The sequence below is a fragment of the Halichoeres trimaculatus genome, unplaced genomic scaffold (genome assembly GCF_033239565.1).
Source record: "Halichoeres trimaculatus isolate MK-OKI-2021-1 unplaced genomic scaffold, fHalTri1.1 fHalTri1_scaffold_5, whole genome shotgun sequence".
Lineage (NCBI taxonomy): Eukaryota > Metazoa > Chordata > Actinopteri > Labriformes > Labridae > Halichoeres > Halichoeres trimaculatus.
The window spans coordinates 25,801,988-25,874,076 of record NW_027437183.1 but is presented as its reverse complement, the minus strand read 5'-3'; the positions used below and the strand labels follow the sequence as shown (position 1 = coordinate 25,874,076).

General features: G+C 40.8%; 2 protein-coding genes across 3 annotated transcripts; one reads left to right on the top strand and one right to left on the bottom strand.

The window, feature by feature from the left end:
* Positions 1 to 38,219: 38,219 nt before the first annotated feature.
* ccnh (cyclin H) lies at positions 38,220 to 42,706 on the top strand. 2 transcript variants are annotated; one of them, XM_074669862.1, is made up of 9 exons: positions 38,220 to 38,432; positions 38,540 to 38,664; positions 38,764 to 38,883; positions 38,970 to 39,043; positions 39,180 to 39,393; positions 39,535 to 39,698; positions 40,174 to 40,244; positions 40,328 to 40,430; positions 42,427 to 42,706. In XM_074669862.1, exons 2-9 carry the CDS (start codon positions 38,548 to 38,550, stop codon positions 42,527 to 42,529), a joined length of 966 nt encoding a protein of 321 aa, XP_074525963.1. In that variant the 5' UTR covers positions 38,220 to 38,432; positions 38,540 to 38,547; the 3' UTR covers positions 42,530 to 42,706. The 2 variants fall into 2 exon arrangements, with proteins under 2 accessions (XP_074525963.1, XP_074525964.1); XM_074669863.1 differs by having other exon boundaries at positions 38,220 to 38,664; positions 42,427 to 42,490; positions 42,571 to 42,684.
* On the bottom strand, positions 40,654 to 69,745 carry LOC141790180 (ras GTPase-activating protein 1-like). Its single transcript, XM_074669861.1, has 27 exons — positions 69,386 to 69,745; positions 68,477 to 69,108; positions 53,360 to 53,512; positions 50,906 to 51,041; positions 50,121 to 50,191; positions 49,305 to 49,422; positions 49,111 to 49,142; positions 48,509 to 48,561; positions 48,205 to 48,355; positions 47,999 to 48,077; positions 47,566 to 47,689; positions 47,279 to 47,435; positions 47,106 to 47,193; positions 46,794 to 46,874; positions 46,210 to 46,367; positions 46,027 to 46,103; positions 45,766 to 45,938; positions 45,506 to 45,665; positions 45,251 to 45,393; positions 44,962 to 45,077; positions 44,754 to 44,840; positions 44,572 to 44,639; positions 44,403 to 44,491; positions 44,213 to 44,290; positions 43,965 to 44,099; positions 43,790 to 43,869; positions 40,654 to 42,100 (listed from the first exon to the last, which is right to left on the bottom strand). The coding sequence occupies exons 2-27, from the start codon at positions 69,019 to 69,021 to the stop codon at positions 42,052 to 42,054; spliced, it is 3,201 nt and encodes a 1,066-aa protein (XP_074525962.1). The 5' UTR covers positions 69,022 to 69,108; positions 69,386 to 69,745; the 3' UTR covers positions 40,654 to 42,051.
* Between the last annotated feature and the right edge of the window lie 2,344 nt (positions 69,746 to 72,089).

Genomic DNA, 72,089 nt, shown 5'->3' with positions numbered 1-72,089 from the left:
GCCCGCTGCATGGACATTTGGCCCCTGAGATTCTCTCAGTGCAGGAGCACACTGCAGCTCCAGAGCCTTCTACGACACGCTCGGCTGTGGAGACGGAGAAGGAAATGCAAGGAGAGAAATAGCTGTTAGTGACTGAGACATGGAATACATATTTATGCTGTATATGCAACAAGAGGGGATGTTTTTGCACAAGACGCTTACAATACCGTGTGTGTGTGTGAGTGCATGTGCATGTGTGTGCATGTGTACTTTAAGCTTGCTCCATATTCACTCAGGAGAATATAGGAGGGAGAACTGAAAAGCTAACTCTTTCATTCACCCTGCAATATTTCACACGAGATTGTGAAAAAGGAAAAGCACGGCACACTTTCATCATTATCAATTTTGTTTCTAATGAAAGACGGAGAATTATATATCACTTTTAGCACATTACACGGAGAATATAACATAAAAATGCTCAATTCCTTTTTGAAGGTATTTCTTTTATTCCTCTGACAAAAAAAGACTATTATCTGGTCGTAGTGAATGCATATTAAGCAAGAAAAGCAACTATCATTCATCTTCTGCAATGCATGGCTGTAAATTATGGCATTATCTCTGCTGGCATGGGGAGAGGAAGAGAGGGAGAGTGTTAGAAATAAAGAAAAGGGTGTGGAGAGAAAGGACAAACCCATACACACACACTCATACACACTCTCCCTTCAGCATGAAGTCAATGAGACAGATTATGCTTGGCCTTATCCAGTAGGACCTGTCAGATTTATTTCCAACATCAAGGGACTCTGTGCTGTCTCCAGCCCCATCCATCAGTGCCCACTCTGGGGTTTAGAGTGGTCAGACTCCCGGGTGGAGGTTGGAAGTTAAGAGTGCAAGAAGAGTCTGGAGGAGGAGGTGTGTGTGTGTGTGTGTGTGTGTGTGTGTGTGTGTGTGTGTGTGTGTGTGTGTGTGTGTGTGTGTGTGTGTCAGGGAGGGACCAAGCTAGAGGAGCTGTTGCCAGGGCAAGCAGGCCCCATGGCATCCTCCATCGTCTGGCATCCTAGGGTGCAACGGGAGCACCAGTTCGTCAGTCTAAGTCACCAGTGGAGGTGAAAAGCGATGTCACAGGGATGAAAGGGGGGCTTCCCCTCCACCCTGTGATCAGTGAGAGAAAAATGAAAGAGGCAGACGAACATGTGGAGAGAGCTGGAGAGAGTTTTAGAGAGTGTAAAATCGCTGGCGCTGTATTTCATGTCAATACGTCTCACATTTGAAACCCTTATTACAGATTGGGTGTGGAAAAAAAAAGGGGATGTGCTTTCATTGTTCAGGGACATGTCCCCTCACACACACACACACACACACACACACACACACACACACACACACACACACACACACACTCCGTACCCAGGCGCCTGTGCCACACCACCCACCTCTGTCGTTCTGCACGATGTAACCTAGCAACTATTTAATTAAAATAGCATCAGCAAGGATAGAGGCTTTTTCCCCTCCCTTGCAAGGAAATCCTCCAATCTCAGAGCTTTTTTCAGCACACCGTGAATCAAAACCGACGCCATGAATAATACTCTACTGTAGTCCTCACATTCCTGTCTTTGTTTCTTCATCTGTTTATTTCCATAAACGTACAGCGTGCATCATTGACACCTGATTGGTGAATCTACCTGATGTCATATATCCTGTGTGCTGGTACTACATCTCTGCTCTAACTGGCCTGAGATTTAATGCAGGACATTATTATGCCACAGAGTTGTACAAGCAAGGCCATCACCTCTCTGTCCTTCAGAGGAGTCTATCAGGAATAATAGAATACCTCCTCTTTCCTCCTTCTCCTGTTCGTCTTCTTCATCTTTGCCCCTCTCTTTTTTTTTCTCTTTATATGCCAAATCACAGCATCCTCTGTTTCGACCTAAAAAGACGCCCTCTTACCATGCTCTACATGTGTGCCAAGCTCGGGCAGCACGGAGCAATTAGAGGAAATGTGAAGCAGCTCCACATGTCAGCGTGCATCGGCCTCACTGTCACTCAAAGCACATCCATGACTCCACTGCTCCGAGAAACAAACAATGGAGGAATATTCCAGTTCAGGGCTGTCAAAACAGAAGGCCTGATCTTGATTTCTTCTCCTTTTTTTCTCTCTGATGTTCTTCCTGCAGATAATGGATATCCTGATGTGTTTGAGCACTGAAGTTATCCGTCCTGTCTTGATTTTCAGTAATGTAACGTTCTGTACAGGAGGATACACATTACTCTTTTCCCCTGCCCTCAACAGAAGGACCTCTGTCATTACTTAAGCAGCAACGCTGTGAAAGTCAAAGGGAAGGAAATTGCTTTAATGATCCTGCCTCCAGATGGTTACATTAAAGGGTTGACCTCCACTTCAGGTACATTCATGCTTTCCACCAAAAATTACATATTTCTGCCTCTTATTTCTCTCTTTACCTCATGCTATTCCCATCTGCGAGGAAGGTAAAAACCTCTCCACACACTGTAATTCAAACATTTAAGACCAGCTACAGAGGGAAGAGTTAAGAAATGTAAAAGGATAAAATCACACATGCACTTCCATCTAATAGCCACTGAGAAAATCACTTAAAACCCAATTTGAGGGGGTGCTGGCATCAGACCATTTGGTATGATCTCCCTCTAAAAAAAAAAAAAAAAAAAAAAAAGAGTATCGGTGGTGAAAATCCTCTTAACTCGGAGAATATATTCAAATTTGAGCATGTGTCTGGCTGACATGGATTTGACCACAGGCCAATGAGGTTTGGAGATGTTCACAGACATGTTTACCATCTTCTTTGAAGAAAAGTTCAAGGTTTTAAGCCCGTTTTTTAAAAAATCTGATTTTATCTGCACATGCTAGATAGTTTACATTGATGTCAAATGCTGCTTTGTACTAGAATTAACTTGGAGGTACTTTTTATTCCCAGTTTACAGGAGGGTTATAAGTAAAATACAACATATTATTAGTCTGTGCTTCTGTAGATTTCTAATCTTAAAGACTTAATAGTAAACAAAAGCATTTTAATAAAGTCAAAAATGGACTAAAAATGCTACAGTGCACATCTGCCATGTTTTTAATTTCCTGTTTGAACTTGTTTATAGAATTTGTTTTTTTCATGTAATGTTTTTTTTTATTGTACTGTTCCAGTTGATGCTGTTAGATGTAGATTTTGTGATCTGCTTACTCAAAGGCCCAAATAGGAACAAGAGTTGGAAACCAGCATTTGCTACAAACTCATTCATGCTTTGTTATGAAACTATGTTAAACTGCATTGTCCCTATCAAATAAAGAAATCCAAAATCAAAATAATCACGGTGTTTAAAACTGCTCTGCATGGACTGCACTCACACAGCACTTAACAGTTTTAATTATCTTATGTAACATGTCAGTGACGGAGTCTCGTGCAAAATGCCAGACAGCCCATCAGGCGCAATCTGAGGCTCAGTGCATCGTCCAAGATCGAACCCCTGATGCTGTGTTTACTATTCGACTGGCTCACCTCCTGATCCACAGCTGCCACGCACATGTTAATGCAGTGATAATGTTTTAACCTTCAAGGGCAAATGTAAAATATTCCCTCATTTTCATAGATGTACATATGCAATGTGTATCTCTAGGATTAATTCTGTAATCATCTGAATTCAGCGTCGCCTATAGCCCGTATAGCCTATGTAAATCTGTGAGTGTGTGTTCTCACAGTGATTTGCATAATGGCACATGATTTTGACAGGCAGGACGAGAGAGAGGGACCCCTTGACATTTTTATAATGGCACTTTACAGGGCGGACAAGGTTGGGGGGTAGGATGGGATATTGGCGGTAGCGCTGGTGGAACAAAATGTAGGATCTCCAGTGTGTGTAGCACTCATGAGGAGAGACAGTGACCTATATGTCCTGTTATCGGCACACTGTATTTTTCAGAGAGGTAGCTGCTTTGTTGATGGAGAAAAGAAAAGCATGCAGGGTGTTAAAGTTAATAATTAAAGTTTTTTTTTTCATTAAAGCTATTATTCACAAGTATCTTTCTTTAAAATATTTTCCTGTTATTCCGTGAGCTCAAATAATATTTTTCAGTCAAATTTTGCCGTGATGATCCAAGTGTCTGTTGAAATTGAGCTTAAGCTGATTGATGGGCAGAGTAGAGCATATTTCAAGAGTGTTTCACAGCTGTTCTGGGTCACATCCTCCGAGAAATTCATGTGGATGCTCTAAAATATCATTTTAATTCTTCAAAGTTGGCAATGTCACATTTCAAGCCTTGTGGTAATTCTCTTTACAGGCCACAACCTCATAGCGTTTAACCTCATTTAAATCAGCCCCCATTGCAAAAATAATCATTTGAAACACGTCTGAATTTTATAACTAATCTACTGGATTTTCCTCCTGGGTTGCATCAGTCAAATGGAATCCAGCAAACACGTCTCCTGTCAATAGCAACAAGATTGATTAAGTCCCTGGATGACAGAATGCGGCATGTTCGGCCGACGCAGAGGTCTGTGGGAGAGGCCAGCAGCAAATTAAAAGGTCACAGACTTTGATGGCACTCCCTTTACAATGATACACGCCCCCTACGTCTTGTCTGAGTGACACGTGCAACAATGCAGTTTGTTCATCTTGGACAAACAGCTCAGACAATGCTGCTGCCTAAGGCCATATGCTGCAGCCTGTGGACGTCCACACGTCCCCCATCTATCCGTCCGTGGGAACTCGGCGTAGACAGAAAGGGTTGTCTGGGTTCAGAGACTTAAAGGATCTAACAGGATGGTATTTTATCACATAGTCTAGGACATGACAGACACAGGGGCACTGATAAACAGCAGATAATGTGCTATGGCTAGTCATGGGAAAGTAAATCAGACAGGATTGTTTCCACCACACAATGAAGGAGAATATGCCGCCACAGCTTAAACAGCCGTTAGGAGTGTTTGCATTTACAAGTAGTTATGAACATAGGTGAATTAGTTTTAAATATGATAAAATGTACATAATCTGAACAGTTTTAGGGTTGTATATCCATCGCAGTCCATCTGTGTTCAGAGCTAAGAACATCCTGTCACAGAACAGACGGATGATGTTTGCATCAGATTTACTTCAGATAATTCCCTACAAATTATTTCCACACTTTGTCCTGATGCATCTGCTGTGCTCTGCACTCCTGAGCCCCTATTTTTAACCCTGGTCTAACATCCGTCTCCCTCCACACCTCAAATCCCTGTCATCCCGACACGCATACACTCTCACACGTACGCAGACACCTCATTAGAATGCACAAAACCTCTCATACTCACCCCTGCTGCATGCATTAATTAGCACGCTGGTAACAAGCTAGCCTCTCCATTCACACCCTGAGCCTCTTTCATTAGCATGACAGTGGCTAGCAGCGGCTAGGGGCCCATATAGGCTACAAGGTTCTCTCCTCGGGGCCCCTGATTAAAGAGAGAACCCCCCAGGACGCAAAGCTCTCAATTCCTTTCATCATTGCACCCATGCAGCGTCTCTCGGATGATCCCCGGACCGCAAACTGTCAAGTATACCTGTTTCTATGGGCCTGACCCCCTTTTCTATCTCTTTGACTCTCTCCTCCGTCTCTCCACTCTCCATCCTGCCTCAAATCACTATAACCCACTCCAGCTCTACCATCTCAATCTAATTGTCACCTCCTATCTCTCGTCAGACCCTTATGTGCTCCTCTTTTTTTACAAGATGGCTCCTAATACATGTATGCAAAAGGAGGAGGCCCGGCTGGTGTCAGCTCATAGATGCAGATCACACGGGCGTATTATTTCAGGTCGGCGTTCGGATTCACAATGGCAGCCCCAGGTGACCCAGAGAAGGGTGCTTGTTCTGTAAAGGCTTATCCTTATTTCTCAGCCCTATAGAAAGCAACCTTTCCCCCCGCTCAGTGGTAAGAGACCTGGACAGCCTTACACCTGACGTACAGGGTGGCTATCATCTCCACCCATCAGGGTCTCCCCCTCTTACAGCCTGGATTTCAAGGCAAAACGTCTCATTAGCTGTGGTCCTTGAAAGAAGGGCACTCAATTTCAAATTCAGTTACACATTCCCTTTGAATGGAACCAGGAGGCAAAAGAAGAAGAAGAAAGGAAGAGGGCGAGGAGGAAGGAGAGAAATAAGGAGGCATGGGAGATGGTCTCAGACGAAGGCTAAGGCCTTGGACCCAGAGGGAGGGAGAGGCAGAGAGGGAAATAAGGTCTGCTGAGGCAGCCATAATTTCACGCCATCATTACCTCTATGGGCTGGGGATTTATGCTAATTCCATTTCAGGGAAGAGGACCTGGACAAAACGGGTTTAGAGGGTCAAAAGAGAGGTGCGTATCTGCTTGGCCACGGTACTGCCCTAAATTTATTTCTCTTTTTCAGTGGTGAACACGTATGTCTGTGTCAGGTTTTCACTTTGCTCAATTCGTGCAACAATTTAAACCAGTTCATAATATTGAAAAACAATTGGTAAGAAAATTTACACTTTTGACTTTGATCACCCTCTAATGAGTCAGAATAAGAGGACAAAGAAGAAACCTGGGTGGGAAACTTGTGATCTCATCTGGACTCTAAATTGCAAACTGTAAAAAGCTTAGGACACCAGAGCACAGTTGGCAATAAAAGCAAATACATGTAGTGTTATTTCATCCCTATTTGTTCCAAAGCTAAAAATAAATGGTAAAATCTTAAACAAAGAGCATCTGCAGCCTGAAATAAACTCTGTCAAAGTAAAAATGTGAACCAGGATCAACAAAAACCAACTGTGATGGTCAGTTTTCCCACACTGACTATGTAAACTCTGTAGCTTGAGTGACTCCCACAAGACAGAAAACAAACGTCAACCAAAAAATTCTGAAACAAGCAAGAAAGATTTTCTAATTCATATAAGATTTGATTTTGGATTTAGTATTTAAACTAATTTTAAACAATTTTGAGCGCATCCTTTTATCTCATATGTCTTATGCCTCTCAGCTGACATGTACCTTTGCACACAGTCTTCATCTTTAATACCCGAACTACCTGTCTCTTGTACATTAACTTCTGCCATCTCACTTTGTATTTTTACAGGGCTGTGAAATGAAAGCTTTTAAGTAAGTTTTCGCAGTGAATCAAAATTTTAAGTGACATGCTTAAAATTCCATTTGAATGCATTTTAAAAACAGCCATGAATCCATCCCAACATCTCATCTGTACACCTGTCTCTTCTCCTAAATGTTGGTACCACCTCCAAAATATTTTGTAAACTATTTTAATTCATTTCTTTATGTATTACTTTCCTCTACTGTTTGTTGCTCTCACTTCAATTGTATTATGTTTTATTAACTGCTTCCTTAGTTGACTATATTGTGGCCTTTTTTAAAAATCTATTTACTGTTATATATATATATATATATATATATATATATATATATATATATATATATATATATATATATATATATATATATATATATATATATATATTTTTTTTTTTCTTCCTTCCCTTGCATTTTGCCCTTACATGTTAAAACTACTTGTTTTATAACTTACTTCTTTATTATTTATGTATACTAGGTACACTTAACAGTAAAATCCTCCTTGTGTCTGCACATATAAAATATAAGGTATAGTGTATCCTCACCTGAAAATGCTTTGATATCGTTACTCATGCTAGTCATGTGTCCTATTTTTTTTTTTTTTTTTTTTTTTTGGGGGGGGGGGGGTTCATGTTCCATTTGAAAAGGAAAAAAATGGAAATATGTATTGTAAGCATCTTGTCATTATCTGCTCATTTATTTCCAAATAAAAATTACTCTGAAAAAAAAAAAAAAAAAAAAAAACAGGCATGAAATCCATGTTATCAATTTCAACTCGGAGCTTGGTTATCAAATCAATGGATGAAATGTACTTTAATGTCTTTAGTTTTACAGAAAGGAGAAATCTCAGAGCACTTCTGTTTTGTGACATACAGTGTGTTTCTGTCTTTTTAAAGGCTAACACTGCTGCAGAACTGTACAACAGTATCAGTCAATCAATCTTTGTTGGTATGGCACCAAATCACAACAAGCATTTTCTCAAGACACTTTACAAAAAATGTCTAGACCCGTAAATGTTAATAAAATTTTATCAGCAGAAACCCAACATCAAGACAAGATAAGGAGTCTCATATCATCTTTACCCACCATGAGTACAGGACTTCGCAGCATTTAGCAAGATACAATGGCAAGGAAAAACTTCCCTTTGACAGGCAGAAACCTCGGACAGAACCAGAGTCATGTTAGACAGACATCTGCCTCGACTGTGTTGGGGTTAGAGAGACAGATAGAGGAGTAGTACAAGTACAAAACATGCAGCACATTTTGATAAAGAGCTTGAAAAACAAAAATAGCTCTGTTGTCTTTGAGTTGTTGAAACTTCAGGAAAGTAAAGTTAATAATAGAAAATGCTGACGAACCAGCGATCATCTTACTCAGGCACAAACTGCAAAATCAAAAACCCACCACCAGAAATCACAGAACTAAAGTGATGCTGTTACTGAGATGAGTTTGATTAACTGCACCTGTATGCTTAGCTCGTAGGTGGTAGCTCAAAATCAAGCGCTGCTTGAAAGTGATTTTGACTTGTCAAATGAGCTGTCTGGGAGTTTCTCAAAGTGAAATATGTCATTTAAAAGCACAGTGGTTTCATTACTTTCCATTAAGGTGGCAGCAGGGGGCAGAAAAAGGTGAGGTGGCTTAACTATGGTGAGCTGAAAGGGACAAAATAATCTACAAAGGGTAAGCTTTGAGCTTTAATCATGTAGGGTGAACCCAAGAGCCTCCATTTTTCCTCCATGTTTAGTTCAGCATCCTTTGCTCTCCTCATCATTGCAGTATCGTCTTACGTAAAATTAAAAGTGCAACGCCGTGTTCAACCCTTGTGTGCACTTTTACTGTTTGAGCAATGCGGACACTGTGTGTTGCTTTCTCGTCAACACAAAATTTCTTCTCACAGGATCTTATTCTGTGATAACTTCAGGGTACACAGAACCCCACATTAGAAATTGAGATGGCTTCCACGACTTCCAGCGGGTTTAGAAACACTGAAATCTGAGAAAAAAAAGACTTATATAAGTCAACTCCAGACAACCATTCTGTCAGCCCCATGACAGTGCATTTCTAAAGCCAGTCAAAACTCAATCATAGCTTCACACCAGTCCAGACAGAGGTGAAAATCAGATTTGGCTCAGGTGATCCTGTCATCTTAGACCACAAGTGGACGTCTTACTAAGCTCCATGTCTGACCAGAATCTCTCTGAGCTGAGTGGTGTAAGATTTGAGACCTGGAGCCCCTCAAGATTATCTCCTGTAGCTCGAGAACACTGATCCAAGAACCATAGAGCATGGCAGCCTCACACCGCACTGTCCCTCACTAATGATGGGTGTATGGCAGCGTCTCCATGCAGCAGGGGGTGAGAGGGCTTTCTCCTAACGAGGACCGGTCTCACAGAGAGACAGGTCAGAGGTGTGAGGGCCAGGCCGATATCACAACATAACACATCACACACAGATGAAGAAAAAGTCATCATCTGCCCCTCCAGCCAGAGCGGAACTAATAATCTGGATTAGTTGATGTTGCTAAGAGCAGGCAGGGGAGCGGACATCCTGCGGGGTTTCATAGTTAATGACCAACACGTAGCAGCACAGAGGTTAGAGTGCAATAATGTGGGAATCGATTGGCGCTGACCTTTCAAGTGATTCCTCATCCTGACCTATCGATTATGAGGACTATTGATCTGCCTTTCTGCTGGGTTTGGTTGCAGCCGTGGACATCAGAGGTGAGATCAATGGTGGTGGATTGCAACATGCTGAGGTGGAAAGGGGTGAATGGATAGTTATCATCAAGACCACCTGTCAGTTCTTTAGCCCTCTCTGAGAAGCTCATCAGAAGTCTCGATCAGCACTGCAGGAGGTCAGGCATTGGGAATAGTAACCGGTGGAAAGGAAGGAGATAGAAGGGGAAAAGGCAACAAAAAGCACCTGTGAAGGCTATTTCTGCATTGATCAGTCATTTCTGAAAGGATTGAGTGAATGTGTGGTTGGGTTGGGAGGATGTCCAAATCAAAAATATGCTTTAAACTTGTTCAAACAACATGTTAGATGTTTGTTTAAATGTGCAGATTGCATTTGTGACGGTGTTATAGTATTTTATATGACATTTCTACCATTTTTAACCAAGTTAAAAAAAGCAGTCCCATTAAATTCTTAAATGGTGTAGCCACAAAAGTATTAAAAGTATAAAAAAAATCCCCTTCCGAGAAGTTATGCATGTGTACTGATGAATAAATGTATTTGTTATGGTATATAATCTCAACATATATCTACATTATTTCATTTCTTGAGTTGATAATATGGGTTTTGTTGTACTAAGCAAGACAGTATGCCGAACACATCAATGATTTCTCTCTATTTTGGGGTCTGTCGGTTTAAAATCATTTTGAATTTCATTTTTGCAGTGCAGTTGACTGATAAAAATCATATTCATAGTCACTTTTTCTGAGAAACACAGATTTCACCACCTGCCCTCATCTTTCACCCTGGTATAAATGCTGCAATTTTCTGCCATTCAGTAAATCCCAAGGCTTCTGTTTTGGTATTAAACACATGTTGGTGAACTGTTACTGTTAGACAGTGTGATTATGTGATTTAGGACATTTGCTGTTGAATAAGGATGTATGAGAGATATAGAGTCCAAAGTGTATGTGCTAATGAACAGTGATATAGGGCTAATTTCCCCATTTATTGTTTCTGATATGGAGGGTTTCCAAAGTAGGGATAATGTAAAAAGTCAGATTGATCAACTTTGTTTAGCCAAAAGTCTTTATCTTGTATATTTTGCAGGAAAATCTACAGGAAGTCTCACAAGAACAAAAAAAACAGCTCTCATAATTCTCCCTGATCTTCCATTTTTTGTTAGCGATATAGTTTCATACTGAACAAGGCTTTTCATGTCAGACTGTTTCCTTGAATTCATTTGTCAAATGAACCTTGATTGCCTGTCATGAAGCCAGAACTAAGCCCTAAAGAAGTCTGCACTTTATTCTCAATCAATACACGACACTTGGCTCCTCCATAAGCTTGTTTTACCTTCTATACTTCTTAGCTTCAGAACATCCAAGTGCCAATCACGTTAAGGCTTTATATTAAGTAGATGATTTGATTTCCAGGCAAGAGAGTGCTCCTCACCTCTACACACTGATACAAATGTGTGAAAGTGTGCCTACTTTAATATAATGGCTGTCAAAAGTCAATTTCTCCCTGCTTAAGCCATCTCTCATTGCTGGAAATTGAACCCAGCCACACGGATACAGAGTGCAGAAAGAGTCACACACACATGTTGAAAGTGAGGAGGAGACTGTGTCGAAGCTGCAGCAGGCAGCTGCTGTCTGTTAGCGGTGCGGGAGGGCGAACGCCCGTGCCCTACGGCACACTGCAGGGGCTAAAACGTTCCTCCACATCTACGCAGGCAGCTAAGAGACTGGAGGCATACATGGGATTACATCCTGTGCTTTTGCCCTAGGCAGTCACCAGGAGAGGCCCTCACACGTACTGTAAAAACACACACACACACACACACACACACACACACACACACACACACACACACACACACACACACACACACACACACACAGATGCAACAAAGTAGCAGCAAGGTGCAACCACATGCATGTTCACAAATACACAAAATGCTTAATTGTGTGCCTACTCCCCACACACACACACACACACACACACACACACACACACACACACACACACACACACACACACACACACACACACACACACACACACACAAACACACACACACACAAAGATGCATCATATCTACATTCTGGCTGCTCTTCCTCATCAGTGGTGCGCTTATTATAGCTCTCTTTTCCTGAGGCAGTCAGCAGGTTATTAACTCAAAGAAACTCTCAGAGGAGACAATGAGTCTGTTTGTTTTAAAGAGGTTTGTCTTGATCTGACAAACAGTTGATATTTAAATTGTCATTCAGATAATGTTAAATTTCATGGATTCAAGTGTCAAATCAGGAACAGTTGCTGCATCTGCGATCCCAAGAAAAGTATGTTCCCTCGCTTGTCTTTCAGATCTCAAGGTCTCCCTCTTTCACCATGCACTCAAACACATATGAGTGCATGCATACCCTTGCAGATACACACATTATGCACACACGTTCATATATACACACACACTCACACACAGCAGGATCTCTGTGGTTAGCAGATGAAAGTATCTTGCCTGCACTCTTCTTGGCATTGTGCCGTAGGACCCAGGGGGCTGTTCTCAATCGTCTGGTACATATACAAGACTCCCCAGATAAGCACACACACTTGCACAAACACACACTAAAAAACACACATTTGCTGCATCTTCAAGTGCAGAAAAACTCACACAGAAAGAACTCAAAGGTCACACAGGGGCAGAAGTTTTCTGCAGCAGGAAGTTGAGTCTTGAGAGAGGCTGCTGTTGTTTAAACACAGAATCATTATATAAGTAACTGTCTTCATATGATTAGAATTTAGAGTCAAGTTAAGTTTTTTTTTTTTTTTCATGTGATTTCTAACAAAATTCAATACTGCTCTTCTTTGAAATCAATCCCCATTCAGCTTTAGGTTGGTTTATGCCTCACCTTACACCTTTTTGATGTGTTCTCATGCCAGCTCAAAGAGAGGGATAAAAAGAAATGTCAGAAACATTTCTCTTACTCTTTCAACCCTTGTGCCCATTAACAGTTAGTGCTCGGAGTAATTGTGATTTGAATGTAACCCCAAATCTGTTTAATGAGAGCAATGATCCATAGAGGGAGCACAGGTAAAGTGCTTTTAACGAGAGGGCCCTTATTTTACCAGCCGGAGAGGAGCAGAGAGGAGCGGAGCCGCTATTTCGCATTCAGCTTCAAAGCAGCGCTTCAAATTGTGCAGACGAGACTTCATTTCCTCTTATCTGCCGGTGTATAGGTCCTCCAGAGTGAGAGTGCACCAAGTGAAAATGTGAGGGAATGGTGGGTGAAGATGTATAGAGCACACAGCAGCGCAGAGAGACGGGGAGACTCAAATTAGCTGAATATGAGGGGGAGAAATGGAGGAAGTTGTTAGACATTACAGCTGTACACTGTGGAGTGTGGGCTCTATAGTTATGTCCTCCTCCAGACAGACCTTGAAAGATACTTTATAGTGAGGAAAAGTCCACCCTACTCATTTCACAGGGACTCTTCCTGCACGGGTGTGACATAGAATCTGTATCATCACTGCCACGGCTCAGGGCTCTGCTTTGAGTGTTTCAGGTGTCTCAGCAGCCCAATAATAAACATGTTTTCTTTGTTTGTATGGTGTTTTAAAATGACGGGTCAAGGAGAGGGTGCTATCATTGAGCTGAAGAATGCTGCTAACTACCTTTCTTTCAGGAACATGTAAAAAGTGGGGTCAAATTCAAAGTAAAGAAGAGGAAGATATTTACTCACCCACTGCAGCTCCAACAGTCCACTGACCTTAACAAGCCAAGGGCACAGCATGAACTTGGAGGTAAAATTGACAAAATCCTTTGATTTTCTACAGATATGAATGCTATGTTGTCATAAACAGAAGGGAAATGTCCTCATTTAACCTCCAAAGACCCACGACATGTTGTGGACATTACATTTCTGCCTCTCAGACCCATGATACTTCACTTTTTAAAACTTTGATCTATTAGTCACATTTAAAGACACTGCCCATGTCACCCTTAAGTGATATCACAACATTACATCCATTAAAGAGGAGGAAAAAAAAACTGTCTTTTTGAATGCAATAACTAATACCGAGCTCATAACACACATAACCAAACTTCCAGCACAAAGACCAAGTTTAGTTATTATACTTATAAAGTCTTACCAAACCCAAATAGCAGGAAGAAATTTTAAAAATACACACTACACCAAAGCTCAGGTCTCAGGAAGTTATAAATTTAAAATGAATACTGATGCCTCTTTATGAAACACAAAAGCAGACAAGGCCATCAGCATCAAGACTGAATATGTCCATACAGCAAGTTTCAATGCATGGAACTGCTACTGTGAAGAAGTGTCTTACAAAGATTTACAAAACATTTTTTTTCTTTCATTTTCTCTATTCTCTTTTTTCATCTTCTTCTTTTTTATTTTCTTTCTCTTTGCAGAAAAAAAAATCCCAAAATAAACATTTGACAGTTTTGATCAACAGGTACTGAAATGCCATGCCAGAAATACTCCAGCATGAAGTAGACACTAATCAAATCATATTCCTCTTTTTTTCTGATGTTACAGTGTTTTCACTATTTTTACATTCAAACATGAGTTTAGCAATATAAGAAATCACTTTTTGTGATGTTAGACGATAGGTTTTGGACCATATGATTATGGCACAATACAGACCTTTCTCTCCCCTTTATTGTCATGGCTTCTTTAAACATGATTCTAAAAGAAAGAATGAAAGAAAAAATAACAAAGAAAGAAAGAAAAAGATACATCATACATTAAGCAAAGAGAGAAGATGTACATCTTTGTCCATAGGAGGGGCCAAAAAAGACACTAATTTAAAATTTCCCACAGTAGCTTAAAAAAAAATTATAAAGGCAAATAAAAATTAATAAATAAATAGATAATAAATAAATAAATAAATAAATAAATAAATAAATAAATAAATAAATAAATAAATAAAAGACATTAAATAAATAAAACTTTGGCATGACAGGCAAACTTTTTGTGCATTCTGATAATGTGGGTCATCAGGGGTTGTTACTTTTTTTTGTCATCACTGGCTTTAGCTTCCTGTACTACAGTCCTCACCCTTATATTGGTGCTAATGGTTGCTAAAACTGTTTTTTTTTTTTTCAATATGTCTCTGATATATTGAGGACTTTTCAAGTAACTTCTAAGATTGCTTGTGTTGAAACGCAGGAACTTTTTACTCCTATCAGAGTATTTGCAGAACATTTTTTATCCTTAGAGGTGGTGACAAATATCCACACTTGTTCTAATGTCTTGTTAGCTTGTTATATTTGCTCTTATGAGAGACTGATCAATACCGTGCGCGTTACCATGGCAACCAAAACAACAACCAACACTCACACCTTCTTCTATGAAATGCAGATAGTTGGCAAAGCATACCCCAAAACGGCAACCTGTGGACTTTTTGTTTGTATTGTACGTTGTGTTAGTGTATTTTAACAAAAATCATTAATGGCTAATGCATATGCGCATTTTTAATGTATGCTCATTATTATCTGTGTTAAATCCAATGACTACACAGTGTTAAACACTTAATTAACATCATCTCACGCCAGTTTACCAACTCTTAAACAAGATTTCTTTATATGGGAAATAAAACAAATCAACTACTCTTGATTTTACAACCAAAATATCAGTTAACTTCTTTTTCAGATGATGAAATTACTAAACAAAATACTCTGATATGATTAAACTGGGTAAACTCTTCAAAATAAAGGCATAACATTTTAAATATAAGCTTGTATGGACTCCAGATGGTATTGACTAACGTGTTACTCTAAATACTGCGTGTCAGTGAGTGTTTGTTTTTCTCTATTGAAGAGAAAGTATGTTTTCATCAAATGTGTGTCTGAAAGTAGAAAAAGGAACTAAATTGGAGCAATCTAGACACCAAGGTCTACACTTTAGTAGTCCAGACACATAAAAAATATATATTTTTTCAGTAACATCCCTGCCTAAATCTCCTGGTGTTCCATTACGCTGTGATAGAAATCCTAGTGGGACACTACAGCCAACTTGAATGCCCCCCAACACCCCCCATCCTGATACAACAAAGCATCCTGGACTAGAGAAATACTGCAGGAAACCTTTGAGGTTGGATTGAATGAATGAAAAAAGAGAAAATGTCACCAATTCCATCTTGGAAGATTTCAGATAGAGAGTCTGACAATGAAAGTACATCAAAGGGAAACGCAGACCCCACAGTCTTCAAAAGGCACGGTGAGCGGCACATTCAGGGTTATTAAATAGTTGAATATTGACAGGGTTTTTTTTTTTTTTTTTTTTTTTTTTTGATGAACGGCACCTCGGCTATCTCCACTGATCCAACAGGACTTGAGAGATGGCAAGCACCCTCCACCTTGCAGACATTCACTGCAGTCTTAATTGACAGGCAAAAACCTACAGCGGCCCTTTTTTCTTCCTCCTCTCACCTCCTCGCCGCTAACTTTGCCCACTGGACCGAGCTGCTGCCGAGCCAATCTGTGGAGGTTTTGTTTGCTGAACTCCGATACGTCCTTCAGCACTTTGGCCCCATTCATCTCCCCAAACAATCCCCCTAAGAATTTAACTGGTGGGCAAACAGGCAGCACATGGGTAATGACGGGGGCACCTTGGCTGTCTGTGTGAATATTTACCCTGTCATCAAAGGAGGGGCATGCATATAAATCTGCATCTGCACTCCCAAGTTCAGGTTCAGGCACTGGGATTGCAGGAAGACAGCAAGCAAATCTTCCTCCGCGTATGGGACGTGATAGAGCCTTAAATCTATGAAATATGATAGAAAATTAGCTTGCTTTGTAACTCCGCAGGCACGCAGAGGTTGTTTAAAATGTCAGATCCATGAATAAATACATTTGAGAATAAAATAGTTCCCTCCCACGTGTCAGGGCTGCTCAACAAGAGATGTGTAGAAATGCTGTGTTGCATCCAAAGCACCCAGGAGCTTTCTTTCTTTCTTTTCTTTTCTTTTTTTTCTTTTACACACCTTACGGTTTTATGCCCTTTCTCCTGCACTGAAATTGAAACAAAGTTTGGTTTTGAGGTTGGAGGAAAGTTACAACCCTCTCCCACAATATTCTGTCTGTTCTGTTGTTTAACACCTGATGAAGCATCCCTATCCCATTGTTCAACACCTGATAAACTCAATCCGTAAGGGCCAGGAAACAATTCAGCGAAAGGAGAGAAGCAAGAAAATAGCAGCAATCAGCTGAACCGATTGCAATGTTTTGTCTGTGATTTGGAAGAGTGGAGAGATTCTATCAGGCTGCTTCTCGGGGCTGATATGCTACTGGTAATACGTTCAGCCCAGGTAGACCTACACTGGGATGAAATGACATTCTATTGAAACTTTTATATATAGTACTCAGGAGCTAGCATGGTCTATTAGAGACAAACAAAGCGTGTGTCTCCTGTTTTTCTTTTCCTTACTCTCCTCTTTTTACTCTATTTCTCCCACATGGTGAGCTAGTTTGGTTTAATGATAGGAGAAAAAAAAGTTAATCAAATGCAATTAATTTTTCAAGACATTAACTGTTGAAATAAAGAGAGAAGCTAATCCAGCTGTGCTTTCTTTTAGTTATATTCCCAAAAGATGACCTCAGATTTTTTCAAGAAGTGAGAAAGGGGCACACAGTGAATCTTTAATGCATCCAAACAAAATGGCTGCCAGTCGTCACCACACATGCAAGCTGCAGCAAAGGAGGAGAAAAAAAAAAAAACAGCACAGATCCTCTTGATGCACCGTACACCAGAGACCGTTTCCACCACAGGATCCTTTGCTGCTTCTCGCTGCTCTCTCCACAGGAACTCTGATGGTGTTTGTGTGTGGGGGTAACGGGGTCTCTCTTTCCCTCTCCCATCATCTCTCATAGCTAGCAAACGTAACATGCCCCCCCCCCCCCCCCCCCCTCTTCTTCTCAGATCAACAAAGCCCTATACTCACACATTACTGTACACGTCGAGTCGACTGTAGCAGCAGACTCCTGAGAAGCTGTCAGAGCGCCTGCAGAATGGAGCAGGCTAACATTAAAAAAGGATGACCTGATTATATGGAGGAATGTCGGTTTTATCTTTTCTGGCATGTAGACAGGGAAAAAGGTGATAATGGCAGGGTGATATGTTTTATTTATTCATTTTGCTGATGTCTATTTATTATTCAATAGCTTAGCGTGTTAGCCTCAAATGACAACCTGGGTCTACAAGAGGCAAAATGTAACAGCACATCTTTTCAGTGAGGAAAGGTGTAAGGAGGAAGGGATTTGTAACCATGTGGTGGGTTAAATTAACCCAAAGTATTGTTTCTAAATTCTAATAGTAAATTCTAAATTTACTTTAACAAAATTGTTGTGGTTCTAATTAGACAAGATTTGGAGAGTGTTAAATCTTCATTTTTGTGCATTTTGTGATAAAAATCTCAATTTTTTATGCCTCAGTTAAAAACACCTGTGAAATAGTGAACTAGAGAGAAGTCATAAAATTTATCTGAAATAATTATTTTAGTTGGTTTATTTTGAAGTTCTACATCCAGAGACAATCTGTTGGCCATTTTTGGTAATTAAATGACAATTCTCAATAGGTATTTCCTTTTTTTTTCTCGGTTTCTGATAACACCGTTCTTATCATTGTTTAACTTTTATCCTGTGTTCAGATTGGTTACCAATAAAATTATAGACAAGAATATATGGTTCATGTACAGAATAATCATTTGATACCCACACAAAGCTGAGGTGTGCAGTCAATCCCACATCTCTCACACACACACACACACACACACACACACACACACACACACACACACACACACACACACACACACACACACACACACACACACAGACAAAGCCCTTTGTACTGTCCTCCACACCAGCACTCCTCCAGGGGCCAATACTGTGCTCCAAAGCCCTTTAGAGGGGCAGCAAGCCGGAAAATGACCCCATGCTGTCCCCGCTCGCCTCGGCCCCGCCTGGTTACGCCCGTTTCCCAGGGACCCGCTGAGGGTCCAATACCCCGAGGCCTCCCTCTCACGCCACACTACCTCCCAGGGCCAAACGTTAACGGGGGCTCCTCGCCGTGGACAATGGGAGCTTGGAAACGTGGGAAAGAAATGTCACAAGGCTCTCTGACAACCGAGGATCGACCCCCTGACCTCTGGGGCCAGTCCCACTGGGCCTCTTTATGTAAACACAGGGTGTCCAAACAAAAGCAAACCCTGTGTTAATCAGATTCATAACCTGTGTGAGAAGATTTGAAGGAGCTGAGATGTGGAAGCTTAAAGTTTGGGCTGGAAGCAACTTATTTATCAGAATAAATATTTTTGCTCTTAAACACGCACAAACATACTTTTTAAAGCAATATCTACAAATACACCTCATTATTTTTGATCATATTCTTCATACCCTTTGATAGATATGATTTGATTTAGCTGATCAATACTGGCCTGAGCTCTCAGCAGTCTTTAACTGTCCACTAACAGGGTGAGGACAAAGACTGGACAAGTGTCTGCTGTTTGAACTCCCCACCGCCTTGTAAACAGTCCCGGTCATTTAACCTTTGACCCCCAGCCGTGTCTCCTCCCTGCTCCTCTCCATATGGGAGATGCAGGTCAAGTGAGGATATGGTGGTCAGCAACGCCAGGCCCTCCTTAGGGGTTAGATTGGTGGTGGGGAGGGGAGGCATGGGTGGACACAGTGAGAGTCGTTCCTGAGCAGTAACAGGAGGGTAATTTGTCATGGAGTGAGGGGTCAATGAGGGAATAATTGACACCAAGCAACACTCGACTTGAGCCAGGAATTTATCATTATTTAGGATTTTGGTGTTTGAATAATTGGAAAGATTTGGGTTTTAGGAAACTCATACTCTTCTCTTTTTTTGTGAATAGTTTAAGAAATATTTTCCCATTAACTTTGTGCAAAACTTAGATAAATACTTAAAAAAGTGAAATATCTCACATTGATATGCTTGTATAAATTTCCTCAGCATTAAAGCGCAATTAATTATGTCAAGTAGAAAGAAGACATCTTCAAAGATGACTTCCTTGACCACTTCTCTCTCTATGAACTGGCCCTTGTGTCATTTTTCTTTTTCATGGGTCATATAATTGTAGTGATTGGCACTGGGGCAGCTGGTCATCCTATTTGCAAACAAAAGAGCCTAATCTGTTTGCTCTTGTCCCTCGACAAGGACCAATTGATGACCTCGCTGGTGGAGCACATGTGTGGGTCAGACGACTGTGGTCACTAGAGGTCAGAGTGTGTGAACCAAGCGCCATGGCTTCGCTCCCTGGAGACTTTTACTGATAGACTACTGAGCGTGTTAGTGGACATCATTAAGGCCTTTGGCAGCACAAGTGAAGGGTTAATGACCCTTGAAATGATGGGCTGCTGACCAGACCAGAGCTGTGGGTAAAAAGGCCCAAACTTGGGAAACTAGCAGCAGTGATAATATAAAATCAGCAGGGTTAAGCAAATAAGCATGGCAGATGCATGTGTTGCAACACAAAAGTAACACGTGTCCATCGATAATGTCAGCAGAAGCTTTCATCAACCAGGCCATGCCTTTTTTTTTTATAAACCCAAAGAGATGGAGTTTTAACGCAAAAGAATATCTGCATTGTAATAATTGAATTCACAGTTCAACACCTGCCTGGATAAAGCACCTCGATGGAAATGGTTTAGTTTGAAAAGCAGGCAAAATATGCACAGGGTTTTCCAATTCAGAGCTGTGAGTGGGAAATGATAATTAACTGTAGATGGGGTCTTTAGAGGGACAGTCTTTGAGGATTGCATTTTCCAGCGTTGATCTCAAGGTTAACTATTCTGCATGGAAATAAGGGGCCAGAGGTGTGCAGCACTTCCTGACCACCAGCTACATCTAGAATTAGCATGTTAATGTGTGTTTCGTAACCATATGAGCATTTGCATGCTCGTTTTGGTATGAATTAGCACCTGGTTGTATTATCTGTCCAGAAGCATCAAAACCACAACGCCTCCTATGCAGCTGCCCTTCTCCATCTTTTCCCAGCCTCCTCATATTTCTCCATCTCCTCATCATCATCACCACCATGACCACCTACAAACCCCAAACCTACACGACTGTGCCATCTATATGAGCCTAGATGAGATGCCGCATTGTCCCATGTCTCCTTGTAACCCCCATGATCATAAATCTGCCTGCATGGCCTGTGATCGTTTATGAGCACTTTACATGAAGATCGCTCCCACAAACAACGCCCTTCAGCCAGTAATGAAAGCCGAGCGTCAAAGTTGAAGATCAATGTCAGGTTACGGGATTCCTGACAGGGCCTGCATGTATGTATATGAGCCCATATATGGGATAGATCTATAAAGGATGAAGATTGAGAGGAGTTTAAAATTGGTCCATAGTGAAATTTTGCAACACATGACTTTTTCTTTTCTTTTTTTTTTTTTGACCTGAACTTTGGGTCTTTGCAAAAGAGCCAAAGAAAAAGCCATGAAGACAGAAATGATTGGGTTTGAAAGTTTAACCTTGGTTTTGAAAGAATGTCCAAATTGAAGGTATTCCTAGCTTTTCAGAAGAAAAAGTGCAGTTGAAAACATCTAAAGGGTAGCAAGTAAACCTTGAGGCTGATTTATCAAGCAAAGCTTAGGCTAGTGGAACATCCTGCACCAATTTTTGACACATTGTTGCTAACGAAAAAATCTACTTATATAGTCCAAAACGTGTTCATAATGTGATGTAGATAGATTTCTTTTGATGCTGCAGGACCACCTGAATGAACCAAATCCCCAGCCAGTAGCTCGGGTCAGAGGTTAAATGGCTGAGGTCAGAGAGTGTTGGACCTTTGTCAGGGGAGCTCTCAGATCAATGAAAGGGCTTGGACATGTGTTTTCATAATGGAGGATTGATTAGAGGAAGAGGAAGTGTCAGAGGTGTTGATTGCTCTCTGGTCAGTGTCCCAGATAACAATTCTGTCATCTCATTAGTCAAAAAAGGGGGAAAATAATGTTTTAACTAAAAAAGTACCCAAAAAGCGCAGATCTCCGCCAAGTCCTCCTTCAATGCTATACTCCCTTTCAGCAGACTGTCTGCTACAATTTGGTGTTAGTTACAGGTTTGTACCATAATTTGTTTCCTGACAGTGTTTAAAATTATGATGACCCTGTACATATTTCATATTCCAGATCTTAGTATCCAGAAAATTGTCAGGATCTGGACCGTACTTTTCCATCCGTCAGAAATTATGGTGACCTGTTATTGTTTTGCGAAGCAATCCGATCATTTATCATGGAGTTATATACACATATGGTGAAAACGGCCCTATCTTACAATGATAACGAATTTTTAAAAAAAAATCCTGGATCCAGATGGTGATCCAGATCACCTCCAAAATTTAGCCACTTCTTCCGTATCTCATTTTGAACATTTCCTGAAAATTTCATCAAGATCTGTTTGTTACTTTTTGGGTTATGTTGTTCACAGACAAACAAACGGACATCGTTCAACATCATATCAACAACTATCATTTTAAGGATAACTTACAGATACTCTTTGTTAGGTGTTTGTAGAGTAAGAGACTGAAGAAAAAACTCTAAGAAAATGGGCAATGCAGCAAAACCTGTTTCACTTCCCCTTCAAACCCTGACGTCCCGTTGTTTACCTGATGCTGGGACCAGACTCCGCCCTGACTGTGCCCAGGCAGGTACCAGCTCAGATCAGCTCCCCAGCTCCCTGGCCTGGGCCACAGATTAAAACACACCTCTCCCTTTTTGCCCACTTTCATCTATGGCCAAGTGTCCAACCAAGCATACCCTACACCACCTCCTCACCCCTGCCTCCTGCTCTTATCCTCTTCTTCCTCCTGCCTCTGCTTTCTCTCTCATTTCGCTCTCATGTAGGGGAGAGAGTGACATGCAGGGACAAACCTGAAACCTAAAGAGAGAAAAAAAGAAAAAGAAGTAGAAGAAACTGGAGGGGCAGGGTTTGAGGGGTGGTGATGGTGAGGGGGAAAAAAGGAGGCGAGGAGAAAGAGAGAAACGCACATTGTACTTTTCAAATGGATGGGAAATGATTCGCTGGGATTTGCTGACAATTATACGGTGGGGTTTAATCAATTCGGACCATTCACAGCGTGGAGAGGGCTGATCCCCCAGTACAAAGGAACAGACCGTGGGAGGGCGGTACCTGAGAAAGCGCCGGCCTGGTGTAAGTAACATGAGGCAACACTCCCCTCCCTGCACATTGCACTGCAGCATATGGCCCCTCTCTGAACTTATTAGCTAGCGGATTAAGGCCAATCGCAGGGACCCAATGGCCTGTGGCTGCCACCCTCCTTCGCACCTCTTCACCCCCCAGGAATGAGGCTGACTGACAGGGGGCATTGTGTCGTGCACCTAGACCGCCACACCCCTCACTTACCCTGTCATGCAGTGCAGTTTGATGAGGTTATTTGGTGGAAGGAACAGAGTTTGACCATTAACCTTACAGCAGTGGAACCCATTCGACATCGAACTTAGAAATTACAGCCCGAACTGCTCCCTTCAAAGACGTCTTCATCATAATAATTCATTAGATAACTCCAGCCTTTTCCCTTGACCACTATATGGAAGTACTACCTGCAAATTAGCAGGCTGCTCAGCTATGGAGTGGATTAAAAGCACCTGAATGTGAACACACAGATTAGCCCTGTAGATATGAAGTCTAATTAGCATCTCATTGCAACTCGACATGCGAGCTCGACATGAGTGCAGACAAGCTGCGGGAAAAGGCTCCATTGGCCAGAGGTTGATTATAGGTCCATTATGCACACAGTACTTAGTGATGGGCTGAGAGGAGGAATTAAGAGCTTGATGGCTGCTGCGAGGGGGGACCTGGGCTGAAGTACAGGAGGTGTTAGCCGTCAACAGGATCTCAGGTCTACAGGAGGCCGGGACTTGAGAGGAGGTGTAGAGCAGGTTCTGGCCTTGCAGAGTATTCATGGAGAGAGATTTGACAAGAGAGGAGCCCCCTATTTAAGCCTGCATTTGATCTGGCTAGCGGCAGGTGATCCTCTGGCTCTTTTTGTGTCGGACAGCAGGGGGTTTGTTGACCCCTGGTGACCCGTCTTACCTGGTGCCCATCAGGGCACCTCATTTAAACCTGAGTATCCATCCATCCTGAAGCTCCACCTGGCTGCGGGGTTGCCGGGTCAGCTCCTTACTGAGACAGTAGGGGTGCTCCAGGCCTGCTTTGCTAATCCCCCTCATATACCATGAGGTGTTGGAGGACCCAAAGGCCAGAGAGGGAGCAGAGAAGCCATCTTCCTGCCTCTCTTTAGACCGGATTAGAGGCTCAGCAGGGGTTGGTCCTCATGCTTGGAGATCATAAAGGCATTTCTGAGCAGAGCAGAAGAAGCACCTGCTTTGGTCTTCTTTTCTCCTGAGACCACCTGTGACCTGACCTCCAGGAGACAGAGCCTGTGCAGAACCTAAACTAAAAACACTGGTGAGTTTATGTGGGGTACATGGTCCATATAAGGCTGTATCACAAATTGTGGGGAGCCAATCTCCACGCCATTAGGTTTCCTCTGCGTGAATGTTTGTTTGTTTGTTTGTTTTTGAGGAGTTCCCATTCGGAGAGAGCTGAGCAGCTGATCTTTAATGAGAGGAGAAATCCTCTCCCCCCTTCCCCCTGAAGGATACTTTGCCATACCTTATCTCAACCCCCTCTTGCTATAGCTTTCATGTGTGTCTCGTCAACTTGTGGTGAGTGACTGCTCCTCAGAGAGACAGTGTCTTTGAGAACCAATGATTAATGCTCTTTGAGGATGAGTTTAGAGAGAAAGAGGGAGGGGGTGCCCCTCAGCTTCTTTACATACAAAGCAAAAGACTGGAACATAAACAGCAATGCCACAGCCAAAGTGTTGGCAGGAAAAACACAAACTGCTGGTGCTTCATGCAGCACTTGGGCATCCTAATGATCTTTTTTTTTCCTCCAAAGATCTCCTCCCCCACCCAATCAACACTTCTGCACTTTGTATCTCACCGCTCCTGACACCCTCTCACCTCTGAAAACAGCCCAGGAACTCGGCCTCTGCCATCAAAGGCATGTCTCACAACAGCATTAGCCTCCTTATGGGTGACAAACACAATTTTAACTGTGAATACATCCAGTGCTAAACAAATATGTCAATGGGGTTAGCATAAAAATTCAGAGGCAGAAAAAAACACACACTCACTAAACACCCACACATACTTCATTTGGATTATATTCACTTTTCTCCCTTTTGTAGATGCAAATGACAAATGGAGATCTCATAAATGATCCCTGCACTAAATACTTTCAGCAAACGCCTATTAGATAAGCGTAGCGATAAAACCAAGAATAGCACAAACGCAAGGGCAACTGTTAGCATTTCAGATTAGCTCCGTGTTGAACCCCAGGGTTCATTTAGCTGCATTTCCTTCCATTATCAACTGAATAAGCAGATCCGGCTGGCAGAGATCCATTTCTCTCCACACGCCGTAGCACTTTATCTCCGTCTGAGCCCACTCAAATCACGTTAGCTGGCAAAATCAGGTTAGCTCCTCTTAAGCGTCCAACGTACTTTTAATTCAAAGCATCACTTCATCGACACCAGACTTGTTGGCATGCCAGAAGTCTGGGTTGTCAGTTCCTCTGCACTGATCCACATCCAGCGGGGTCAGACGGATCAGGATATTGAGTCTGTGTGTGTGTATGTGTGTCAGTGTGTATGAGTGGGGGCTTGTTTGAGATATTTTTAGGGTTGGATGAGAAGAGTTGCTGACAATCTGGCAGTCCTTCACTCTGACATGTGTGTTTGATGCTGTGCACAGACCAGCGTCAGCCTCCGTGACCCGGTGTTGACTCCCAGGGCGGGGTGTGTGACTACGTGCCGCTGTTTGTGCAGCAGGAGACCCCTGGTTTGTCGAGGGTGGGTGGGTGGGGGCAAAGATAAGGTTGGGGGGGTTGGTGCTGAGGACAGGGGTTGTGTCGGGACTGCCAGTCTTTGTGGTTGTTGAACACACCCACTGAAGTTATTTCCAAGTATCCTGATAAATAAAGTTTAGATTTATCCAAGAAAATGCCATGGGTAATAATTTTGTATCATTTCCAAATCAAATTAAGAAAGGCAGATGCTTTATATACCAGATACACTGAGGGGTAAAAAAAAAAGTCTGCTTTCATTAATTCTTTAGTTATGTTTTTCCTTTGTGGTTATTCATTTTTGACCATCTACACGTTCACATGAAACGCAGACTTGTAGGCAGACAGCAGCACAGCATCCTTTCCATAATAAATCAGCAGTGTGAATTTAGAAAAGCAGCAGTACCCAGAAACAGTATATCAAAGCTTTTACACTCCCTGGGCTTGTTGTAGACATTGTTCAGTCCGACAAGGATCCAAGCAGGATTTATCAACAGGCCCCTGCTCTTATCCCTTTCTGCTGCCTGCCAGGTAAACTTAATGTCCATTTCTATAAACCAAAAGAGCCCCAAAGAGCAAAGAGATGCACACGGTGCAAATCAAAGAGAGGTAGAGTCTCTTGTCAAAAGTTGAATCTCCTTTTTTCATGCGCCTGGGGCCTCTCTTGCATCATGTAAGACTCAATAAGACTCCCTGACCATATATGAAATAGAATACAGGGCTTAGGCTGAGCTGCAAAGCCTTTAAGTTACAAGAATAAAAGGAGAACACTGTGATATGCACGACTGCACTGACGGGTTTTCTACCATATTTGGGATCGTTTTTCATCCCGTTACCCAGAGAATCTCAAAGAATTACATCCTCTTTGACATTTTACTTTTTTCATACTAATATTTTTTTCCCCGCATCATTACTTTGATTCTTCTGTGGCAATTTTACACATGGAACAATTATGCTCTTGAAAATAACTGAGACTGCAGGTCGCTCTGACTCACACACACACACACACACACATACACACACGCCGCGAGGTGGAGTCAGGTAGTCTGATTGTCTGAGGCTAATAACAGCAGAGTGGGAGGAAGAAGAGCACAGAGGAGAAGTTAAAAAGGCTATGAGGCTTACAGCGGGCGTAGGCGGGTGTCTAAATGCGTGTGTGTGTGTGTTTGCGTGAGGGCACAGTGTAAGTGTAGGCACAGTGTGGTACACTAACCCTATCCTGATAAATGTGTGGGATGTGAGGACGGTTGTTGTGGAGCCTCAGAGCCAATCTGCCCAAGACCCTCTCTGCAGCCTGAGGGCCTCCTCAGTGCCGTCCTCCACCTGTCTGTCTCTATTTTTCTCTCTCTGCTATTCAAACACTCCAGCATTGACTGGATACAAAGCTTTGTCTTGTGGTATCAATTGGGTGAATTTGTACTTTTTTTTTCTCAGCATAACTTTCTCACTGCTCGAACCAAGTCTTACTGAAAATAAGACCTGACAATAAATGTTAGTCAAAAATACAAGACTTGTTTTATTATCAAATTCAATATTCACTTTTAATATCAGGAGCCACATGCGCCTGATAGTAATTTGTGGGTTAGTGACCCATTCTCTCCCTTTAGACACTATGTGCACTCTTCACTCTTTATTCACGTCTTGTACTGGAGCACTGACAGAAATTTTGGCCCCATAAAAAAGTATCATAATGTTCTAATATTTTTAGGGTCCCTTTTTTGTCATGGGCCCAAAGAGCCCTCCCAAGTATATTTATAATTAATATCCTAGCTTTCTTTCCTTCAACATCCTCAGTATTGAAATATATTGAAATATTATTTTTATCGTCTCTAAATATCAATGTTTTCCCATTTTCAAGACTATTTCTTTACATTCAACCTCATCCACTTTCTATAATTACAAAATCTTTTGGACATTTCAGCCTTTGAAAGACAGAGAAAGACAGCTACAGAGGGCCAAGACATGCAGCTGGGGTCTGTAGCCGGAAGTCAAAAACAACAACTACTGTGACCAGGACCAGAGTCTCTGTGTATGGAGCACACATGCTATAACATCTGAAGTTACCAGTGTCCTTCCACTTTGTGTCGTCTCGTACACTTCATGTATTTCTTACATATTAGCTGCCCTGTGTTAATGCATTTATTTCACTCTGTAATGTGTCAGAAATCAGGCACCAAAATTTCCCTTGACATCCATAAATCTTATCCCATATTCTCTTTAAAAAACAAAAGTATGTAACTTGACACTATAATCAGCCTGTATTGCTTGTTAAATTGCGAAATAAAAGCACTAAAATATCACATATTCATAATGAAGCTATTGCTTTCTATTTCTGAAAAGTTAAATCCATTAAAAATAAACCAAAATCTGTTCAAAAGGGATTTTTTTGAAAGCTGCTATCATGACTTTTCTTTTTTCTTTTTTTGCTGACAAGTCCATCATTAAGAGTGGCCCACATTAATGCACGATGCCCTCCTCTGTTGAAACTATGAATTAGCTGCTTCGTTGCAGCACGCAGAGAATGACAACCGCTCCGCTGCAACACTGTAATAAACCTCGCCGTGCATCAACAAACAGACATTACAAAATGTGTGAAATAAAGATGACACAAACATTTTGTAAATGTAATTTTTTTTCATTTGAACTGATGAGAGAAGCCGTATATGCAGAGCTGGAATCAAATCAAGACTGAGGAGCTGCAGGAAGAGGAGAGAGATGCAGAATGTGTGTGTGTGTGTGTGTGTGTGTGTGTGTGTGTGTGTGTGTGTGTGTGTGTGTGTGTGTGTGTGTGTGTGTGTGTGTGTGTGATGGAGCCCAGCAGCAGACGGAATAAGGCGGTTTTTGATCAGGAGTTTCTCTGGGATAATTGTCAGGATGTGCTGTTTGGAAGATGACTGACAAAAGGAAGAATATGACAGTGGAATTTGTTGAGGAAACATGAAAATGTGTCACACATCCGTCAAACAAAGAAATGCAATATTTATGGATTCTTGAAGAGTTTCTCTCTAGACCCACATGCACACACACACACGTACACACAAACACACACACACACATGCAAACACACATTGTTTGAGTCGTCCCAGCGTCTAGTCCTCAAATCATTTTCCATGTCGTCATGCGTCTCTCTATCGTTCCCTTCATAAAAGGATTAACATGCAAAAAAGGCAGTTTACATAACAATGATAAGGGTGTTTAAGAGTCCATACTTCAAAACGTGATTATGAGGAGCATGTGAAGGTTTCAGTATGTTGCCAACACATGTGGGAGATGGTTTTGAACTGTTTTGATGATCATTGGACTACTAATGCAGGCACTACTGGCTACTTTTAACAGTGATGTGTATTTTAATCCTCTTTCCCCTTGATTCTTTCTTTAACCTCGTGATCATTTCTATAAATCCAGCTGGGATTTCAGGTACATGTTCACCACTTTTTTTTCTTTTATTTGTTGAAATTGACAACACACATTTTACTTTTTACTAAGTTTTTTGGTTTCTTCCATTTTTGCTGAGGCATAGAAACCAAATCATCACCTTATAAAGCACACACATGCACCTGCGCAAACATTCACACACATGCTGTCCTTGCTAATTGAAAAAGAAAAAAAGGAAGGAAAAATGAAAAAAAGAAAAGAAAGCTTTTTTTTTTTTTTGCCTCTCTTCCTCAGAGCTCTGTTGATTAATTAGAGCTATCTGTCTGAGGACCTCCTGGTACGCTAAAACAACTTCTCCTCCCTCACTTCTCCCTCTTTATCAACACACACACACACACACACACACACACACACACACACACACACACACACACACACACACACACACACACACACACACACACACACACACGCACACACACACACACACACACACACACACACACATACTCAGTCTCCAACACACCTCCTAAGAAAACAAAAGCCCACTAATCATTTGAAGCCTGCTCTTTGTAGGTGGGGCCCGGTCATTATCTGGCCTCAGCAGTGCAGGTTTTTGTTGGTTTTAGCTCTGCATCCTCAATCAGTGGCTAACAGGAAGAACTTTAATCAGGGTTTTAATGCAGCTGTACAAGAGGTGGGCCGGCCCATTGTGAGGAACTGAAAGGGCCGATCGGAGGGGAGTCCTCTCGCGTTTCTTTACATTCACCTGCTGGGCCCTATTGGGTCTCTTTCTGAAAGAAAAGGACAAGGGGAATGAATACAGAACACAGTGTGTCCGCTCGACCAGCCTATGGGTTAATCAAGGAGCTACTTGTCATCTTCACAGAGCCTCATAGTGCTGCTGGTTAAGCTCTCCCCCGTCTCTTTCCCAGGCCAATTCAAACTCACTGAGGAGCCGGGACGGGACGAACAACAGCGCGCCATAACACAACCATGAGCTAATGATATTCTACTCTCAATGAATGTATGAAGCAAGAGGGCTGCTGAGGAAGACAGGGAGAAAAAAACTTTATCACTTCACTGCATCACAGAGAAATGTGTGTGTCTACGTGTGTGTGTGTGTGTGTGTGTGTGTGTGTGTGTGTGTGTGTGTGTGTGTGTGTGTGTGTGTGTGTGTGTGTGTGTGTAAAACATTAAAAGACTGAAAAACAGTATGTACTGTGTTTTGAAGACATTTTACCGCAATACAAATATCAGCTCTGCAAAAACACACTGGAGGCCTGATCAGTGTGCAGCAGAGGTGACTGAGAGACTGTACAGTGACGTGATTACAAACTTACACACACACACACACACACACACACACACACACACACACACACACACACACATACACACACACACACACACACACACACACACACACACACACACACACACACACACACTCATCTATATATTTGTAAAGATTGTTCTCATCACCATGCAGAGTGCCAATGAAGAAATTTGAGGGGAAAAACCCTCAGATCTCTTCATATGAGATCAGTGTACAACTTTGGAAACGTACCCATAGTTGACAAAAAAACATGAGGCATAGGTCTTCACTATACCATAATAAAAATCAAGGTGCATATCTATCAAGAATTTGACAAACACCTTAAGGTGCAGAGGGCATCATAGGCTCTGCTCCATAGCCTTAAAATGATGCTCTGACCCCATCTAGTGAAGAGAAAGAGTAATTCTCATCAGCTTCTCAAGTGACTGAATGTGTGTGTGTGTGTGTGTGTGTGTGTGTGTGTGTGTGTGTGTGTGTGTGTGTGTGTGTGTGTGTGTGTGTGTGTGTTTTCCTTGACAAATCATAAACTCTAATGTAATTAAAAGCTTTTTCACTCTTTAGATCTGATACGGCAGTATCCGACTTGTCCATGAAACACTTGGGATAAAAAAAAGTATTTGTAGGGTTTTTATTATGACGTTAATTAAATATTTGCTTCTGTTTACTATTCATCACACAAAGACCACAAGAGGGCATTATTTAATCAAAGCATTTCAGAAAAATATGCTGCCAATTATTTTGAAGTAAAACAGATTTTTATTATATTTTTACTATTGAGGGGAAAAAGTGAGCGTGTTTCAAATGAGTGAAAAAGAATAGTAAAAATGTAGGACTAATCTTTGTATTATTCTTGAGAAACGCATTTTTGAAAGACGTAAGAAAAGCATTAATAACAATCCTCGAATGAAAAGCAGGTTGTGTGACCTCAGAATTTGAATTTAGGATTAAAAGAATCCAAGGAACAATTAAAGTAATGCCTCGCCATTTATTTTCATATATTTTGCAATTAAATGTTCTGACTGGAATACTGTCTTTTTACAAACACTGAAGTAAAAATATTTCCCCGGGCAAAGGTTGAAATCAACATTTAGTATCAACATGTTTTCTGTAAGAAGTTCAGTCTGGCACATGTGACATTTCCAGGATAAAGTGCGTGCAATTTGTGCCTCACAGAGGGTGCTTTGGAAATATGCGTGTAATTTAAACGTCAGGTTTGTCAGAGACAATGTCGACTGGTGACTAATGGCTGATCCACCTGACAGGGCTTTTTGTTGAAGTCCACAGGAAGTCCACAGGAAGCCTTCAGAGCTCTCCAGCAGGGCCTGCTGCACTTAGAAGAACGCTCTCTGCCAAGGAAAAAAAAAAAAAAAAGGAAAGAAAGAAAAGGGACGGCAGCAATTAGGAAAACAAAAGAGAGAAGGGTGTCAGGGATTATTTGTAGGAGCACTTCTGCAGCCGACACCCAGCTTTCACACTCTCAATTACAGAGCAGCAGAAAATATCCCTTCTAGTGCTTAATATTTGTAAAATTTGCTTTTATGAAAAAAAAAAGCACAGCCAAATATTGAAAAGAACAGTATTCATTTGAAATATTTAACTGTTGTTCATAAACTGGTGTTATTTTTATAGGAGAAATGCTGAGACATATTGTGGCATTTGATTTTTTGTATTTTCACTCCCGTCTGTCATGATATTTGGTTTTATTTCCTGAAATAATCGAGGCAGCAAACTGTGAACCTGTCTGAACAGGAGATTGAAAATGAACATTGCATTAAATTCATAACGACTGCGTTGAGAATCACTTGAGCTTGCTCAATTAACAAAATTCAAATGAGATAAATAGACTGTGTGCACATGCTGCTTTAATTTTATTCCCTTCAGGGTTTTTTTTTCACCCTCCCTTTTACAAGCTGCTTTTAAAAGCTTATTTCAGCTGATTTGCAGAGTTGGAGTGCTGATTTTGACAGGCACTCTGCAGAAGGTCAGCCATTCACCTGTAAGGAGAGAAATTAGCCTGCCTAATTTCTGCTGTCCTTCAGGTGCAGCCTGACAGCCTGCTCTGCATTTTAATGCAGACAACCTGATTATTAAATCTTAGAGGGTTTTTTTCTTTTTTTAAGTCTGAAATAAATGGCCTGGGTTGCCGGGCAACCTGGCTTGATCAAACAGAATTCCCTTCCCCCATTTGCAAGCTCATAATTCTTCGTCTATATTCAGGCATCCTTTTCTTAATTAGATTAAGATGCAAAACCCCCACTGCAAGCAGATTCACACTAATATTACCCTGACATACATGCACACGGACACTCTGCACACACACACACACACACACACACACACACACACACACACACACACACACACACACACACACACACACACACACACCAGAGACACTCATACATTATGTCGCTTTTTCGCCCTTTCACCAAAAAATAAATCGACAAGGGTAGAAAAAATATTGTGTAATTTGGAGGGTGTGTCTTATTTCTGTTTATATATTTTTACATTATTTTCAAAGGAAACATTAAATACTTGGTCTTACTGAACTGTAAACGTGTATCTTCTCCAAATAAAACTATGACCAAAATCAACCATTTCTAAAAGGAAAACATTTTGCAATGTTTACACACTAGAGACAGCAGTTTATATATTAGGAAGACACATTTCTGTGTCACAAATACACTCTTTGGAGGAGAAGGAGTGCCGTCACAGGCCGTACATCACTGCAGCAGGACACTCAGCTGCTCCCACTCACCCACACGGTCAGCTGTTTGTATGTATGCTCTGATGTAAAGCATGATTTGAGGACTTGTTTGAACTCTGTGCCATCCGACATTTCTCTTTCCTCCCCTTCATTTAATTCAAAGCTATGGTGCTCAAACTGATGACGCACAGTGTGTGTGTGTGTGTGTGTGTGTGCGCGTGTGTGTGTGTGTATTTCCACTCCCTGCTGATTTAGAAACCCCTCACAAACGAGCAGGAGTCACTTTGTTTTTCTAAATAAAACATTTCCATCTGAGGCAGGAAAACAGAAACATTTTTGCACTCTTTGCATTTGTCTTCAAGGTAAACTTAAATGGGTCATTAAATTTCACTCAATTCTGGCTGGTCTCACTGCGGAAGAAGAGGAAGTTGTATGCATATATAGCAAACCAAGGACAGCTGGATTTGCAGGAGAGAGCGTGCCATTTCTGCTCTCCCTGGAGCTACGGCTTTGATTGAATCCTGAAATGAGTTGAAATGTCACAAATCCCTACCAATGTGCTCGAAAATGAAAATTGGCCTTGGGGTTTTTAAGGTTCCCATTAAGGATGTGCTTAACACGTTCTGTTAAGTGTGGTTGGAGTGCATCAGAAATACAACATAATCATGTGTCTATGCACACTCAAGCGAAATGTCCCTTAAATTCATTGATGCTGAGCAAGTCTTCCTCTCTGGTGGAGGGAAAGATCAGGCCTGAGCAGGACTGAGGCGAGAGTGAAGCCACAGGGTGGCTGGCTCTGACTTTAATCTGGTGTTATTTGAGGAAAAAGGCAGAAAGTGCATAGCAGGAGTGATGCTTAAAGGTGTACATCCTTTATTTCTTGCAGAACGTAAAAAAAATAAAATAACTTTATACCACAACATCTCAGGTTGTGTCTCTGTCAAATTATTGCATGTGATCGCTTCTGCAAAGTCTTTCTTTATTAAAAATAATCAACTCAGCATTTCCTTTCAGGCTGGTAATGCTCAACTCTGTCTGAATACACTGATTTGATACAACCATCCTCTTTCCTCTCCCAGGTAGCTGTATTTTCAGGAAAAAAGGAAAAAAAAAGACTCTCTTGGTTGCTTAGTATTCACATCACGTAAAGTGGGTCTGTGTTCCTCATTTAGTGCTGTACTGTACAGCTGGGGAGCTGTCCGGCGCACGGCGGCAGTATGCAAATGAGCCTGGATTTGAATGGAGATGGAGGTAGACACAAAGCTCAATTAGAGACACACACACACACACAGAAGAGGGAAAGATGGTGGGGGAGCTTTGAGTGTCTGGAGGGGAGGGGGAGGGGAGAGGGGGAAAAAATCCTAATGCCAACCTGAGAAAACCAATGTAAGGACACATTGGAATACAAAGGCACACACACAAATGTGGATGCACTGATATCACCACACAAAATTTCTAAATTCAGATCTGTGAGGGGGCTCAGACAGCTCAGCTCTGTGATGAATTTCCCACATCATCAATATCACACGTCTCATCAAAAACAAGCACATGCAAGTGCACTTCCTCTTTTGTTAATGGCTCAGAAAGACACTCTCCCAATGCAGTGAGAAAAGTATGAGAAGGGAAAAAGCAGCCATTTTGTTCTTGGGTGTTAGTCGGTGCCCAGCAGCAGTGCATATCACCTGACCCAGCGCCTGCATGAGTGTCCTTGGAGGAGGCTCTGACATCAGCACTGCCACCCCCTGGTTGTCATGGCAACCACTGTGCAAATGAGGGGGGGCAGGATGGGGGACAGAATAATTAATATGCACACATATGGGGCGTTTGAATGGGGGTTTAATTGTATCTGTTGGCGTGTGAAGCCTAAAAACGGGGAATATCAAAGAAGAGGGAAAACAGATTAGGAAAGCTCATTGGTCAGAGAAATCATTTGCCACGTCGTCAAGGTTATTTCCAAATGATTTCCTTTGCATACAAGGAAGTAACTTCATAGAGGTGGGGATAATCCTCCTCATCCTCCTCAAGATCTCCTCCTTTCCCTCCTCCTACTCCTTCTCCACAACATTATCAGCATCATGAATAGTTTACAAAGCTGTGTACAGCCAAGGCAAGGTGATGCTTCACACAGCATCAATCTGCTGGTCAGAGGCTGACACTGTGTCCGTGAATCGCAATAATTTCAGGTTTTCATTTGCAGGAGATTTATAACAGGAGGGAGTGCAGATTCGACGCTGACTGGATGAAAGTAACTTGATCAGGGAGGCTCAGAGATCATTCAACTGATCTGTAGGTGGCACAAAATCAGCCGAGTCTGATTTCCCATAAAACACTACCTGTCAGATTATGAAGACACAACCTCGATCTCCCACACATACACACAGCTATTCTGGAAAATGCCCTCTCTATCCTCCAAACAACCTCTCAAATACACAGAAACAGCTGCATTTGGTCAAAGATTTACATTCACTCTTTCTATGAAAAGGTTTGCACTGTAATAGGCTGAGTGCCAAAACAAAAACTGGACACAAATAACGAAAATATGTTTTATATCAAAACACAATATCACAACAACTTTTACCCCTGACACAGAGGATTAATGTAAAAATGCATTCAGTAAAAGTGTGTGGTCAGACTGACAACACGTTCATACACTCAGTCACCACGAGCACGGACGCACGCGAGCATTACACGCCCTAACGGCGCGCGCACATACAGTAAACGTTGCACTGGTCTCATCAATAATGCATCGGCACTTCATGTTTATGCAATTTAAGCTACATGGCAAAACCGAGCGATGGATACCGTGGATGTAAGCTCGCTGCACATTGAACATACAGCGTTTTACAAGCATATCGCATCACACACACACACACACACACACACACACGCGCGACCTAAAAGTTAAAACATTTTCCGCATTTAGAGAAACAGATAAAGATAATAAAATAGTCTCCAGCACATACCTGTTAAAGCATTACTTCTTTGATTCTGCTTTATGCCAGCTTGAAGGGCTTCATGATAACACGGCACTAAGGAAATAAAACTAGCAGCAGCGATATGCAAATTAACGGCTCCAGTTGAATGCACGGGCATTTATTATTCATAAATTACTCATGTTTATGCAAATGACGGTATACGGAAACACTGGTGGGGGTTGAGCGGCTCCGTCTAAACATACTGTGTGATTCGATTTCTGTTATGCTCTTCCATCTCAAATCATTCAAATCCAGGAATTTGACCAACATTTTCATAAACCAGCTCAGCTTTTCTGAAGTTTTCTCCAGGTAGTTAGTGAGCTGAGGGGATTCAAAGAAAGTGGATCAGAGGAACAGTGCAAATCAAATCAAATGGGAGTATCCCTGTGACACATCAGGAGATGGTGAATCTGCCCGTATTAAGCATTCAATTTTCATAGAAACACGCGGACCCATATCCCTCAGGCCTGCTTATAACCTAAAGAAGATGACACCGACAAGTTTGATGGCTACAGGCTAACTGGCTATGGTGTTTTACAAAGAGAAGCTTATTGCTACAGTTTATGATGTACGGAGGCCCTAAGCAGACAGCATTTCTCAATTTTCCCATAATAACAGTTAAATTATTTTCTCAAGACCTTGATGAGCGTTTTGAAAGCAAAAAAGAAAATATTTATGTTTATTTGATCAAGTTTTACTTACTTCATTAAAATCAGCAATGGCAGCATGACATTTGGGGTTCTGGCTTCTTGCTTTAGTTTCTGGTCTTTACATAGATTGTGAGAACTTTTATTACAGTAGAGTGATAAATCAATCTGTTGTCATGGTAAAACGGTCTTTGTTATCCTATGATTACAAGAAAATCCAACTTGAGATTAAGGTGATATTGCAAAAAATATATGATTATCATTTCAAGGTACAATGATAAATTCATCTGGTTTTTCAGGAGACAATTGAATATAATGATTTAGTAAATGGACCTGGACTTATGTAGCACCTTTCTAGTCTTTCTGGCACACCATTGACCAACAGTAATTTGGGGTTCACCGACTCTTACCAAGATGCAAGCATTTGTTTTGGAAATGAAGACTGGATCGTCTTTTGGACTCTAATTTTAATTTGATCAAGAACTTTTTGCAGAATGCAAAGCCACATTTGGAGCACTACAATTGGAAATGTGACAACAAGAAAACTTTGTAAACTCAGTTTAGTTTAGTGTACCACACCATCTGTTTAGTGTTACTCACAGTGCTCTGACCCTTACGAAAGAAAAATATATGTACCAATATGTTTTCTGAAATGTATTGTAATATAATATTGATATATTATGATATACATGGAATAATATATTGAGGGCACATATAAAATATATTATTATTCATGAAATATATTGCAATATATGGCAAAATATACAAATGATTGCCACTTTCCATATATTGCAATATATGGCAAAATATAAATACTAAATCTCATATATGGGAATATATTACCTAATATATGACATGATATTTTCCAATATGCTGCAATATATTTTTCTTTCGTAAGGGTAGGCGTCTCCGTAACTTGTGACCATAGGAAGTCCTGGTTATTTCCTATCAGTGTTCATCTACCAACTCCAACCTTGCCAAGCAGAGCAAACTCACTGTTGATTTTATGGATAAACTAAAGTTTGAACAAACTATTGCAGTATAACTGCTGCATGTAGGATGGGGTGCTCATCATCACAGCTTTACCTGTGTTTTGGTCGTAAATGTGCTCAATCACTCTCTTGTTCAGTTTTCTTCAGTCTTTTTTTCTTTTTGCCAGCCCAGCTCCAGTGTCCAACATTACTAAAAAATAAACATTAGAAACTGTTTTTTTTAGCAGGGAAAAGGACAGATGTTGTTTCTAACTGCTAAACTCTGCCAGCTGGTGGATTGGCCTGGTCTGAGAAATAGCATTTAGAAAAAACACATTTGGTTTCGCTTTTAAGTTCGGGGTATGAAGAGTCAAATAAATAAAAATGAGAGCGTCACCACTACTGATAAAGTCCGTACAGTGCATTTAATATCGAAAATATGCACTGTGTAAAGAGAGAAGAGTGGTAAGGAAGCGTATTAGGTGAATTTCCATTGCGCCCTTTATTCTACATTACGGTGGCTGTGTGTCATCAACATGAGACATCGTGACGCGAAGAAGTAGCGACGCCTCTTTATTTTTGGTAGTGCTCTATTTTGTAACAGCAGATTGAAGTTTAGGGATAAGCTTCAAAGACTGTTTGTACAGAGATAAAACCAACCACCGCGTTGTTGTGCTTTTCAGCTGCATCCAGTTTTGGATGGGCTAGCTTAGTAAGCTAAGCTTACACTGAGACACAGAGTGAGTTCATTAAAGCTGCCTCGTCGCTAGCAGGAGGCTAACTGCCACTTTCTACTGTCTCTGCTCCTGTTTATACGGGTTCAATTAGACTTTTTCCGCTTTTACAGAAGCCGTCATGTTTCACAATAGCTCACAGAGGAAATACTGGATTTTTAAAAGCGAAGATGAACTTGAGCACATGAGACAAAAGGCTAATCAGAAATTTCGGAACAAGATACATGAAAGTGGGAAGGTAAGACGTAACATGTCTTTAAAAATAATCCCAATAAAGACACCGAACTCCGTGTGTCAGTGAAGTTTACCTGCTGTTTCCTCCTTGTGTTTGAATCAGGCTGTGAGCTCGTCCATCTTCCTGGAGCGTCATGAGGAAGACGTTTTATTCAGACACTACGAGAAGAGGCTGCTGGATTTCTGTAACGCCTTCAAACCTGCGATGCCCAAATCTGTAGTGGTACGTTTGTTACCCGTTATCTGTGTGAGATCAACATTTAAATAAGGTTTTAGGAGTTATAGGTAATAGATTTCTCTCCTGTGCAGGGTACAGCCATCACGTACTTCAGAAGATTCTACCTGAACAACTCCATCATGGAGTACCACCCGAGGATCATAATGTAAGTGGAGCTATTATATCATTTCCTGGTATTAATTGTAATGAAACTACCCAAAGTGTAAATCATTTTCTATTACTGCTGTGACAGTTGCACGTTTTTCTTCCCCACCTTTTTAAAACTCACCTTTATATTTTAGGCTGACGTGTGCATACCTGTCATGTAAAGTGGATGAATTCAACGTGTCCTGCACCCAGTTTGTGGGCAACCTCCTGCAAGAGACCCCAGCAGGCCAGGAAAGAGTTCTTGAACAAATTTTGGAGTTTGAGCTGTTGCTGATCCAACAACTTAACTTCCATCTGGTGGTTCATACTCCCTACAGACCCATGGAAGGACTGCTCATCGACCTTAAGGTGGGTACATCTTCTGAATAGCTTCATACAATACTTCTGCACAAATAAATTTTGATGCACCATCCATTAAGTTCACTTGTTCGTCTAAATAATGTGTTCTAGCTAAGTTTATATTTTGCTGTTATTTGTTTTATTCCTCAGACAAGATATCCTGCGCTGGAGAACCCAGAGTCGCTGAGAAAGAGTGCTGATGACTTTCTGACTCAGGCAACAATGACAGATGCAGGACTTCTGTTTCCCCCCTCTCAGATCGCTTTGACAGCTATTCTGAACAGCTCCTCCAGAGCGGGTCTGAGCATGGAGAGGTAGGTCATTTGGCATGTCAAGTAATAATAAAGAAGGGTGGCAGGTCTAGCCTAAAGAAATAAGTTGAATTAAAATCTTTTAATTAGACTTAAAATGTCATGACTGCAGGAGTGGACATTTTGATGGGACCCTGAACACAGACTCTTGCTTGGTTAAAACATGTTCTGTGCATGTGACAAACATTTTTTTGTACAGTTATAATGAAAAATTATTGGTCCTGGAAAATTATGAAAGCTTTTGGTTTCAGAAAGTAAAAAAATCTTTACTGATGAGTGTTCCCAGTCTGATTTTTATATATAATTATTCTGAATCATGAATGGTTGTAAAAATGGATTTGGTTCTGAAATGTCAAGCATTCTGTGTTTATTTTCTACCAAAGTAATCGGTGTAAGGAAATTGTCTTAAACCAGAATTTGATGTTCTTCCCATTTTAATCCAGAAAAATTTTGTTTTATATTTATTTCAAATTTCCAGTTACCTGACTGAGTGTATGGGACTGAAAGGGGACAAAGAAACTCTATCAAAGATGTATGACTCAATGAGACGTAAGTAAACTGCACCTATGAGTTGTTACCACAAGATGGTGCTATTTGACCGATTTGTCACTAACTTTTCTGTGCTTATGCAGGGATGAAAACCCTCCTGAAAAAGTATGAGCTTCCCAAATCTGAGGAGGTGAATGTTTACAAACAGAAGCTGGAGAGGATTCATGCTGAGTTCTTTTCAAGCAAGTAAGAAATTTGTTGTTTGAATGTTATTTATTTTATTACTACTGTTATATTTAAATAAGGAGCAAAGGGAAACTTTTTGATCCTCAGACTAGAACTTAACTTCTTTTTTTAGCTTTGGGATAATTTTCACCTGAAGTACTTCAGCTGCACCACATTGAAATGCATCACCCCAAAGTGTCCATGACAGCAAAGTAAAAAACTCCACCCTTCTTTTTCATACATAGTAACAGTTTTATTGTTGCCAGGTTGTTGTATCTAAGATGCAAAAGGTTCAAGGTTCAGTATCAGGTAGAAAAATAAAAAGGAACACATCATCAGCTGTATGAAATACAGAAAGGAAGTACAAGAGCACGCCACATTCCTACCTACATCATCCATACCATGTTGCACAGCTGATATCTTGGTATTGCTGATGAGGAGACGTTCAGGCTCATTTATCGTCGCCGGTTGCCTGTTAACACTTGGTGAGGTTGGTGAGGTCCGTGGTATCTTAAGTGCATCTACAGTAAACAGTTTGGTAAACTCTTGAGCTATGACAGGCACAGATTCTGACTTGAATCATCGGGAGGCACGAGAGGCCGGCCCTTACGACTATGACGTAGCAGTTGATAAATCTGTGCGTGGCATGACCTCTCAGGATGAATCTACATGAAAACAGTCGGTGCAGAGGTGTACTGACACGCCACCCTGTGACGGCAAGAGAAAGACTGCAAATGCATGAAAGCTTATTCGTTTGCACCCCAAAGCTTAAAGGAAGTTCAGGTGATGGTTAGAGCAGCATATATGTCGGCCCACACACTGGAGCGGGATCCATTCAGGGTTAACACATGCACAGGACGGGATACAGAAATCTCCTACAAAATCTATCTGTCACCTCAGCTATCTCATACACAAACACCTTTTACTTCTATACAAGCCTAAGTTTATAATATCCACAAACAAAGCAGCATATATAAAAAGTAAGGAGTGGTTTCAGTGCTGCGTGGAAGTTCATACACAAAGACAAGTGGAAGTCATAACGGTGGAAGAGCTTTTCACAATATCAGGAGGCCCAGGCAAGTGGAGGGTGTGTAGAAAGGGAGTTAAGGCTTGTGTCATCTCGGAGAGAGGTGCTATGTTTAAGTTCCCTGATGACGGCTACTTCAATGCTTTGGATTGCCTCTCCTGTGATCCTTTAGTCCAAGACAAGGAGGGTCAGATCATGGAGGTCTGGTTCTGTTTCAAGCACTGACTATAACCAGTCAAAGTTCAGAGGGAAAGGCAGGCGTACCAGGAAAGAAGTTCAGATACATCTTCAGTCGACAGTATCTTAGGTCCATCTTCATAGAAATCTTCTTTCCTGGTCTCATGTGATGCGGGTTCTTGTCAAATCAGTTCAACACACTGTCAGTGTCTGAAGCATTTCAGTTAGGGCTTTGGAAGGAAAGTATTCAAATATGCAGCAAGTGGTTACCCATGGAGAACAGCCATATTGCGTTTGAACCGTCTTGAATCTAGGCCACATGCTTATAAATACAAACTGACTCATGTCTTCGGTCTCATGGGACGAGGCCTCACTTTGGCTGGCTTGCTGTGTGGTCCCACTACCACACTTTGATTCTCAGCTGGGTGTCTGTAAAAGTCACATTACCTGGATGGCAGCAGCCAGAGACATGATGGTGCACTCTGTCCTGTAAGATAAAGTGGACATGTTTGTGAGAGGCACACGCTCGGAGGGTCTGCTGTCAGACGAAACACTTCAAACAGCGAGGATGGACAAGTTCACAAACTATGTGAGCTAGTCTAAACGAAGAGACACTAAACAGAGGGGCTGGAAACTACAACTAGAATGGAGAACATGAGGTGGGGTGGAGACTAGATTGTTCACTACATGGAGAGGACGTTCACAGTTATCGAGTGAAAAAACAGAACCCGTTATTATTCTGAAATTAACAAAGGTACGTCGGGTTTTTTGTTGCTCTTGGGAACACAACTTAAGTTTCTTTTTTTTTGGCAGCAAACGAAAACGAGGATATGAAGAAGACGGTCACGTAGCCAAAGAAGCACGCCTGGAAGAAGAGGTGGTAATACAATTTATCATCAGAGGCAAAGTTATCTAAACTACGTCTGTTTTCTTCTAAAACTGTCTCTTTTGTTGCAGGAATGGAGCGATGAAGACCTGCTTTGAACATTTACCTCCAAAATGTTTCAGTTAATATGCTCCCTAATTCCAGTGTTGAACCAAGTTCAAGTAAACATATTGTATTTACTTTTCCACAGATTATTTTTGACTCTTGTCTGCCTTTGTTCTGCAAGAATAAAGATATTTTTCTACATTTCTGTCTTTGTATTTATGAATAAAATACATTTAACATGAAATATAAACAAGCCACAACATACCGTGTGCGTACATTTCTCCACCTTCATCAGGGGACAATGAAAGAGTCGTTAAACTACTTTACAAAAAACTGTTTAATAAGTGCATGCATGTCTGATACAGTCTGTACTATTCAAAAATTACTGCTGTAAACACTTTGTTTTTACTTGGTTTCTCTGATTATGTGTCTTGCCTGGCATTGAGAAGTTTCAAAAAGACTTTCCAAATAATCAAAAAAAAAATAGCTGATACAATTGGAGAAAATAAAAATTCAGCTCGTCTCACTTATATACTCATGATTCCAGCAAGAGAATTTATTCTTAATATAAAATAACCATACTTTTCTGAAAGACTTTGTTTCGATCTAAAAAACAAAAAAAAAAGAGGAAAGAAAAACAAAAGAACAAAATAGACAGAAATGCTTGTTTCAGCTCTTTGCGGATATTGTCACAACCTTAAAATAAGTCAGTCAATTACAGTATAAAAAGCATCATCGCTCATAATCCAGTTACAAGAAAAAGGGGACCGAGAACTAGCTTCTTCATGTCAGTTTCCTCATATGGAGCAGGGATGGGGGATACACTTTGGCAACCTGTGCTGTCAAAACACATCTCGGGTACAAAGACACCTGAAAATCGTGATATTTGGCCCTCGTGATGAAGGGAATGAAATGTACCCAAAGTCTGAACTCAGTTTCTGAGGGGAGAATCTGTTTGTGTGCATACAGCTGTCAGTCACTGGTGCAAGTTTATTTTTTTTTGTTTATAAGTACTGCGTCGGCTGTTTCACTCGGGTGCTGTTGTTGCATAGCTCGCTTGTGGGACACGGGACAAGATGGCAGGTGGGTGGGGATGGGCGGGACTGTCGGAGGAGGACATAATGGAGGGATTGCCATGGTGATGAGGGTGGAGCATGCTAGGTCTCCCCTGTGCTGCGATCCGGTGGAGGAGACTTGACAGATGATGGGATGATGGGAGGAGAAGGAGGAGGAGTGCTGTACTACCTGTTGCTGTTGGACATGGCGTACTGCGCCTGCTTCTGCTGGAGGAGCTCTGTGATGGCCAGCAGCTTTTTCAACACGTGCTGCAGACAGGAAACAAGAGGGAAATTAATTTTATTATTCAGATTGCTAAGGATCCAGCTGTAAGCGTACAGCTTTGATATCATCCAACTCTGACCTGCTGTGCTCCCCTCTCGTTGCTCAGTGTCCGGAGCTCGTCTGAGTGTGTGGCGCAGAGTTCATGCAGCGCAGCCAGGTCCCGGGACAGATCTGTCCTAAAGTGCTCTGTGGCTTCAGGGAGGTCAGGGACATTCTGCAAAACAAAGTCAACAACTTTTCAAAGCTTGGAAAGAAATGAGTCGAACATGACCCAACAATAAGATTTAGAGACTTCTGATGATTCACTGAAGTGTGAATGTTTCTCACCCCTAACTCGTCTAAAAACATGATCATTCTGTGTTTGTTGTTTTTGATGAAAGGGTTCACTCCCTCCATGTAAGGCTCCTGTTGAAGAAAAGAAAAAGACACTACAAATTAATACAGACATGATTAATGCAGGAGATGCACAGGTATCAAAATAATGCTTCTACTGCATGCTTCTTTTCATAATCCAAACCTTAGCACCAAATTCAACCAGGTTGGCCAGGTTCTGGACAGACTTAGCAACCAGTGTGAGGGTCCTGCCAGCTGCTGAGGATGGAGCATCTGCAAGAACAAGAGCAGAACTGAAGCATGCTACACGAGCAACAGGAGAGAAATGGTTTAATCTTTAGGGTAATACATACCAGCTATGATGTTGAACATTCTGGGGTTGAGGATGGCGGGACAGATCAGTCTCAGGAAGACAAAGCCACTGGAGAACGTTTGGATGAGGAATGTTAAAGTGAATTAACACCAAAGTAGATGCTAAAATTAGAGTAGGAGAGCTAATTCACACAAGATACATTTTCCTATGCTTCAAGTTTACCTCACAACTCTTGTCCTCATGGTGGTGTTGGTGGGCCATTTCTGCTGCACAGACTTTTGCAGACAGCCGTAAATAAACCTCAGCGTCCTGGATAGGTCGTCAGAGAGAGCTTTGTTATTCTTTGGACTATTAGATCTCAGTGAACACAAATCAACCTTCAAACAGGACTTGACTGTGTGTGATTGTGGCTGTGCGTTTTTTTCCTTACGGTGGTAAGATCTCAGCAGCCATGAAGATCTTCTCAACCAACTCTGACAAGATGTTGAGGAGATGAGCGAGGTTCAGGTTTACATCCTCATTCTTTTCCAGTTTGGAAGGATTCAGCTTTGGATTATTAGAGATACAGGAACAGAGAGACAGGACAGCAGAGGATCAAATGATGAAGGAAGACAAATAAAGTTACGCAGTTTTTAAAAAAAGCAAGAAAAAACAGATGTTTCTCCAAAATCTCAATCAAAACATTCACTATGGAGACTTGTGTTGCTGTGCGTCTTTACCTCACAGGACTGTTTGCTCTCCATGATCTTGAGGATGGTGTCTTTGAGGGCGTGATGAACGAATGGTGTAGCTGTGGCCTTCATGTACTGCTCCATCAGTGTGCTGGCCAGCGTGGTCGCTCTGAACAACGTTGTGGCTTCATCTGGTGAGACCGCACAGGCAGAGGAGAACAAAGCTTGTTCATGGATCTTTATTACAGACAAAACTAAAGCCAAGGAATCTTTTAACTTGTGATGTCACTGTTTTTTTCTTACCCTCCATGTTAATCTCTCTGTCATTGAGTGTCCTGAGTAGAGGGGCTTCAGCCTTCTCGTGTCTGAAGATCCGCAAGAGAAGGCTCGCTAATAAGGTGCGGTCCTGACCACACACGTGGGCCAGAGCGTAGATGACATGGAACTCTTTCTGCAAAATCATCTGCAGAGCACACACAGCAGCACCGTCAGTTTGAGTGAACTCCAGCCCAGCAGACAGTTACTGATGTTTGCGATCTAAACCTCCTCTCAGTGACACAGACCTCTTTGAACTCGCTGTACTCCTCCTCAGGCATGATCTTCTCCATGGAGTACCGGGCTCGTACCCGCAAGGAGCCTGGCTCGATGCCCTTCAGAGGCACGTGGGAGCTGAGAGGGAACCACTCGTCAATCATCTGGCCCTTCTGCAGACGGTTCAGCTGGCAGCGCATGAATACTGAGAGGAGGAGGAGAATATCAGTAAGACGTGAGAGAATGTGGAGGCTTCAAAGATGAGATTGTTAGAAATAGGAAGATGCACTCACAGATGTCACTTTCTTTGCTCTTTTTTGTTTTGTTGCTCAGGCTGATCTCAAACCTGTTGATTTCACTCGACAAGTCACTGAAAAACAGATGAAAAATTAAGATATTATGAAAACAACAAGAAATTGTATCACTGGAGGACACTAAGGTGTACAGATCCATGTTCAGATATGTGATTAACTCACTCAAAGATGAACTCCTCAGTAAAAACAGGATTCTGACCCTCCCTTGGATGTGTCTTAGCCACCTGGACGCTATTCAGGTAGATGTTGCAGTAGGGGTTTGTGAAATACTTCACCGGCAGCTTGTGGGCCTCCTCCACATACAGGACAAGGCTGCTCACCTGAGAGAAGACAGAAGTATTTCAAACAAAGCATTCATATAGAGAGGGTTCAACAGTGTTCAAAACAAACCAAGCTATCATGAATGATTGCTGAACTGGTTAACAGCCTCAAAACAGTGCACTGAGTCGGCTCAAGTGGAGGAGGCAGTTAAAAGATTGACTTTTCAGAGAAAATGCAAATAAATGACCGATGTGGGTCCAGTCATCCAGGTGAAAGACCACTTTGGCAATTTTTGTTTGTCAATTATTTTTTCTAAAAAATGGCTTTAAGTGTTAGAAATTCTCAGGTCAGTTTAAGAATTTACAAAGAGTTGAAGCCGGCGGTCTAGTACTTGAGTGTTTAATCTTTTAATGGATTTCTGAATTGACCCCACACTGCTTTACTCCCTCCACATGAACACATGCAACAGCTGGTTGTGTCTGTACCTGTCGGAGCCTCTTGTTGGAGGTCGGCTGAGTGGTTTTCCTTAAGTTACTGCAAAAGGTTTGAAGGCATTTCATCCAGTCCTGTGAAAACAAAAACACTGTCAGAACATTTATAAGGGAAAGTCTTCATGGAAAGAACTCACAAACTTGTGATTGTTCCACTGGTTTTACTTTCAATAAAAGAGCTCTTCAGCACATACAGGGGTGCTGATCATCAAACAAGTGGTGAGTGGTGGGACATTTCACAGTGTGACAAACCCTTGTGGAAATGGACACAAACTTCTTTGTGAGACAACATTTTGATCCTTTTACCTGTGCCTGCTCAGGAGTCTCTCCCGCAAAGTAGAAAATGTACTGTTCCTCACTAAAGTGCTGGACAACAATCTGGAAACAGTTTGGCCTGAAAAGAGTAAAAAAATGAAATTATTTCAGAGTTAATGCCACCATTACTAAATGTGACTGAAGAGAACTGACTGATATCTCACCTGCCAAACAGACTGTCATGAACACCATACACAGAGCACACACTTAGGTCGATCAGCCCTTTGGGTTTGGTGGCTCTCTTCTCACTCTCAAAGTAGATGAGCTGGGCGTCGTTTCCCTCGAGAATGAAGTAAAGGTTCTTCCATCTTTTGCCTTTGCCTAAAGCTCAGAGAGAAAAAGAAACTTTGTTCAGCTGGTGTGTCTTGACCGACCTTATTGTGAGACGAAACTGAAACACTGTGGTTCATGAAAAAAACAAAAGACAGCTGAAGATCAATGTTTCAAGCACCTTTGTTGAACATGAGGTAGCCTTTCTTGACAATGTTTTTGTAGAAAGCGTCTTTTGTTTTCCGTCTGATAGTGTTATAAATTTCTCTCCCATCCACCGTGTCAGGAAGAACTTGTTCTTGGTGCTGCATAAAAAAAAGAAATAAAAAAAGAGAAAAACAGTAAAACCAGGAACTCAAATCCATCCATACAGCCAGCTTATATTACATAACTATTTTTAATCAAGGGCTTTCATCACAGAAGTCTTCAGGATCTTAAAAATTAAAATAAAATAAATATATATTTTATCTTCTGTTTTATCTTTATCTTTCCTTGTTTTATCTTTATCCTTCCTTGTTTTTACCAAACTGCACTCTGAGAAATGGTTATCACCCCAGCCAGTCAGAAACACCAGCTTGGACAGGTCTGTTAGGGTAGGATAGATTTGTACGTACCTGCACTGAAACAGGCTCTTTTAGATTGTAGCCCTCAACAATCTGTTCTTTCTTGTAATGGTCGATAATGTCATCAACACTGTCAGTGAGAGAGTGGGAGAAAACGAGACGCAGCAGATCAAGACCAAGCTATAACTTTGCACATAGCCTTGATTTCTCCCTATCATTCTGATGTAACGACAAAGCAAGCAGACTGTCGGTCATACCTGTTGTAGTACCTCCCTCCCATCATGTACTGATTTGTGGGGGTGGGGGAGATCTTAAACCTTTGGATGTTTTCATTGGTACGAAAAAAGAGGGAGTAGTCCCCAGGTGTGTTGTCTGATGGTCGCACTAGAAAACTGCACACCTGGCCAACTGGAAGAGGAGAGCAGGAGAGGTGCAGGCTCAGCACTACACTTTGATAAATGCACTTTGATGTTCACAGCTTATTTCTAGTAAAAGAATACACAATAATGTCACAAATGATGAATAACTTCTGCTGAATGAAAGGAAAAAGAGGAATAGTACCTGTCATCAGCAGGTTGTAGGCCTCTTGTTTGGTGATTTTTCCATGATACCATCTGCTCAAAGAAAGAGGTTCATGGAATAAAATCAGCCTCATCAAATGCATTAAATTAAATTATTCTATTCAATCATGAAAATCCTTAATATAAAAAGTGGTTAAATTTAATCTGTTTCCTTTTTTAGCTCCTTGAGCACGACTTGTCCCCCTAAACATTTGTTTCATTTTGTTGCTAACACTGTCAAGCTTAAAGAGTTTCCAAAGCTGAAGGTCAGGATAAGTGAGGAGACAATGATGCTGTTATGCTATTCAAAAGCCAATATACAAACATTATTCATAATTGAAGGACAAAGCAAACTAGGTGATGTTATTGAAGGCAAACAAAGAGGCTGAACTAATGTAGTCAATATCAACTTGTATATAAGAAAATAACATTTTTTACAAAACACAGTAGACTTATAAGCTGATGCACCATAGAGAATCATCACTAATGAGAAATGTTTGCTCAGGAGCTTCGTCATCCTATAAGTGCATGAAATTTTCCCATTAATTTAAAGTTTTAAAGTTGAACATTGAATGAAACTAAGTTCAAAACAAATCAACTTACACTTTTCCCTCATGTGGATCCTCCTCCCGCCCCTGAAAAGTATCACAAACAGAAATCTGTCAGGACAGCTCAGAAATCTACGAGTGCTATTACTGTGCCACTTTACTGCATTACTATATCCACAGTTTATGCTTTGACAAACATCTCTCCAACAAATTCAGTTGAACTTTTTAATTATTTGGTACTTCACTCACCACCTCCTCCACCAGATCCTCCACAATAAGGCCCTGCTCCTCTGTGCGAACATTAGTTACCCACATCCAGCCATCATCCAGTTCATTGTGAACAATAAACATGTCCCCTTTCAGGAAGCTGAAGACACAAAGAGTCAAACATTGATATTCAGACAAAGAAATAATGTGAAAGAAAAATTATAGAGCTAACTTGATGTATCCTCTGCATTAAAGATGTTATAAAATATCACTCTGAGACACACATGTTGTCCATGAAGGTATGTTTAATCTTTAACAGTTGAGATTAGCTGATCTTTTCTTCAAATTTAATACCTGAAGAAACCGTGAGAAGCCTCCTTTTTTCATGGCTGTAATACTGAGACATCACCAGCAGGTGTCTCTTCTGACCCATAACATCTGAGGTAAGAATTATATTTTTATTTTCTAGGTTAGGCCTGAACTCTGATGGACAGGGTGAGTTTGACTTCAGAACGATGTCGATAAAGTCGATCACTTTTAGTAAAACAGTGATCTTGGGATCATAAGCTTGCACACTGCTTTTTAGGTGCAAAGATGAGGCACTGCTTTAATGAATGAGTCCATGGGTGGATTCTCCTGGCTGTTTTAAGGCAAAGAGAATGAGGAGAAGACAGCGAAACTCTGGGAGCAGTACAGTTCAACACTCTTTATAACACTGCATATTTCTACAGCGCTGACTGTGGTGCAATGATGAAATATGTCACAATTTGAGGAAAAAAACGAGTGTTAAATACATCTTTTTTTTTTTTTTTTTTTACTTGTCCTTTACATCTAAAAGACAGGAAAGATGGCACTTACCTGATCTCATCAGTATCTGGCACTTTGGTGTATGGAAGTATAGCCCTGACTCTCCTCCTGTCCTCTACAGGCTGCAGAAACACAAACACAAAGAGGAATTCAAGTCTCATCCTGACTGTCTAAAACCACATTCACATTAAATCTGCCCGTTATTTCATAAAATCAAGTTTTCCAAGACAACTCCCTCTGGGAGACATCACACTAGGCTATACAAGGTAATTAGCGTTAGCCTGAGCTTTCCCTTAAACAGCCCTCAATACTGCTCAGGGGCAAAAGACAAAAGGATGAGGAAGACATGAAGAACGAGATTATTAAAAGAAAGAGGCTGAACAAAGAAATAAAGTTAGATTTCATGTGTTCTTCTTAGAAACGTATCTCGATTGTTGTTTCACTGAAGTAGTTAGATATAACATGACTCAAAACTTTTGTGACATATTTAAATTTTACATATTCTAAATTTTATGGTGGAAAATTTTACAATATGTTCAGATTAAGACATGGACAGAAAGAAAGTATCAAATGTGAGATAATTTAAGATAAATTTCTACCACTCTGACCTCCAAACGCCAGAGTACCCCACAGTATCTAAACATGTTTTATTAAACTTTATCTATTTAGAAAAATGGCTGTTTTTGTACTGATGGGCCACGAGTAAGATTGTTTAAGAACAATTCCATGTATTAAAAGGCTTGTGCAAAAAATGTTAAAGATACAGGATTTGACCTTGTAAATATAGTCTTTCTATTAGACTCAGCTGTGCTAAGCAGCTATGAAGCCATGCTCACCTCTGGGGGCGCTACAGGGGATAACAATTTCTCTCCTTTTAGCAGGCATGACACGTAGCTGTAGTAACCAATCAGGTCTGATAGAGAAGAGAACCGCCGTCCACCGATGTAATAGTCCCCACACATGGCGATAATCCTGGTGTACACAACAATAGCAGAGAAGACAGAGGTTTATTGACATGCAATCATGATGTCTCTGTCAACAGGAGGGAAGACACTGAAGGAGCACAGGAGCACAAGACCTCAAAGTGGCTAAATTCAAATGTAAGTATTTCATCATTTGTGACTCAGAGAAAACCTGAAAATCGATGGCACAATAAATGATAAAGTGCTGCACTAAAGCATGTACCATTGCAGAGCCACTAATCCTAATTCTGGACTCATCAGATGAGTGTATCTCTGACGGAGGCTTTATTATAAACCCACTTGTGCTATTACTCATCTGCTGCTGCACAATCTAAGGACATCAACCTTTTCCAGAGCAGGTGACACACAATTAACCTTGTGTTCATAATTCCCTTACAGACCGCTCCTTCCTTCCAGCTCCAATGACATCATCCTCACTGACCAATGTGAGTCAAGGAGATGATGTCATTTTTACTCAAAAAGAAGAGGAGTTTTTTTAATCAGTCTAATATTTCTACAGTGCTGTGAAGCTCTGTGTCCAGGTGACACCGCTCTCTTTATCCTATGCTGCTGAAGACATAACAGGTGTCAGTTTTTGCCAACCTCAGAAAGAGGAGACTTGTTGGTATTGACTGTGACAGGGGGCGGAGCAAAGTCACACACAGAGCAGCCAGGATTAAGTGATTTCAGTGGCAAACAAACCAAATCTGACATCACACTAGACTTTCTGTGGAGGCAATTATAAAGTAAAAACTGAGTTAAATGTTTCTAACTGTAATAGATGGTGAATGCCTGGAATATGTGTAAATCTAATCATCCAGAACTCTGTAGTATGATACAACTGTTTGGATGAGCTAACAAACAACTCTCTGCTTTCATAAGCATCTTCTGACCAACATGTGAACGATGGCAAGTTTTAACACTTTCATTTAGTTTTGTCTTTCAATTTCAATTTCAATTTCTTAAAAATAGTTTTAAAATATCTTTTTTTGTTCTCATGAACTTCATGTCTTCTCTGGGATACAGGGTGAGATGTAAATCTACAATCATTTGACCTTGAAAGAGCTTATCCCCCCTTCCCCTCTGTTTGAGCTGTAGGGTTAATGTTTCCTCATCCACAACATTAAAAAACCCTGACTGTAGTGCCTCATTGCTCTTTTTATACTGACTGTTATATTAATGCTGCTACATCAGTGTGCTGTTTCTTCCTTTGACTGTAGACTCACACTACTTGAATGAAAAGCCCTCTGTGTCACAAACAAACAAACAAACTCATGTGCACAGTCATGAGTTTCAGGAGACGTCGAAGGATCCAGTTAAAAATGAATCATAAAAATAAACTTGTTCAAACTCTGATGGTCTGTTTACAGCAGTTACAAGCTGGGATTGTGTGCAGTGGCTGCGAGGGGTGACAGAAACCAATCTACAGATTTAAACATCCTCAACTTAGCATCAGCAAATCACTAACGTTGACCCTTCACTTAAAATGTCCTGAACTTTTTTTCGTTCCTGTTAGCAGGTAACCAATACTTCCTGAAGTTACACAATCTTTATCTTTTTTTTGGGATGCATACAACCCTATGATTGTTGGATGGCAGATTATTTCCTACTGCGAGCAGTTCCTACACTAAACTGTTAGCACAGTGATCACAACTAGGGATGGGTACCAAATTAGGTACTTTTAAAGGTACCGACCGAATTCTGTCAAAAGTACAGATTCATGTGAAATTAAAAGGTACCATGTTTAGGTACCTAAATGGATCTTTGTGATTGTGAGGGAGTGAAAGAGTAGGTGATTTTCCTTGCTGGACATGAACACAGCATTGCAAGGTTATATATTGAGGAATAAAAACGTTAAATTAAAAAATATATATTATATTATTAAACAAATTGATATTTTTTACCACATGAACACCTAAAAAGTACCGAAAATTGGTACCGTTGAATACCGGTACCGATTGCCAGGTACTGTCCAATGGTACCATATCGTTTCAAATGTGAAAGGTACCCATCCCTAATCACAACAGGGACATAAAGGACCTTCCCAATGGACTTGAACTTCCAAGAGACATTTTTGTTTTCAGATATACCGACAGCAATAGATAAAACAAAATCATTGTTTGGATTTGAACATCTTAATGCAGGTCTAAGGTCCTGTGCACAGGCATTGATCCACATATATGCAGTCCTCCTTTCTCCCTTGGCTTTACTGTGGAGGTCAATTCAGGTGAGGTAACTCCTTTATCTGGATTTGGAGTTGCTGTAAATCTGGACCAAGCCTACAGACAGACACTGAAATACTTATGTGTTGCATGTTTTCTCTCATACCTGAAATGGTTGACCACGTTGGTCATACTGAGGAAAGACAGGACGAAAGAACCGGGCCGGCGGTCACTCTCCCTGATGAGGTAGCTGCCAGGGGTCCGGGCCTGGCGGAGCCGCTCCTCAGCAATGGTTCGGTCTAGCTTGCCATGGTACCACCTGAGGAGGACAGAGAGGGATGGTGATCAATCAAAAAAACAACATTTAGAAAGAGCATTCATGTTAAAATGCTTCATTTCATCAAAGAGAGCAACTTTTGAAAACCAAAAACCTCCTGAGGCAGACATATGGGTCATTGATGTGATTTATTGTGCTTCGAGGCTATCTTTGTTAAAATCTGAGCCTAACACATCAATCAGCCAAAAATTGTATTGGATGGAATGGTTGGAGTACATTTTATCCCCTACTTTAATCAGAGTAAAACCTGGACAGAGTGAACAGATTCTATTTTCTAAGACAAATGGACGGGGGAGGCTTTAAAAGCTTTTTGGAGTTTCCAGCGCACCATTAAGACCTTGTAGCTTTCTGAATTAAACAGAAGCATTAGGAACAACACTGGTTAAAATTTCAGCAGGTGAGGCTGAACCTCAGTGGTTCCTGCCGGTGGGGGTAAAAAATTAACATGCTCTTCCAAATTTAGGCCACTGGTGCCTCTCAGAGCAGAGGGCAGGGACTGGAAAAACATCCAGTGGTGAGAAGATGAATGAGGAGCTGCAGCAGCTCTTTTCACAGGAGACCTAAAGAGCTCCCATCTGGTCTGAGTGAGTCAAGGTTTGTGCTTGTACAGAAAACGTGACTGAGTCTGCAATCACAGAGTAAGCTGGAGAGCACTAGAGGAGTAAAGGGTCTGTAAGGGGGCTTTGGGGGGATTTAGGTGATAAGAAGAGTGAAGAGGGGGAGTGAGAGGAGTTGAAGAGTTGGGCAAAGCAGCTCTTGAGGAAGAAAGAGCACAGAGGAGGATGGAGGAGGAAAGATAGATCACGAAAGAGAAGAAAGTAGAGGGAGGCAAATCAACACACAAGTTCAGCTCGATAAGTTACAGCTATCATGGCAAAAAAATGATGAAAGGAGCTCATGGTGTGTAACACTTCTCCTACACACAGCACATTTCCTATAGAAAAATTTACAAGTAACACCCCCAAAAAATATCAATGGGTCAAATCTAGGCCTGACACTATAATCAATAAATCGATTAACCGGACGATAAATAAAAATGTCCTCGGTAAGTTTGCCAGCCTCGATAAACTGACACGTGCATGCATGTTTGTTTTCCTCCTCTCTTTCCATCAAAGAGGCTGAATGAGAAGATGGCTCACTACGTCTATCTTTCCTAACATCAGGGTGCATAGGTTCTATAGCGGATTTAGCGCATTTATAGCGGAGTGAGCATCTGTCAAAAATGCCATCTTTGGGGTGAAGACGGGGTTGCTCGCGCGTACACACAGAGAGAGCTGAAGCAAGCGTCCTGAGGGGTAAGGAGGAAACACACGCTAATATGAGTGATGGCACGAAAGATACGGTTCTTAAGCCGCCTGCCACAGTCCCAGTGTGGGAATATTTTGTTTTTTATCAGAATGAACAAAGTGTGAGCGCATGAACACCAACGAGCTGATATGTCGCATTTGTTTGAAAATAGTGGCGACGAAGAAGAAGAAGGGAAGGTGCAGCGGAGCCTTGTTCTTTGACAATCCGCTCTTACTGAGGCTTTTGGTCGGCAAAGTAAATAGAAATAAAAGCGCCAAATGGTGGGCGCTCAAAGACAGTTACATTGCCAAAGAAATGCAGCCCTTCAATACGGCTGAAAGCCAGAAATGTTAAAAATGTTTGACAGACAGTACGGATTGACTGGGCAAAAGTACATGTTACAAACAATTCAGGAACTGTATAAACTCCCTTTTATTTAAGCTATAGTTTTTATTTATTTATTTATTTTTTTTGGAGTTTCGTTTTTTTCTTTAGAGACAGGGTCTATGTTTCATTGTTTTTGATTAGGATTAATTATTTTCATTGACATGTATTTTTTCTAAAAGAGAGTCCATTTCATTTTCATTGTATTTTTTTTCTCTTTCTTGTTTGTTAAATTTATTATATTTTTTGTTTAATTTATTTTTAATTAAAAGATCCTGACCTTTTAATTACAGTTAAACACTCTTAAGAAATTAAAGTTTCTTGCTTTTGATATGGTGTACTCACTTTATTATCCCATTTATCATAATTACATCAATGAAAAAATGGGGAAAAAAATCGAAATAATATTGACAATAATATCGTTTATCAGCAATAATATTTTGGAAAATTATCGTCTAGCAAAATTTGTTATTGTGACAGGCCTAGTCAAATCTCACCACAACACACTGTTTCAAGTCAATCATGAAAATGACAGTAATCTACAGTCTTAGGTTGATCTTTTAGGATATCAAACTAAACAGTACATGCTTGAACTACAAATAAAAACAGGTGAGTCTTGCTCAACTTTTTTTGAGTCAGTGTAATCCAGTGTGTAAAGATTTTCGCTCCAGTTAATGTGTTTCCCACAGTCTTATGAAGGCAACAGGACGCATACGGTGATAAATCTGCGGTTTCCTCCTGAGAGCATTTCTACCACCCCCTGCCATCCACCACGGTACAAAAACACCTGGCTGCTAAAAGTGAAAAAATAAAAACACAAGCGGTAGAAGTTGTTGTGAAGCACGCCAGAAGTCAGCTGGCCAGACGACCGCATCCTCTTTCACATTTTGTCACCGAACTGTATTTCACGTTTTAGTCTTAACCTGCAGCGAAAAGAAAAGCATGACTTCCTCAGGCTGTTTGTGAGACTGTCAAAGCTGTTTCCCAGCAATGAGTTGTGAAGCTGTCAGAGACATATTAATCAGAACATCCACTAATCTTCATATTCGCCATCAATTATCACCTTAAGACCCTTTAAGAAAGAGGTTAAGTTAATGCAGCTAAACGCTGATTAAAACTGATAAACTCCCTGAGGCTGTGCATCGTGTTGACATACTGGCTTTTTTCTGTGTGTTACACAGTTGTTCACATCTTCATCTTCATCTTCATCTTCATTCAAGGCCAGTAATATTAACAGTGGAAGACTATAAACAGTTACAAGTGTCATATACTGTAAAACAAAAAGAGAAAGTTGTTCTACTTGTGCAAACTTTTGTTGGGGTTGCAAAGGGATGGGAAATTTCCTTTGGCTTCAGCAAAGTTTCCTGAAAATTTCCATGGGACTTTTAGCTCAGGGATACTGGAAACATGCATGCATGTCTTCTTACAACAAGCTAAAATGTTTAATATTTATACATGTATATTACCAGTTAAATTAAGTTAATATAAATTCCCCAAAATTCCTGTTAATTCACAAAAATTCCTATGAAAAGTTTCAAACTTTGAAAATCTCTGGAATTTTGCAACCCCAAACATTTGGCACAATGTGGTGATCACAGAGAAAAATAACAGTAGTCATTGATTTTATATCATCTTTGCATATTAACTTTATAGATGTGAAAAAAGTGGAGTTTCCTAAGTATCCACTTGGGGCTGTCTCCAGAAGCGCCAAGCACTAAAAGCTGATCTTTACAGCAAAAATAAACATCTTTACATTTTTTATCCTGCCTGTAATTTTCTAATACTTTATAGTTTTAAGGTTTGCATTAGCTACTAGAGGTACAGCTGACTTGACTGGCAGGCAGCGCCAACACTGTAGCTGTTAGCAAGGAGGCTAAAGATCCACGTCAACTTCACCGCCTTGCGTCATATTAGGTAAAGCAAAGGTTAGGTTGAGTTAGCTCTTCCAGCATGACAGCTATCAAAACTCTGCATCAGAAACCAATGGGTGACATCACAGAGATTATGTATATGTCAGGTTGCAAAGAGGAGGAACTTTTACAGTTAATTTCCAGGAACTTTCCATGGAGGTTTGAGAAATTAAAAAAAATGTTCTGAATCGTTTTATCACAATAACTTGACTTAATGTAGTCCTCAAGTGGTGCCTTTAATGATCTTGTGCTCTGGGCATCATGCACAATGCATGAAGGGAGTGTGGCCTCAACAGCCCTACAGTCAGCAAAGTGCTGCTATGTGGTCAAGGAATAGCATAGATATTATTAAATGAGACTGTTTTTGCCAAAATTACACTACATATATACATATGTACTACATATTTACTATATTGTTGTATATATTCCCACCTTATTTTTAAATGTTTTTTAATGTCCTTTAGTGTAATTTTAATGTCCTGGAATTCAAATTCTTTATTTTGGGACCTTAAGCAGATATGAGATTAAAATGCGATTAATTAGATTAATCAATTACAAATCCTGTAATTAATTAGATTAATTTTTTAATCGCCTGACGGCACTAGTTCAAACTATTTCATACATTTCTGTTGCTTTATTTTTGAGCTATGTTTTCTTGATGTATACTGTCCACATTGACTTAAGTTGTTTGTGCAAACAGAGCAAGAAAAGTATTAAAATCAACAGAGTATAGGCATGAGCCATGACAGCAGTGATAGGACTCAGTGCTACTATCAGCTCGAGGAATGCTCCATCATGTCAGTACATGACCAGCAGCACAATGACGTCCTGGTTCTCTCCACCACCAACACTCAGCTCAGGATAAAGAATTTATCTCAGCATGCAGGTCTCTCTATGGACTGCTGATACAAACTAAATGAAACTGATTGTGCACAGATCTTAATGCAGTGTAGATAGTTACAGTGTTTTCATTACCAAGTCACACCTTTCTAACCATGACATCTCACCCCAGTGCCCACATCCTGAACCCCACTCTCACACTACACACCACTGTTATGACTTCACTGTGACAAAAGGAGCACCAGCTTTTCAGCTGTTCCTGTTAGCAAACGAGTTACTAGGTTAAGTCTGAAGCACAGTTGAGCTAACTGTGTCATGCTGTCAAGTGCAATATTACTGCACGCTGCTGAAATCGAACATGCCCGAGCCGAGTGAGCTTGGGCAAGATGCCAAAATAATGAGGCTCCAGTAGGCATGGCAGCCCGATTTATTGTGTATACAATCCTTCTGGCTATATTTGAAGGCTGAATGCCTCAAAAGTGTTGCATCATAAAAGCTCTGACAGGACGGGGGTGACACACAGTTTTTGCCTGTAGTGTGAGACAAAATAAACCCGTACTGGAACAAAACAGAAGCACAGGAACTTAACAATGAAAATGATATTTTCACAAATATACCAAGGATGCCTGTGTTTAAAAAACAAAACAAAACAATGAATGACTGTTTGAAAACTATGTGTGTGGATAAAGATATGATAAGACAGTCACCGGAGAAGAAAAGCACCGCTCCATATGACCGACGGAATAACATACACTCATTGGAGGAATCATATTTGTATTATTTTGCATTCAAAAGCCATTTCCAAGGACTGTTGTGTCATTTTTTTCTCAGTCTAATTTGTGCTGCAGTGACAGCAGAGAGGAAAATGTGTGTAAATATCATGCATGTGTATAATTAATGCTTTAATTAAATGGGCAAAAGCTGTTGCACATAGCAATTGTTATACAGCAATTTAAATATGGCAATACAAATTAACTGGAGCCAAAATGGCAAACACTTCCTCCATTGTTCGGGTCATAAATATGCACTCAAGGATGATTATTGTCTTGTACACAGCACTTAAAGACGGCAGAACCATCATATGGTGTACTACCCCTCTGGGACTTATCAGGCAATTATAAAGGAATTTAAAAGATGACCGACAATATCATCGTCAATATTCAAATAAAAGATTGTTTTCAAATTATTTTGGATGAAGCGAGCCATGACAAGTTAAAGTCGTCGCGGAAATAGAGCAGAAGTTGGAAAATGAGGAGCTACCGCTTTAAAAAGACATCAAGTCTTTGGAAAGAGCTTGACATTAAATCGAGGTCACCTCATACTCTGCTGACCAAAATCACTCGAGCTGAACTATTTCTTGAAAGTAATGATACGCAGTGTATGTTGGGTCAGACTTTACCGTTTAATGAGGCTCTGTTTTTACAGCATCCAGTCCTAAATTACCGGGACATGCAGATATTTAAGGCTGTTTGTGCAGTGGTATTGCCTGTAGTTATGTTGTATCTACTCAATAGAGGAATAAATATACCACTAACTTCTCAGAGCCATGTCTCTGTTGGTAATAAGACAAACAGGACACACTCAGATTGTTCTGACAGAGTAGTACCCAAATTATGTCTTCTCCATCTCTGTAGCGTGTATCTCTCCTCTCATCTCCTCGTCTTGTTGGATTCAGCCATACGACTCCACTCAAACATCTCCATAGAGGTATTGTCAGCTTTCATCAGTATCAAAAAGTAATGAAAAATCACATTACTGTACATTAGCAATGCACCTCAGGGGAGCTGCAGACTTTCTGAGGGGTCACTGAGCACAACACAAGCACACTCAAGAGTCACTCAACCTTTACACCCCGTGTCTGTGTCTGTAACTCAGTTACCAGGACATATATAGTGCAGGTGTATCTATAAGATATACCTGTACTGTCTGAGTTATGTGACTAAAACAGACAAAGTTTCATTATCAAGAGTTTGTTTATCATGTGAACGCCTGTTCAAGCACACTCTATAGGGTACGTACACACGTGAACAGAACTGGAGTAATGAAATGTAAAAAGTTCAGCTGGGGGTGTCAGCTGAGAGTTACAGGTTAATTTGATGCTCCACTTACGCCGAGTTTGCCCTCTGCTGCATCTCCCTCCTGTAATCTCACAAGGTGCACCCACTCCACTGATAATGCTGTTGGAAAGGGAAAAACGGTGGGCTCTGATGTGGAAAGCAGCGCAAAGCCAGCTCTATATCCATACAAGTCATGATGATGTGACCCCGCTGCTGCCCCGATACAGTCATCTCCTACTGCGAGGCTCAATGAGCAACATCCTCAAAGGTAAGACGAGCAAGAGGGTCAAAGAGATGAGGAATCACAGCCCACGTGCATTTAGGTGCCTGAACTAATCTGAAGAAAATTGAAGAATTGTGTCTGGTTCCATTATCATGAAGGTAGCGTCCTGAAGAAGTTGCTCTGAGTCAGAGGCAATCTGCAGCTCTGTAGTCTTTGCTTCCACTTCATCCTGCTCTGACTTTCTCTTTTTTACCCTTCCCTCTTTCTCTCTCATAAAGCTTCGCATCATGAGCGTGCTGCCTATTGGCTTTTGAGGCAGGGGGACAGCAAGGATAGGGAGTGGTCTCTGCAAGCATAGATGACTGTATAAATACACCTTCATGTGCTGTCAATGAATATCAAATACATAGATATATAGAGATGTAACGTCACACTCAACTCATGATTCGATACAATTTCCAATACTGGGTCAACGTTGCAATTTTCTCACAATTTTTTTAACAGAATGAGCTTGCAATCAAAATATGACTGAAAAAGATTCTTGTGATTATTTCTGCAACTGAAAAACACAAACTATGCAATGAATGCAAAATTAAACACAAACACCTACATATTTAAATGTGTAAAAACTACAAAATAGGGATGTCCCGATCACGTTTTTTTGTTCCTGATTCGATTCCGATTTTTTTATTTTGAGTATCTGCCGATCCTGATATTTCCTTATCCGATCTTTCAGCAATGCATGAAGAAAAAAGAAAAGAAAAAAAAAACTTCTACAAATAGTCCTTTAAGTTTTTTTAATTTTATTTAAATGAAGGTATCATTCTAGCCAACATGGATATAGCTTTTTTTCTCCACTTAGTGCAGCATTGGATCAACAAAATAACAATAAAGCTTCTCAGTGGTGCACCACAAGATTACCTTGTATGTGTGTGACAATAAGGTTGCAATTAATTGTTAGCAATTTCGTTGTACTTGTTAAAATGACAAATAAAGTTCTATTTTAAAATGAATGATGATGGGCTATTATTCACATTTTAATTAAAAACAAGAACTAAGGCCCCAGGCTTTTTCTGATTCCCTCTCCCCGATCTCTGATTCTTAAGAAATGCCTCGATCAGCCACGATTCTGATCGCGTGATCGGATCAGGACATCCCTACTACGATATATATTTTCGCTTATCTTTAACAAATTAAAGAGAATTCCCTTATTAATTCTCTGAGGTAGGGTAAACTGTGCAAAACAAATGATACCCTTTCCTCAAAAGTGTAAGTGAAATGATAATTTTTAATAACAAAAAATAAGCTAAAAAGGAGTTTGTTAAACAAATCCCACATAAAAATGACTAAATGAACAATGCTTTGAAACAAAATTGCTTTAAATAAACAATCTCAGGTTTGCTTGTGTTCCTAGTTTAGGATTGGCATAACAGCCTCTGCTATTTAAATAGGGCATCCCGATTTGTTTCTTATCTCAGCCGATATGAATCATCACACATTTGTATTGATTTTAACTGTCTTGAAATGCATCATTACATCCCTACAAATATATGCTAATGAAGTCAATAACACTAATTTTTGACCTGGTATGTCTAAACGCTAACAAGATGAACTATCAAAAAACATACTGGTAGGCCTGTCACGATAATCAATAAATCGATTAACCGAACGATAAATAAAAACGTCCTCGGTAAGTTTGCCAGCCTCGATAAACTGACACGTGCATGCATGTTTGTTTTCCTCCTCTCTTTCCACCAAAGAGGCTGAATGAGAAGATGGCTCACTACGTCTATCTTTCCTAACATCTGGGTGCATAGGTTCTATAGCGGCTATAGCGGATTTATAGCAGAGTGAGCATCTGTCAAAAATGCGATCTTTGGGGTGCTTGCGCATACACACGGAGAGAGCTGAAGCGAGCATCCTGAGGGGTAAGGAGGAAACACACGCTAATATGAGTGATGGCACGAAAGATACGGTTCTTAAGCCGCCTGCCACAGTCCCAGTGTGGGAATATTTTGTTTTTTATCAGAATGAACAAAGTGTGACCTCATGAACACCAACGAGCTGATATGTCGCATTTGTTTGAAAATAGTGGCGACGAAGAAGAAGAAGGGGAGGTGCAGCAGAGCCTTGTTCTTTGACAATCCACTCTTACTGAGGCTTTTGGTCGGCAAAGTAAATAGAAATAAAAGCGCCAAATGGTGGGCGCTCAAAGACAGCTACATTGCCAAAGAAATGCAGGCCTTCAATACAGTTGAAAGCCAGAAATGTTAAAATTGTTTGACAGACAGTACGGATTGACTGGGGAAAAAGTACATGTTACAAACAATTCAGGAACCGTACAAAGTCCCTTTTATTTAGGCTATAGTTTTTGTTTTGATTTTTTTTGGAGTTTTGTTTTTTCTTTAGAGACAGGGTCTATGTTTTATTGTTTTTGATTAGTATTAATTATTTTCATTAACATGTATTTTTTTCTAAAAGAGAGTCCATTTCATTTTCATTGTATTTTTTTCTATTTCTTGTTTGTTAAATTTATTATATATTTTGTTTAATTTATTTTTAATTAAAAGATCGTGACCTTTTAATTACAGTTAAATACTCTTAAGAAATTAAAGTTTCTTGCTTTTGATATGGTGTACTCACTTTATTATCCCATTTATTATAATTACATCAATGAAAAAATGGGGGGAAAAAAATCAAAATAATATTGACAATAATATTGTTTATCGGCAATAATATTTTTGAAAATTATTTTCTTGCAAAATTTGTTATCATGACAGGCCTACTACTGATAAATTTTGCTCAGTCAACCATTTACTCAACAGACAATTACTGCGGCATAGAGCTGTAAATACCTGACAGCAGTGCATTGGTTTTCACTGTACAACGCTGCAAAAGTTTGTTACCTCTGCCGAAGCAAGACAGTGACAGCACACAGAGGTCGACCCAAGCTGCACTGATGGAGCGATGGGAAAGTATCCACACATCTCCAGCTACATTCAGACTGGATGCTAACCAACCATCATCATTTTAATGCCCAGCCAGACATAAGGGGACCAAAGCAGACATCTCGGCGTTCCTGCTGTGAATCAGCCACCCTGAAATAACACCATTACATCAGTGAAAATAGGCTTCACTGTCATCTACACATTCAATATTCCTCCTGAGCTTCGATCTTTTTATGCAGGGCCATCCAGCTGGTTTCTCTCTGCAGAATTTAAAACATTAACTCTAAACTCTCAAGTTATAAATTGGTTAAAAATAAATAAAGGAAACTGTGCATTGTGCAACTTGAGCTTTAAACTGTTCTGCTGACAGTGCTAAAGATAGAGCTTTAATATATTTGATGTGCAGGGACTCTGAGCGTTCCTACACAAAGAAAGATGTCACTTTTGTCATTCAGAACATCTAACTGAGTCAAATCAGAACTGAAATGCTCCAGAGGATCCTGTTAAGACTACAATGAGAGGCTCAGAAGTCTTGAAAACAGGATGCACGAGAGAAAAGTCCAGGCAGCGTGGGCATTAGAAGGGTATGACAGGACATTGCGTAACACAGTGAAAATGCATGGAAATCATAGGCTTTGCCGTATCAATGCACAGCACAGAGTTTACACTGATAAAAGTGGGACTGGTATGTCAATTGATGGGTCTGGTAAACCATGCAAAAGCACACACATCCTTGACTCAATCAGTTAGGAGACAGAGTTTCACAGAAGCTGTATAGCTCTAAGAATATTTTCCAGCCAAGGTAGCACAGTAATTTCAAAAATGTCTGGCAGGAAATTACAGGCTTAATGCTAATTGTGCGGCTCACTAGTCATCAAAAGTGTGTAATGACGGATCCGATCCTGTTAATAAAACCCTGCTTTGTTATCAAGTGCTGTAACATTTTGGCCATGGGAACAATCTCCCACTGGGAATAACCCAGTTAAGCTATGTGACATGATCCTTGTGCCGTTTCAGAACTCAATTGTCTCTGCCACCCTACACAAAGGGCAAAACGGTGCTGTGGATACTCAATTAACATTGAAGTTTCCTCAGCAAAGCGCTGAATCTGGTAAACTCATTCACAATGCCACTGATCTTCAAATCCAACTTTTCTTTTCCCTTTTACTTCTTCCTCTAACCACCCACCTTCTTAGGGAAACCCTCTGTGACTCAAAATCCTTCCTAATCTTCGTGGAAACTCAAAATCAACGACCTGTTTCCCAACGTGTGTTTGTTTAAGCTCAGGCACTGGCCTGCAGATTTCTGATGGTAGCAGGAACACGCAATGTTGTGCTGCCTTCAAACTCTGCTTGCCTCTTTGTGAGCGATCATCAGAGTAAAACTCTGATTCAAGAGCTGCATCCATTTTTTATGAATGAAGCACTGTGGTACAAAAGGTGTGAATGAATGTGGCTGCTGTTTGTCTCTTCTATCGCTTGCACAAACATTTGCACTCTGCTGCTCTCTGCTAGTGTGCCAAGTTTCAGTGCGCTCAGTCAGCGTGCAACACACAGTGGGACCGTTTCCAACAGCGTGGAAGTTTTCCACCATCACTCCTTCTAGATGCACTTTGCAGGCTGCTATCATAGCTCAAAGGACCACAAGACGACTCTTGGACCCAGACTACAGAGGGCACGCACAGCTAGCCACACGGCTAAATGGGCAACGTAAGATTCAGAATCATTCAGGGTAGTCAGCTGTGAATGTGTAACACCCATTTGTGCCAATCGTAGATGCGCCCTTGGCAAAGGCTATCATGGGAACAGTGAGGAAGCACAATACACAATATGACACAAGATAAGTTGATTCCACGCCACAGAACGTAGCCATGAGTGTTTTTCCTCCAGCGCTTTAGGAATGTTAACAACTGGGATGCAGTTTGCTTGAATCCCTGTGTATTAGATAAGGCTTCATCTACAGGAAAGCACCTCAAGATGAGACAGTAACCTCGCAGAAAGTCCAGTCATATCAGTCTCGTTGATCATAATGGATCAGCGACACATCCTTGAGGAGAACAGACCCTCTCCTTAACTAGGTCATCACTGCAGAGCAAAGGACGCACCTACTATCTTGTCTGTTCCCAAGAGGATGAATAAAGGCTGTGTCTAACTGCTACACAAGCCTGTTTTCAGCCTTTTATGTCACCATCTGCAGGTGATCCTGTGAGTATCAAACACAAACACCTCTGTTCATAATTTCCCCTTATTGTTCAGTGACTGAGGTTAAGTTTCATGTTAAATATTAGTTTTTTTTAACCGTGAGCTTTGAAATTAAGGATACAGTTAATCAAAAGAGCATCCACAGAATTAGGCCTGTCACGATAACAAATTTTGCTGGACAATAATTTTCCAAAATATTATCGCCGATAAACTATATTATTGTCAATATTATTTTGATTTTTTTTCCACTTTCTCATTGACGTAATTATGATAAATGGGATAATAAAGTGAGTACACCATATCAAAAGCAAGAAACTTTAATTTCTAAAGAGTATTTAACTGTAATTAAAAGGTCAGGATCTTTTAAATAAAATAAATTAAACAAAAAAATATAATAAATTTAACAAACAAGAGAGAAAAAAAATACAATGAAAATAAAATGGACTCTCTTTTAGAAAGAAAATACATGTCAATGAAAATAATTCATACTAATCAAAAACAATAAAATATAGACCCTGTCTCTAAAGAAAAAACGAAACTCCAAAAAAAACCTAACAACAATAAAAATTATAGCCTAAATAAAAAGGGAGTTTATACAGTTCCTGAATTGTTTGTAACATGTACTTTTTCCCAGTCAATCCGTACTGTCTGTCAAACATTTTGAACATTTCTGACTTTCAACCGTATTGAAGGGCTGCATTTCTTTGGCAATGTAGCTGTCTTTGAGCGCCCACCATTTGGCGCTTTTATTTCTATTTACTTTGCAGACCAAAAGCCTCAGTAAGAGCGGATTGTCAAAGAACAAGGCTCCGCTCCACTTCCCCTCTTTTTCTTCTCCGTCGCCACTATTTTCAAACAAATGCGACATATCAGCTGGTTGGTGTTCATGAGCTCACACTTTGTTCATTCTGATGAAAAACAAAATATTCCCACACTGGGACTGTGGCAGGCGGCTTAAGAACAGTATCTTTCGTGCCATCACTCATATTAGCGTGTGTTTTCGCCTTACCCCTCAGGACACTCGCTTCAGCTCTCTCCTTGTGTCCACGCAGCAGCCCCGTCTTCACCCCAAAGATCGCATTTTTGACAGATGCTCACTCTGCTATAAATCTGCTAAAGAACCTATGCACCCCGATGTTAGGAAAGATAGGCGTAGTGAGCCATCTTCTCATTCAGCCTCTTTGATGGAAAGAGAGGAGGAAGACAAACATGCATGCACGTGTCAGTTTATCGAGGCTGGCAAACTTACCGAGGACGTTTTTATTTATCATTCTGTTGAACGATTTATTGGTTATCGTGACAGACCTACACAGCATATATGTAAATATTACTTCATTTGATTTCGTCAGACGCAAATGTATGCTTCATAACACATATTAGGAAATTGCAGCCCAATAACTGAAAACTTCAGAGAAATGTGGTTCAGTTTTTCCGGTGCACAATGACCACTTCAAGCAATTCACAAAAACCACAAACCATGAAATAGAGGAAAGGCTTGTTTTGTGTATGAGCCTTACAAAACTTTGTTGTGTAAAGCATCTCATTGTAGGGTAGAGTGAGAGAGTGATTCACTCTGGCTCTCACCAGTGTGTAAAGTTATGTCCTTGTGAATGTGGCAGAGAAACATTTGACTACAAGTCTGTCATTGTGAAACAAGCACAACCAAAGAAAATCAATGGCATTCATGCACAAGCGACAACTGTTCCGCTGCCTCGCTGGCAACCCTGTAAGTTGATAAACTGAAATCTAAGCGCAAACCAATGAGGAAGTCAGGCTTCCCTTGGGGAAAAAAATGACTTCCACAGAGGTGATATATGTAAGAACGAGGCATTCTAGCTTTTTTATTCCACTTAGGGTCGTTCATTCATTACCGACAGAGGCGAGACTGGTGAAATACTGGCCTTACCCTTTCTCTGTAATCTGACAAGGAGATATAGAGTGGCTCCTAAAATAAAAGCTGAATCCACACTCCAGGCCCAGTCACTTCCATATCTTACACTATGAAGGCCAGAAATGACAAAGCTCAGCAGCTCTCTAATGAGACTATAATAAATGGGAGGGCTGTATTTAGGTTATTACAACACCAGCAAACACGGGTTTGGACATGTGCTTCTGTGCACGCCTGATAAATTCATACAAGTGCCTTTAACTAGAGCTGCAACTATTAAAAAACAATGTGCAGTGTGCATTCTAGAGATGTGTACAACTTCCCCCACATGCTTGTTTCATTTAAACCACATTTGTATGTCTCACATATCATGTCCAGGAAACCAGAGGATATCAAATTAGCCATAGGCTGGAAATTGTGCAGCAGAGCATCAACTTTAGTGTGCTTTTCAAAGCCATTTCAAGTCTCTGTCTATTATAAGAAACAACACGTCACTGAAAATAAATAGGTCACTAGTAACATGACATACCAACCTTGTATGCTGTTTGGCAGATTTCTTATCAAAAGTCAGCTCAAGAAGAGTTGGTTAACCTGATTAAATTACAAATTTGATTTATATAGCATTTTTACAAAATATATAAGCGGATCTACATTCAAATTGAGAGAAATATATAAATTCCCCTATAAACCAAGCAAAATAAACTCTGTTTTCGTGTCAAAGCCCAAGACCTTGTCAGTCATTGCCCCACTAAACACACTTGAATATTTGTCTGTTAGTGTAAAAACAGACATTAAGACTTTGCTGTAAGCGTGGAATGCAGCACATGACAAAGAAATCTGTAAAATTCAGTGTACAACAAATGTACAGATCCTGCATGATCAGTCTCCTTGATTCCTCCAAGAGTAAGTTTTTAAGTGTGAAAAACACATGCGGAGGGTAAGCATATGTCTTGGCATATTTGGATTATTGTGATGTGAACAATGATTTGTTACTGATTAACCAGCATATGCAGAGGATATCATGGCCTGTTAATGTTCATCAGAACTACAGCGCCAGCATGTACAAGTCACTGGTGAACCCACAGAAGTTCACACCAAGACCTCATGTGTTTGCAGGAAGGAAGTCAAACACATCAAAAAGTACAGGATGCTTGAAAGGGTTGATTGCTAGATGTCAGTTTAAACCCTTTTACTGGTTGTATACTCACTGGTTCGTGGGAGGTGCAGAGAGAGGGAACACCACCTCCTCTTCTTCGTATTCCGGTCCATCCTGCATGTCGCTTTCATCCATAGTGCCACCGAGCCCCCCGCAGCCTGGAGGGGGAGGAGGAGGTGGAGGGAGTGGGGGGAAGACAGTGGGTCCATCCGGGCCTGATGATGTGGGTGAAATCCGACTTACTGGACCCTCTGAAGTGGGAGAGCTGCAAACACTGCCCACGGTCCCTGAGGTTGTTCCTTGGAAAACTGAGTGTCCACCTCCTGCCCCGCCACTCCCTGCAGCCGACAGCATTGCTTCGGTAATATCCAATCCTGCCATAGGATAGATGATACTCATGTCAGGAAGTGAGTCCGGGGAGGTGTTTGAATTCTGACGAAGGGCTGGTGCTGGTCCTTGTCCCAGATCAGTCACTCGCACTCTGCTCGGTTTGGGATAGTAGGGAAAAGGGGCCGTCTCTGGGCCTCCTCCGCCTGCCACCCCTGTCCCTGCGGTGACCGAGCCCGTATCCTCACTGCTGACCTCCGCAGCCATCATACTAGAAGAATATATAGAGGGGGAAAAGTCCAGAAGGGAACCTGCCCTTCCCCTCCGTTCTTACAGTACTCCTTCAGTGTTCGGGCTCTGGGGGAACAACAACAAAAGTTTCTCAGAAATGCGTTCAGCTAGTCAGCTAGCGTTAGCCGCCGAGCTAACTTAGCCTACTCTACTGTACTAACGGCCGTTAGCATTCGCTCGATGCTAGAGAGCCCAGCTAACGCTAGCGGGATGGCTAGCAGCTTCGAGACACTTGATGAGTTCTTACTCCCTATGTCTTCATTGTTACCTGAGTTTAAAGTTCACACAAAAACACCATCCGAAAACTAACTATTAAAGCGTTTCAAATAGAAAACTAGTTCACCAGTTTCTCCCGTTTTACTGCTCGGACTTCACCCTCGGCACCAGGCGGACCACTTGTCGGGGAGTGTTGTTTTATTGTCACTGTTGTGTGTAACCCCCGTCTTTTTCCAGTGTTGTTGTTTTCTTTCCTTTAGAGTTTCCACCCGTCATAAAATAGTCCACAAACGTCCCGGTCCTGTACACAAAGTCCCCGGAAAGGTATTGCGAACTCTCTGCCACAACAGTAAATTCTTGTTACGCATTTAAGCTAAGTTCGTCTTTATTTCTGGGTTTCAGAGCTGGTGGCTTGCCCGCTGCTGCCTGCGCTGCTCTTTCTCCCCTCCCTCTCCCTCTGTTCTCCAGTCAGCGAGCAGACACAGCCAAGTGAACGCAGAGCGGCACCGGCTCCATCCATGACATCTTCTATCGGTACTCGAGGAAATAGGTGATTGTGTTCCTGTTTCTTAGAAAAGGCAGCTTACAGTGTTTTTAAGGTCAGATTGTACACGCAGAACAATTACTTTCAAGGCTTTCAGACCAGCTTGGACACATCCAAGAGTCTTTGTCCGGTCACGCTGAAAGCTTTGACCAGTTTCTTTGAAATATAACCAACACTGAACAGAACTAGTCATTTTGCTATGCCTGTAAGATCAAGGAAACAATGTAGTAGCCTATATTAATTTTCAAAATTTGCAATCTTTTTATTTCATTATTATTATTAAACCTTATTTTAAGATTCTTTTTCTAGGGATAGACTGTCAATCTACTGAACTGACATAATTGTGTCATCCCAACCTAGTAGTTTATGTAATGGATATTATTCTGTGTTCCTGTTTTTCATTTGTCATTTTTAACACAGTGGTTCCCAACCTTTTTTGTCTTGTGTACCCCCTGAGCCATTATGTTATGCCATGAGTATTCCCTCACTCATGCATGTTGTTGATTCTCCAAAAGTAAAATAACAGAGCCGATTATTAAATGAAACCACTGTATTTCATCCCCTTAATTTAACATTTTTAATGCTATGGCATTTTCTTCTTTTTGACCCAAATTAAACATAAAAATAGATAACATGTTGCGGCTGTGCCACTGGTATTTGCTTACCTGACGAAACTAGTTTTAGCACACGCGTACCATTTTAAGTTGGAAACAGATTATCAAATGTTTCCAAGTAGCACTTGCACTGTGCTCGCGTACCCCTTGGGGTACAAGTACCCCTGGTTGAGAATCACTTCTTTAACACAAATGAACACAGTCTGTGTGATTTGTACAACAGTAAACCCAAAGTCATAAAAGCCAAAAAACATTTACATATAGATAGATAGATAGATAGATAGATAGATAGATAGATAGATAGATAGATAGATAACTCTGATAACTCAATTTAAAAGGACTAAAACATTTTAGTCACCACAGATAGGCGTTCAGCAGAGCAGAAGTAGCAGGCACATAACATTTTTTGTTGTTTGGGATATTTAGGATGGTTGTGATATTGTAGGACAGATAAGACGTCCCTTTCCATACAGACAAATAAACAATGTTTTCTTGTTTTCTATAAATGCTCATCTGGCCAAGTCAGATACGGCCACAATAAAACCACAGACCAGGCTGAAGACAGAATTATAATTAAAGATGGCTGCAGCACATCCCTGGCAGAACATTACCCTGGAAGGTAATATTCCAGGCAGTAACATCTGCTGATGTCTGTGGATACTGATATATTAGCAACCACAAAATAAGTGCAGAAAAAATAACCTAGGGCTTTAGCAGCTTGCTTATTGTTAAAACATGAGAGAAATTTGCTATTCTGGTAATGAAATGTTACTTTAGAGCCAGGGTCTACAACCTTCAGCTCTGGATCCTAGGAGCTTTAAAAAATAAAATTGAAATAAGGAATTTTTGTTTTTCTTTACATCATTTTTCATCATCATTTTTTTATTTAAAAAATAAAATTAAATATTTGCACATTTATTAAAAATGAGAGATAAGACACAACATGTACAATTTCATAAATTGAAAAACCTTCTTGTTTAGATAAGTATTCATCAGGTTATAACTATGTATGGAATTTTATAAACTTTATAGTCTTTATTGTGAAGGTAAAGTAGATTTTGTCGCTCAGGAACAGTTTAAATCTAGGTGATTTGAGGCAAAATGGCTGCTATAGAAGTAGAGGTTGCAGACCCTTGCTTTAAAGTCACATCAGGAATGTTGATGGACATAAGTAGAGATAAAGACATCCAGACAGAGCAGAGAGTTGCTCTCTGATGTTAATCTGATCAGGGTTAGCCTTAAATACCACCTTTAGACATATTCATTTGCAGTTTGCAGGCTGGGGAGTTGATTTGTAAGCTCTATGGGTTCACCTGTGGGCCAACCATGGCCTGATGGAGCTTAAATAGTGTCAGTCTACTTCTGCATTAAGGCTGCCGTTACCTTTTTGCCTCCACATTGATCCATCTCAGGGGAACTTGCATTGTAAAAAAGACATCAAAGAATGTCTTCACGTCCCTTTTACTTTGCTCAGTGTAGTTTTACTCTCTGTCAGAGCCATTTTCTCAATTCATGCATCCCCATCTATCTGCTCCCTGTACTTCTTCCTACTGTGATTTGACAGTTCCTCTGAGATGGATGGTGGATAGATAAAGATTTAAAAGCACAACTGGATGACATCTGCTGTCAGTCTCCACCAAATCTTTGCTGATCTGCCATGTTCTCTGATCTAA

Bases quoted from the DNA above. Each gene is read 5' to 3' on its own strand.
- LOC141790180 (XM_074669861.1), bottom strand. From the start codon at position 69,021: ATGATGGCTGCGGAGGTCAGCAGTGAGGATACGGGCTCGGTCACCGCA. The intron at 49,423-50,120 runs GTAAGTGCCATC...TTGTGTCTTCAG, and splicing joins CCAGATACTGATGAGATCAG to CTTCCTGAAAGGGGACATGT. The intron at 46,875-47,105 runs GTAAAAGGATCA...TTGTTTTCACAG, and splicing joins AGACTCCTGAGCAGGCACAG to GACTGGATGAAATGCCTTCA.
- ccnh (XM_074669862.1), top strand. From the start codon at position 38,548: ATGTTTCACAATAGCTCACAGAGGAAATACTGGATTTTTAAAAGCGAA. The intron at 39,394-39,534 runs GTGGGTACATCT...TTTATTCCTCAG, and splicing joins GACTGCTCATCGACCTTAAG to ACAAGATATCCTGCGCTGGA. The intron at 39,699-40,173 runs GTAGGTCATTTG...TCAAATTTCCAG, and splicing joins GCGGGTCTGAGCATGGAGAG to TTACCTGACTGAGTGTATGG.